The sequence below is a fragment of the Jatropha curcas genome, chromosome 5 (assembly GCF_041381405.1).
Source record: "Jatropha curcas cultivar XTBG-Jc1 chromosome 5, XTBG_Jcur_1.0, whole genome shotgun sequence".
Taxonomy (NCBI): Eukaryota; Viridiplantae; Streptophyta; class Magnoliopsida; order Malpighiales; family Euphorbiaceae; genus Jatropha; species Jatropha curcas.
This window is the reverse complement of record NC_143155.1, coordinates 17,992,182-18,064,270: the sequence shown is the minus strand read 5'-3', so window position 1 is coordinate 18,064,270 and position 72,089 is coordinate 17,992,182. Positions and strand designations below refer to the sequence as shown.

At 31.8% G+C, this 72,089-nt stretch overlaps 5 protein-coding genes across 10 annotated transcripts; 1 reads left to right on the top strand and 4 right to left on the bottom strand.

Moving 5' to 3' along the window:
* Nucleotides 1-1,797: 1,797 nt before the first annotated feature.
* Nucleotides 1,798-3,159, bottom strand: LOC105634356 (receptor-like protein kinase FERONIA). The gene has a single exon (XM_012217207.1). It carries the CDS (start codon nt 3,157-3,159, stop codon nt 1,798-1,800), a length of 1,362 nt encoding a protein of 453 aa, XP_012072597.1.
* Nucleotides 3,160-21,786: 18,627 nt separating this feature from the next.
* On the bottom strand, nt 21,787-23,948 carry LOC105634343 (Transmembrane amino acid transporter family protein). Its single transcript, XM_012217189.4, has 3 exons — nt 23,619-23,948; nt 22,778-23,388; nt 21,787-22,426 (listed from the first exon to the last, which is right to left on the bottom strand). The coding sequence occupies exons 1-3, from the start codon at nt 23,872-23,874 to the stop codon at nt 21,887-21,889; spliced, it is 1,407 nt and encodes a 468-aa protein (XP_012072579.1). The 5' UTR covers nt 23,875-23,948; the 3' UTR covers nt 21,787-21,886.
* Nucleotides 23,949-32,717: 8,769 nt separating this feature from the next.
* On the bottom strand, nt 32,718-39,447 carry LOC105634342 (UBP1-associated protein 2B). Of its 5 annotated transcripts, XR_002284365.3 has the most exons (3): nt 37,758-39,447; nt 34,177-34,453; nt 32,718-34,066 (listed from the first exon to the last, which is right to left on the bottom strand). XR_002284365.3 is itself a non-coding variant. In XM_020679379.3 (2 exons), the coding sequence occupies exon 1, from the start codon at nt 39,291-39,293 to the stop codon at nt 37,764-37,766; it is 1,530 nt and encodes a 509-aa protein (XP_020535038.1). In that variant the 5' UTR covers nt 39,294-39,447; the 3' UTR covers nt 32,718-34,453; nt 37,758-37,763. The 5 variants fall into 5 exon arrangements, 4 of the variants coding, with proteins under 4 accessions (XP_020535038.1, XP_089577615.1, XP_089577617.1 ...); XM_020679379.3 differs by having other exon boundaries at nt 32,718-34,453; XM_089721489.1 differs by having other exon boundaries at nt 32,718-34,413.
* A 12,742-nt stretch (nt 39,448-52,189) lies between these two features.
* On the top strand, nt 52,190-52,949 carry LOC105634341 (PHD finger protein). Its single transcript, XM_012217187.4, has 2 exons — nt 52,190-52,349; nt 52,457-52,949. Exons 1-2 carry the CDS (start codon nt 52,283-52,285, stop codon nt 52,762-52,764), a joined length of 375 nt encoding a protein of 124 aa, XP_012072577.1. The 5' UTR covers nt 52,190-52,282; the 3' UTR covers nt 52,765-52,949.
* Nucleotides 52,950-56,893: 3,944 nt separating this feature from the next.
* On the bottom strand, nt 56,894-67,555 carry LOC105634340 (Eukaryotic aspartyl protease family protein). Of its 2 annotated transcripts, XM_020679388.3 has the most exons (11): nt 67,083-67,555; nt 66,668-66,797; nt 66,265-66,512; nt 65,515-65,570; nt 65,343-65,424; nt 63,753-63,915; nt 63,598-63,671; nt 62,534-62,621; nt 60,161-60,236; nt 58,181-58,252; nt 56,894-57,580 (listed from the first exon to the last, which is right to left on the bottom strand). In XM_020679388.3, the coding sequence occupies exons 1-11, from the start codon at nt 67,316-67,318 to the stop codon at nt 57,432-57,434; spliced, it is 1,374 nt and encodes a 457-aa protein (XP_020535047.1). In that variant the 5' UTR covers nt 67,319-67,555; the 3' UTR covers nt 56,894-57,431. The 2 variants fall into 2 exon arrangements, with proteins under 2 accessions (XP_020535047.1, XP_012072575.1); XM_012217185.4 differs by having other exon boundaries at nt 57,091-57,580; nt 65,343-65,570; nt 67,083-67,554.
* Nucleotides 67,556-72,089: the final 4,534 nt, after the last annotated feature.

The following is a 72,089-nucleotide window of genomic DNA, read 5'->3' as shown; positions in this document are numbered from 1 at the left end:
TTATTAATTTTAATTGCTATACAGATTCACGATTACTTTTTTTTTTTTTTTTAGTCGTAAAACCGTGCTTCACGTGTGGATGTGAAGACATTATTTAAAAATATTATTAAATAAATATGTATTTTCCTTTTAGAATTTAATCATATAAAATGTCTTTCTCCTTTTTAATTAATTAATAGACTTTATAAAAGAAAAAAAAAAAAAAAAAAAAAAAAAGACTTTTTAGCTAAGAAAGCTCTCTCTTCTAGTATGGAGGAGCTCATGTTTACGGAGGAAGTCCTTTCATTCTTAGATGTTTTTATTCATGTTGATATATCCTTCTTTTCTTAATAATATTTAGATGTTCATTCTCAAAAAAGAGAGACAGCAAAAAAATAAAATTCATTGAAAAAAAAAATTATTATCACTCATGATATTAACAGTATATTTAAAAGTAACTAAAGATGTTACTATAATTTTTTTATGTGTAACATGCAACTTTTTTTTTTATTACAATTGGTTGAAGATTTTTCTTTACTAAAAAAATAAAAAATTTTTAAAATAACGTAAAATAAGATTATACATAATTTTAAAAATTAAGTCAACGATAAAGAAAGATATTTTTTATTAATTAATTGTAGAAAATATATTAAATAATTAATTTACCATGCTGTAAAACTTTTTATAATTTTATTTATTCAGATTTTTTTATTAATTCTTAAAGTAATTTAAACATATTGCGTTATTAATCCAATTGCAAGTTCAAATTCTATGTGCAAATGAAGGTTTTGAGCAACTGGAATATGACAATTTTGAAATTAACATCAATTATTTTCATCTACTACAGTTAAACTAAAATTTTACCAATGAATATACAATATTTATTAGTATTAGTGGCAAAAGATCTTTCTCAAATTTATAGACAGAGATGATATTAAATTCAAAATTTTCAAATTAAAGTCCCAATTATCTACATATTTATATATTATTTATTTAAAAATATATTATGTAATATCCCGACTAATTAAATTATTCTCTCTTAAAATATAGATTCAAATTTTTTAAGATGAAAATTGATTTCAATTTTTAGATATCAATTGTTTGAATAACTTATTTTTTAGACTTAATAAAAAGCAAACTAAATTAAAAGTTTCTCAAATTTTTTTATTAACATTGAAACAAAAATAAATTTGTCAAACAAATATTTTAGTGTACTATTGGTAAGTTTATAGTTTGCCTACATAACTTGATAATGCTAATAGAAATAGAATAAACTTTTGATTTTTTTTTTTTTGAGGAAATAAACTATTGATAAGGTTCATATATATATATTGTTATATAGAATCTGTAATTTAAACAAATTTAAATAATTCAATATGAATAATTTATAAGTAAAAAAAATAAAATAATTAAAATATTACGTTGTCGAATAACAATATAAAAAAAATAAAGAAAAACTTCAAAAATACAAATTAATCGAGGAATTCATTGTACATGGCATGATGAGTGTATTCAAATTTAGCTTATTAAAAATCTAATAAGCATAACCATTTACTAACTTAAATAATTTTTCCTCATTTGTCCTATACTCTACAGTTAACAAAGATATGATAAACTAATCTTGGGACCTTTAAATATTCTTTATGATTAATATCAAACATCAAGTTTCTTATTCTTTTCCTAGGTTTATGATATTAATTATTATACATTTTTCTTTAATTTTGTTTAAATTAGGTACAGGTGTTACAGAAACAGTGACTTGTTGTCTTTGTTTGTTCTTTCCTTATCTAATCTGATCCAGAAAGCAAGCAGGCAAAACTAAATAAATACCATGGCTAATCCGCCAAGTAAGCTTCCAACAGTTAGAGCTCTTCTTTTCTGCCAACTTGTTGATGATGACGATGTAGAAGATCGCTCCTGATATTGTATTTCAGGATGATTAACTGCAGCAAGATTTCTATCATAATTATTTAATTTGAATATCTCTATTCCATTTAAGAAAGAATCATAGTACTCAGGCTTGGTTTTGGTGTTAGGGTGCAGGTCAAGCCAAAGATCTTGAAGCCCTTCTTTTTCCTGAGGGACCATTACGACATAGTCTTTGAAGACAGGAACGCCTTGCCCACCGCTCCACCCAATCACATCTGCTTCATCTTCAGCCGTTTGATTATTGATATATATAGAAAATACCTTCTGGTTTATTTTTGTTATACTCCTATCAAGCTCACAGAAATGAAGCCTGACAAGATACAAGAATCCAGTCTCAACGGGAAAATACCAGGTTAAGTTGAAGTTTAAAGTTATTCTAGGATTGTCAAAAACACCCATGAAACGAGCAGTGCGGTATACTAAATCAGGTGCAGTGTATGCTGGTACTGATGGTGTGTACTTGACCTGAAGATCATAATCGAATGCCAATTGCCCAACACCAGCTCCGAATATGTATTGATCATCTCTTGTCCAAGTGCGAAACATCCCTGAATCTGATTTAGGAGGAATGTCATCTCCTCCTACATTGATTCTGTAAACTGTTTCAAATACGTATGTGCTATCCAGTCTGATAACTTGAGAATACCCGACAAAAGGAAGAGGGAAATTTTCACCCCGTTTGTAGAGATTCAGAGGCATTGAAACAAGTTCAATCCCGTTCACAAAAGCAAATGCATCAGAAGAAGAAGGACTAAATGTTAGTCGAAGCGAATGGTTTTGCACAGCGACTATGAATTCCTTGATAAGAGTGGTAACATTCTTGCAATTTGCAGCAAGAGAAGCGCTGAAGTTGCTTAGAAGAGTATGGTTACCTTCCATAACTGAAAGGAATTCTTTCGAAGCATCAAAACCAGGGTAAGAAGTTGGATAGAAGTGAAGCCGAAGGAATTTTGGACCTGGTGTTAAATTGAAGGTGTAAGTAAATTCAGAAAAGAAAAGCCTAGCAGTCTTATAAGGAACTTGAGGGACTCCTGGCTCAATGGAAGAAGAAACCATTATTGGTGCTACAGTAGACTTGCTCTGCGAGATGAAACTTGCATCACTAGTCCAGTTCCGGCCATCAAATGGCAAAGTTCGCAAATCAGGGGATCCGCAATCCAGTGCAATATTTTCTAAAGGCTCATATGGAGGGTTATCTCCAAAAACGGATAACATAAGATGGAAAAAGATGAATAGAGAGGAAGGTTTCATGGTGGGTATTTTATTTAGTTCTAAGTTTGGGTCATTTCAGTGAAGGAAGGACACCCCTGCACTGCAATTTCTGATTTTATATAGTTCCGAGGTTCTAGACTTTGAGTTGAAGTCCTCCAAGTCAACCGATCATTCGTTATGTGATGAGCTGGACAGCGTTCAAAAATTCAATGATAAAGAAACGGAAATTATATTCCAACGTAGGAAAAAAAACAACAAAAGGATTAACCGCGTTTCGTGCAATTACGATGTTACAGTTGTTAAATTTGGGCCCACGCTGCAAGCCTAACTAACAAGTGAAAACCATGTAAGCTTCTTGGGAGAAATCTTTTAAATTTTAAAATACAGATAGGTGTAGATAGATTATTTTGATGCTACGTTGCACCGACGACGCGTATACAGATATGGACATGACACGATCTAATTAATTTTAAATGCGTAAATAATTATCTATAATAACTAATAATTATAAAATAACGAAATGTCTGATTTTCTGTTTCAAGATATTTTGAAGGTTAATAAGCGGTTGATCCTTACAACTTTATGTACTCCTAAATTTTAAATCAATATATCTTCAATCAGCTCTTAAATTTAACAATAATAGTAATGGCTATGCGGCAAGTTAGTTTACAGGATTTAAATAATGATCCAAGATTTTTTTTTCTTATATATATATATCATAAAATTTTTTATTTTAAATATAAATAATTATATTAAATCTCAATTTATAATTTCTAAGGATAAATTTATCCGAAAATTCAACTTAATATGTTATTAGAATTTTAATTTGAGTTACATCTGTCAAAATGGAGAGTCCAGTCTACAAGTCAAAAGAAGTTACATTAAAAATGGGACTCCAATGTTCAGGCTTGGCTTGGCTTGCGAACGAGACATTTCCATTGTAAACAAAAAAAAATATTTTGTGTTTTTTTTTTTTTGTTAATCAATTCTTTTTCAACGGAAAAAAAAAAAAAACTGATAATATAATAATTTTCAAATTTAAAATTTACGTTGTCAAAATCCGAATTTAAAATTCACAACAATGAGAAAATTATCCAAATTTAAAATAAGAATAATAAAATATTCATTATTAGCACATACGTACCATTTGATATTCATGAGACTTAGAAAGTAGAGTTAATGATAAGCGTTTTTGTTTAGGTTACCAGTAAGAACATCATTATGTTGAAATATTGATTAAAGATTATAAGTAGAATTTTATATATTTTAATCATAATAAAATGCTTCAAAACTAATTTTTTAATCTCAAATGACTCTTTTTTGAAAATGCGATTTTTAATCTCAAATGAATTCTAAAAGATTGAACTTGCAATTCAAAGGTTGTTGCTTTAATCATGGAACTACTTAAATACATTATATTAAAGAACTGTTTGTTGTGTCGATCACAGTTTCTTATATCTGGTAAAAGGTTATTAAAAGCACAGAGAATATATCAATACGAATATAGGAAGGTTGTCCTAAAGAGAAGGTACCAATTAATTACCATAATTATACGGCATTATCAAGTTTAAAATGTACAGTACAGTCCATGGATCCCTCCGGTCCGGCTCGTGCAAGCTTAAATTAAAATGGATCGAGTAAAAAAAAAAATACGAGCAATACCAAATCGTCTCCGGGCTTGGGCTGATGATTTGTTTGTGCTGCTCTCTACATATTTCTCAGTAAATTTCTCCAGGCATAACTTATATTCTAGAATTCTCCATCTCAAGTCTAATTTTTTTTAGTATTAGGGAGGAGATTTGAATATGAAATTTTTGTTAAGTCGTATATGCACTTTACCATTAGTCTATATCTGGGTGTGCACCTCTAAGTCCAACTTATACACCGACAAATGTAATAATTTGAGATAATTTATATAATTAATTTGCTTAAACCCTTAATGGCCTTTGATTAATCTGTCTTTTGGGGCGGTGGATCTTTTTCTCTTAGGCAATTGGCCAATTAGGTAATAATGTAGTGCCAAGCTATGTTGGGTGACTCAAGTCCTCCACTACAGTAGCTAGCAAACATCTCTTGGTTGGAACGGTTACTAAAAAACCAAAAAAAAAAAAAAAAAAATGGGGGCTCTCTCTCTCTCTCTCTCTCTCTCTCTCTGTTTTCTTCTTCTTCATTAATTTTTTTTTCCTTTTTTTTTCATTAAAACACAAGAATCAACTATGTAGTTATGGTGGAAGGGCCGATCCTTGTCTCTTGTGACAACCCCTCTCTCTTTTTTTCTTATTTTTTACATTTTTATGATATTTACCAAATAAATTACAAATCTATATTATGTATATTTTCATTGTTTTGTAGCGTTTTCTCCCCATCTTGTTGGAGTTTGTGATATTCCTATTTATTTAGAGTATTTATTTTGGTTCTTTTTTCATTTATTTTGTTTTTATTTGGACAGACGTGCAATTTGTGGATAATTTATTAAATAAATGATCTCTATATGTTAGAGTCTGATAGTACAATCTATTCTTTCATTAGATTTAATTGTTCAAATTCATCGTGTCCGTCATAAGCAACTAGTTTATGTGTAACGAGGCTAATATAAAAAATTTAAAGAATTTGTATAGCCACTCACTTTGAAGTTCTATCAATTTTTTTCAAATTCATCCTTCAATTTTCAAATAAAATATCTTATTAAATCAGCAAACCGGTTTGTGCTATTTTAGTTATAGCAGTATTGTTATATGTCTGGTCTTTAGAAGATATGTCATATCCTCCCTGTGTTATTTGTATCGCTTTTTGAACTTATTAATAAAATCCTAATACATTAAATTCAAAAAAAAAAAAAAAGTCCTCCACTGCATTAGGATAAAATACATGCAACCCATATATATATATATATTAAAACTAAAACCAAAAACACTGTTAATATAACAGTTTATTTTGGTATTACCTATTTTAGCTCATATATTATACAATTTTACATATTCGACCTTACTTTATTGTTCTTGCATTTGTTCTATTGTTCTTTTTTTTTTTTTGACAGTAAATAAGATCATATATTTATAATAAATCATGAGAAATAAGAGTTGTAATACATTGGGCAGTCGAGTCCCATAGACGGAAACAAGGATATAAATATGCCACACGAGCAAGAGTGTATGCAGGCTTGTTGACTTGCCTCCTAACCCAAACCAATTCACAAGATGGTATTTGAGAAATCAGTTGTTTAATCCCTTCGAGCACTGGTGCCCAGTTTGAATAAGATTCAAATGCAGCAGTTACAGCTTAAAACAGTCATAGACAATCTATTTTCACCAGAACCCTATCAATAGATCTCGTGCGCAGCCAAGACAATCTGTTCTATTGTTCTTAGCTGCACTATATAGCCGACATGTAGATCAAACTCTGACAGGCACTTGCACACTTCAATAGGTTGAAAAATCAAGTTTTAAGAATTTTTTTTCTTTTTTTTTAAAAAAATTTTCAAATACCTTTATATCTATTTCATTGTAAATTATATTATAAACAATATACAAAACAATAATTTTTAGAATCAATTTTCTCTTTGACAAATAAGAAGATGATCAATGAATTTTTATGGTCCAATATAATTATAATTATGCATTTAGAACTTTTTTTTAAATAATAGTACTTTATTTGAACATAAACTAAGAAAAAATAATTTAGACAAGGATGGTAAAAATTTCCACGCACTGACTTATTTAAGCCTGGCCCAAAAAAACGTTTTAGAAAAGTATTTCAAATATTCTTAATTAGTTTATATATATATATATATATATATATATATATATATGTTAATTATCAGAATTGAGAATTGAGTAAATTGTAAATTGTTTCTTTTTTTGAGTAAATTTGGGCTATATATATTGGAGTCAAGATAAATTTTACTAGGATAAGAATTATGTAAATGATACATTATCTGTTAGTTAGGTTGGAGTCTAACATGCCTCAATATATATTTATATATTATTATTTGATTATTTTATTATTATATATTATCAATGGTCCTCAAAAAGAAGTTGGTCATTTACGTCTAACACATGTTATAGTTTGGTTAAATTCGTAAATGAGTTACTTAAACTTGAATGGATAGATTGCCTAGGTTCAAATAGGTAAGATGAATAGGTGAGCTGCTTAAGTGGGCTACTTAAGTCCGAGTGAGCTGCTTAAGCTCAAACGTGTGGACTACTTAAGTCTGAATTCGAATAAGTGACCTGCTTAAGCTCGAATAGGAGGACTGCTTAAGTCCGAATTTATTGTGGACTGCTTAAGTTTGAGTTGATGGACTGTTTATGAATAGTTTAAGTCCGAACTGGAGAATTGGTTATATCTGAACTGATGGACTGTTTATAGACCGCTTAGGTCTGAACTGGAGAATTGGTTATGTCCGCATTTGTTGAGGTCTGCTTAAATCTGAATTTATTGACCTCCATTTGGTTGTGCTACATCTGCTTTTATCATAACATAGAGAATAAAAGTTTAAGGCGACAAATTAATTAATAAAATTGCTTTGTCTTAATTGACATGGAGAAAGCAAATAAATATAGCTAATTTATATGCATTTGTGGAAAATTTTTTAATATACAAGGATCAACAAGTAGTAAAATAGCTAAAACTAAGGAAGAGATTTCATAACTATTATAAACTCCATTGTAGCCATCACTCTTAAATGTATAGATTTTTATAAGTAAAAAAAAAAAAAAAAGAATATATAGTAATCGAATTTATTTGTCCTTTTCCTTTTTTTTATGATACCTGATATATATTTAGCTTTTATTAAGTAATATAGTTATATGCATGGCTCAAAATAAATAAATAAATAATAAATTCTCCTAATAATAGAATAATCAAAATCAAGTATGATAAGACCAATTGAATTTGTCGTAATAATGGTTAAATTCTTTTTAATCAATCAAATTGATATTTTTTTGGGTTAAATTTCAGCATTAAATTTTTATTTTTATGATCAAATCCTATAACAATTTTAATACTATGAACATTACCACGTAATCAACTCATAAATTGGTCTTTCTCTCTAAAATAAAAATCACTTTATTTGAGCTATCACAATTGCATTTCCATGCAAAAATTATTGAGGGAGAAAATTATCACTATTTGCTTATAGGAATACAATTGTGTAAAGATCACAGGCTAGAGGGTTCAACTAGTAATAGTTAGAGAATATGGATTTTCAATTTCGAGTACTGCCGACAAAATATTAATCAACATAATTAGTAGACCAAATCTGGGTTATGTTTTTACAAACTATTAAATGGCAAGTAGATTAGACATTATAACGTGAAACAATTAGTCCAGTTACACATATAATCAATGGTAATGATTCCATAATGTTGCTAAAACCCTCATATATATTATCTAATCTTTGCATATAAAGTAGGAAATGGTTTGATTTAAACATCTAATTTGACACAATAAAATAATTCAAGCTTAATCAGTTACCAAATTACATACAAAAAGGACTCTAATTTTTATCAAGGCAGCCAACTATTTCGCATTTGACAACTTTTAAGCTCCCACAAGATCTTTTAACCTCCCAAAAGAAATAAATAAATTTTATGAAAAAAGTTAAGATGAAAGAGTATTTTTCCTTTAATGAGATATTGGACACTATTGGTTTTAAAAATAAAATATGAACATATTGAATACTGAGCTTAAGTATGAATCATTATCCAATCCATAGGAAACTCCTATCATATTTATATAGTATTTAAGCAATTTATTTAATTTATATACAATTTAGTTTTGATCACAAGATAAAATTCTATTAAATAAATAGGAATATATTTCAAAAGTAAACATTCTTAAAAGTAGGATATGGAGCATACCTTGCTGTTAAATGGTAGCAAGAGGAATACACATTTTCTTCATACTCTGTAAAAGTTGACTTTTACTCTAATCTTCTTTTCTATTATTGAATCATATCAAGGTCTTCTATATATATATATATATATCATAAGTTGTAACAATAAAATCACAAAGCAGTCCAATTGTATATGAAATAAGAAGCCCTTGATTACTGAACAAGGTTACCAGGCTAGCTGAAATACCAAACAAAATAACAAAGCTTAGTTTTCTTTCTTTTTTTTTTTTTTTTTTTTGAAAGAGAAGAATTATCATTAATTATCTCAAGGAAAAGTAATCCATCAAATATTCGGGCACTGAATCCCAAATATGAACACGATTAAAACGATAGGACGCTCTAGCTAAGCAATAAGCACCTATATTATCGTGTCTTCTAATCCAACGAACCTTGACTAATGGAATGGAGGTTAATAACAAAATGCAATCAGAAATAACAATACCCAACTCACTCATATCTCTAATCTTTGATGAAAGAGCATTAAAAATACTTTGAGAATCTATTAGAATAGTACCCGCACCATGAATATGCCGAGCTATGAATTGTAAAGTGAAGCGCAGAGCCAAACCTTCCTCCATGAGTGGAGATGGCTGACCTTCATATAAGCTGGAACCAGCGCGCGAAAAATAACCTTCATTGTCTTCAAAAACAGCCCCTATACCCGCCGATCGTATATTAGAGAAAATAGCAGCATCCACATGGCAAGTCCACTCTCCCAGATCGGTAATAGCAGGTGTTACTTGCAAAATTTGTACCTGAGGCATTTGCGGCTTTACCAAGGCATTCTTGAATTCTTGAAAAAGAATAGAAGCTGTAGCACTAACATTCAAAGGAGTCCAAGCCATTTGTTGCCAAAGAAATTTGTTCCTAGCATCCCACACACTCCATGCGACATAAGAGAGAAAGGCTAACTTTTCGGTATTATTTTGCTTCAAGACCTGCAAATAAAGAGTTTTAAAAGAAAAGTTAGTAGAAGCTTCCTCCACCCTACACACCTTCCAAACCTCCAACACCTTTGTGCACAATAATAATGCATGATCAACATCCTCCTCCAAATCACAATAAGGGCATATAGTGTCCACATTCACACCCCTTCTGCTCAATCTCCGTCGAGTAGGCAATAAGTTATGCATAGTTCTCCAAATGAAATCTCTGACTTTTAGTGCAACATTCAACTTCCAGATACTCCCCCACCCCTCACCTTCTATACTTTCATCACCCCTTCCCAACACCCTCAAGGCAAGATAGTAACATGATTTAACACTAAAATTACCCTTCTTATCATAATGCCAAATCAGCTCATCCTCCACATCTCTTACACTAAGGGGAATATCAAGAATAGTATGGATATCTCTCAAAGAAAAAAGATTAATAATCTTTGCCACATCCTATTTCCTCTGCCCCTCCACCAAAAGATCTTTCATCAGGAGATTATTATCAATAAAGAGACTACCATCCTCCATATAAAAGACACCATCAATGGGTAACCAAGGGTCCTTCACAACAGAAATATGCCTACCATTGCCAACCCTCCACCTAACGCCCTGTTTCAAGATCATGTTAGAAGACATTATACCCCTCCAGACAAAACTAGGGTGATGACCCGTTTGTGCATCACGCAACCTCCCGTCACGGAAATATTTAGATTTGAAAACTCTATAAAGGAGAGTATTAGGCGAAGTCAGAAGACGCCACCCTTGTTTCGCTAACATAGCCATATTGAAATAATGAAAATCCCTAAAACCCATTCCCCCATCTTTTTTACTTCCACACATTCGATTCCAAGCTAACCAATGGAGCTTTTTCTCACTACCCTTCGAACCCCACCAAAAACTATTCATCATTTTTTCCAACTCAGTACATAGACTCAGAGGCAATTCAAAGACACTCATACAATAAGCCGACAGTGCTTGAATCACCGATTTAAGAAGAATCTCTCTCCCTGCTTTGGAAAGAAATCTATTAGACAAGCTATTTATTTGCTTCCACATTCTTTCTTTTAGGAAACCCAAAACTTGTCTTTTATTCCTGCCAATCAGAGAAGGTAAACCCAAGTAAGACCCACCCTCAAAGGGGTTAAACACGCCCAGAATATGGCTGATATCAGCTTTCACAGTCATGCTAATATTGGAACTGAATATAATGCCCGACTTTTAAAAATTAATCGATTGACCAGAAGCACTCTCATATGTAGCTAAGATCCCTTTAACATTAGTGGCTTCAACAGTGGATGCTTTGAAAAAGAAAAGTGAGTCATCTGCAAAAAATAAATGGGAGATTTTGGGACACCCTCGACCAGCTTTACCACCATGAATCTTACCACACCTTTCCGCTTCTGAGAAGAGTAGTGATAAACCTTCTGCACATACCAAAAATAAGTAGGGTGATATAGGATCCCCTTGCCGTAAACCTCTTCCGGGAACAATAGAGCCGACAGTATTCCCATTAACAATAATTGAATATTTAACGGAAGTCATACACATCTTCATCCAATTTACCCACATAGCACGGAACCCCATTTCTAGTTTTCTATTCCGCCAATATCCAATAAAACTTTATACAGCTAACACTTTTTTTTTCAATTCTCTTTAGTCTTTACTTTCTTACTCTCTAGATTGTTGCTTTATATTCCTTTATTGTTTAAATTGAATTATTATTAGTGACTCTGTAGGCATGTTCCTCTGCATGACCAATGGGTTTAAGGCTATCCTTTAGTCAAAAATATAACTTTTGCACTTAGCTGATGATTTACCTAGAAAGCATTAGCTGGATTTTTCGTCTACTATATGATGTTGGATACTGATCTCATAAAAGGTACACTTTTATATCTCTATCTTGCTTTCAATTATTTACCTGCAAAAATACACAGTTTCTCTTGCCTAGTTGTGTTCATATGCTAGTATATATTAGTTCAAGTAATTCCTTTTTCAATGGAGAACTAACACCTCTGATGAATATAACCAAAGAACAATGGAGGGGATATAAAAAGGAAAAAAAAAAAAAAACACAAGAAAGAAAAAGAAAAATCAAATTGAAAACAGCTTCAACTAGCGCAGGAAACACATCATCCAATATTTTTAAAGTTTTAATATTAATTAAATCGTTCCTTATCCAAAAAGTAAATATTCACTTACCTCATAGCCAGTGCAAGCAACGGTTCTCTTCGGGAGGAAACATAGTCTCAATGCCTGCTTGAGAATCGAAACTCGTCCCCTCCAAGCCCAAAACTTTCTACCATGTATATATTCTTTTAAAAATAAAAGGTAGCTCATATTTTATAGAATATCAAAAAGGTATATTTCACGTTCACTGCAATCTTTGTTAATTATCAGAATTGAGAATCGAGTAAATTGTGAATTGTTTCCTGCTTGAAGTAAATTTGAGGTATATATATTGAGTCAAGATAAATTTTATTAGGATAAAAATTGTGAGAATCATGCATTATCTGTTAGTTCAAGTTTATTTGGGAGTCTAATATCCCTCGATATATATTTATATATTATTATTTGATCTATTTTATTATATATATATATATATATTTATTTATTTATTTATTTCAAATTATATAATTCAATATATTTCAAATTATACAATTATATACTATGGTGAGATTTAGGGAGGGGGAGTACCATGGCCCGTACTCCAAAAAGTATAAATAATAATTAATTGAAGATGTGAGTAATTGAGTAGCAGCCCAATGATGCAGTTCTTTCATTGTTGTCGTGGAAAACTTAGGTTTTGAATCTATAATAATGTACATTTACTTATTTTTATTTAAAATTCATAATAAATAAAAATATGTTCAAATATTATTAATAAATATTCTAAATTTTTGTTGTAAAATATATTTTAATTTTATATGTCCAAACTCGACAATTAATTATTTTATACTTTTAAATTAATTATTTACTTATTTATATATTTAATTGAATATTACGAAATATAATTATATTTTAATTCTAACAATGCTAGAGTACTTCAATAATAATAAACTCAAGAAAATAACATAAAAATTATATTTTTATGATGCGATTCTTTGACTAGACTGGCACTAGGATTTGGGCTCTAAAACGATATGTAATTCGATCCAAGCCCAACCCACATTTATGTCATACGAGCCCATATTTCAGTTCACATATAAATGTAAGCCTAATCCAGAATCGAGGTCATTTAACGACAATAAAAAACTATCTAGCCAATAAAGCATCTCATTAAACAAGCAAACACAGACCTATCAACATATTAATTATGGGAAAAATAATTATTTAGTCCCTGAATTTTGAAAAATTAATTATTTTATCCTATAGTTTAGTAAACTTATTATGATGTCTCTGAAGTTTCATTCCGTCTAATTATATACTCCTTCCATCCAAAAAAAATTGATTTTTTCATTATTAATAAGAGTAAAATACTATATTTTGGGCCCAAACCCATTTTTAACTTTCGTTTTTTTTTTTTTTTAATTTTGGGACCCACATAATTTGCAAAAAATAAACCTTTTTTTTGTCATATCCAGAGTAATCCCCAAAAAAGAAGAATGACAATCTTATTGTTGCTCTTTGGTTGCCCAACTTCCTTAAATCCTCTCACAAATCCAAACATACCTTTTATATTCTCTGGCTCTTTGGTAACCCAACCTTCGCAATGGCTTTAGTGTGGCAATATGGAGAGAAATCTAGGTTTGAATGTTGAAGTGGCTTTCTTGAGGTATGGTGACTTTCTACTTCCTATTGTGAAATTGATTTTATGATTAAGGTATTCGGATGGTTCAAAGTGCCTTTTGATTAAATTCTACTATGTTGTGAAGGTATATAGTAAGAGGACTGTAGGAATGTGAGAACAACACACACACTTGAAACTGAATAAAGAGGAGCTAGGCTGTTTTTCATATTCATTGACCAAATTATATATAGAAAAAACTTTTTTTTACAGTCAACACCTAACTTTCTTAATTTAAGGAACATGTCTCCCTAAATTAATGCTTAAAGCATGCTACACCATTCACTTAGCAAACTCTAGATTTTTCAAGTCAAAATGCAGATTTGATAATAGCAAAAAAAAAGCTAGTCAAATAATCAGCTAATGTGACACCAATAGTGTCACAACAGACATTTTTTCACTCCTCCTTGACACTAGTGTTGTTGATCCAAGCTTCTCTCTTAAAATTTCAAATCTGAATTTCTGCAACCCTTTAATTAGAATATCTGCTACCTGATCTTTAGTGCTACAACATATGAGCTGAATTTCACCTTCTTTCTCAGCTTCCCTTAGAAAATGATATTTAATTTTGATGTGTTTTGTCTTTCCATGAAAGACGGGGTTCTTTGCCATAGCCACGGTTGATTTTAGTATCACGAAAAATTTCAGTAGTTTGATTTTGATCAATTTTCAAATCAATCAACATCTTCCTTAGCCATATTGTTTGATTCACAGCAGTTGCAACAGCAATATCCTCTGCTTCTACTGTGGATTGAGCTACCGTATCTTGCTTCTTGGAGTTCTAACTCACCATTGCTGATCCAATGCTGAATTAAGAACCTGAGGTGCTCTTCATGTCATCATTTGAGCTTGCCCAGTCACTGTCAATGAATCCCAGCAGCTTCACTTCATAATTTCTTTTATATAGGATTCTAAAATTAGTTGTGCCCTTTAAATATCTTAAGACCCTTTTTGCAGCTTTGAAGTGGTTCTCACTTGGAGCTTGCATGAACCTAGACCGCATACTTGTTGCATACATAACATCAGGCCTGGTGACAGATAAATAAAGAAGACAACCTATAGGACTTTCAACCTTGCTTTCACCATCTGAATTGCTCAAATTTTCACAAGGAACTAGAGGAGTGCTGACTTCTTTACAATTTTGCATATCAAAGTTAATCAAAACTTCATTTAAGTATCTCTTTTAGCAAAGAAATATACCATGTGCAGATTGAATGATCTCAATTCCCAAGAAATAAGACATTTTGGTCATCTACATAAATAGAAAAATTCAACAATTCACCATTTTTCTCTTTTAAATACAAAGTAGCCTCATTGCAACTTTTGATGAACCACATCCTCTGCAGATGATCATCAACTCTGCAATATCAGGCTCTAGGTGCCTGTTAATGCTTTCTTTAGTAAATAAACTTTCCCTTTATCTTATTTTTGCACAAATCCCTTTGGTTGCTCTATAAAGATTTCTTCTTTCAAATATCCATTTAAGAAAGCAGACTTAACAGCAAGTTGATAAATATCCTAAGATTTTTGAGCTGCAATTGAAATAGGCAATCTGATGGTGTCAAATCTTACTATAGATGCAAATGTCTCTGTGAAATCCATCCATACTGTTGAGAGTAACCTTTCACAACAATTCTTGCTTTGTACTTGTTATTGAGCCATTAACATTCAATTTCAGTCTATAAACCCATTTAAACCCTATAACTTTCTGTTGGTTGGTCTAACAATAAGACACCAATTATTATTTTTTGAAATCATCCCTATCTCCTCCTTCATTGCTGCGTTCCATTCTTGAGATTTTTCTGCTTCTTAATAACAGGTTGGTTCATTTATAGGTAAGTGACATCTACTATATATATCATTCAAGCTTCTTGTTCCTCGAATGGCTATATCATCAACATCTTCTAAGTTATGACCTTCAATTTCTTCGTTCGCTTCTGATTCTTGAGTGATATTCTCTATTGAAATTTGTCTTGAGGTGACAATAATAGATTTCTCCTAATCCCAAGCAGTTTCTCAACAAACTTGATATTTCTACTAACAACAATCTTTTTTTTACTTTAAATTCTAGACTCTATAGCCTTTTGAGTGACTGTTGTAACCAAAAAACACACAAACCTCAGCCGTCTCATTAACTTTATCTCTTTTTACCTCAGGAACTTGAATATAACACAAACAACCGAAAACCTTCAGATGCTTCACTGAAGGCTTAACTCCAAACCACATTTCATATGGAGTTTTTTCTTTTAAGACTTTAATTGGCAACTTATTAAGTAAATACACTAAAGTATTTATAGATTCTGCCCAGAACTTTCTTGGAAGTTGCTTTTTAAACAAGAAACACCTCGCCATATTCATGACTGACCTATTCTGTGACATCCTACCGAGTCGAGTCTTAGCATAGAGTTGAGTAGTCGAGTTGAGTCGAGTTGAACCAAACCCGGTTGGGGTAGAATGGGTTATTAAGTGGAGTTACTTGAGTGAGAGAAAAAGATAAAGCATGTGGGTGAGGATTGATTTGCATTAAAAGATTGAGCTTGGGTATTAAGTTGTAGCCTGTTTACAATTGAGGTACCATTTAGAACTTTTACACACAAAGTCATGGATCTTTTAGAGCTTACCCGTAATACCCATTTCACTTTCCCATTTTCATGTTTATCTTCATCTTCTTCCTTTCCTCTTCCACCTTACTTTCAATTTTAATGGTAGTCAAGCCTTAACTTCAACTTCTCTTTTATCCAAGTAAGTAAACCTTCTTGAAGTTCATAATTGAATCAATTGGTGTTATTATTTTAGAATTCATAAGAAGTCTTATTTATAGGTGAAGGGAGTTCAAGGAGTGTAGAAAAAAGAAGTTAAAGAGGAGCTCAAGCTTTTGGAGTAAAGGATTGATATCTCTTGTTATTTTCCATTTTCTTTGCATGAGAATTGTGTGGTGTGTTGCTAGTGAGACAATATTGCTTCATGTTGAGTGGGAGGACTGGTAATGGTGAGAAACAGGGGAGAACAGGGGAGAACAGGGGAGGTATTGAATAAATGAAGTGAATATTGAGTTTATGTTGAAACAGGTTTTGCTGGAAATTTTACCAGTAACTTCATCTTGATTTTGACCCCATTTAATGATGGAATTAGGAAGTGTCATAGAAGAGTTATTTGTTCCTCTATGTGTTATCTTTACATGGGTTTTTGAATCATTCAAATCGGAGTTGTATATTGAGAGATATGACCAAAAGAGTACAGACAGTGCAGGCTGGAAGCGCGCGCGCGAATTGCATGACGAGTTCGCGTTGCCTTCTCGCGCTCGCGAATTTGAACTACGCGCTCGCGACTTTCACCTGAAACTCTCTGACTCTCATTTGGCACATCTCGCGCTCACGACTTTCAAGTGCGCGCTCGCGACTTGTGCTCGCAAACTCTCTGACTTTCATTTGGCACATCCCGCGCTCGCGACTTTGAAGTACCCGCTCGCGTACTTGGCCCTTGGCCTGTAAGCGATCGCGACCTTCATCGCGCGCTCGCGAATTTAGCCTGAGAACTCACTGTCTCTCATTTGGTACTTCTCGCGCTCGCGACTTTCAAGTACGCGCTCGCGACTTGTGCCCGATAACTCACTGTCTCTCATTTTGCATTCTACGCGCTCGCGACTTGTGTTTTCATGCACTTTTGGACTTCTTTTTCAATGCAATTGTATTCCTTTGCTTCACTTATATGCCTCCAATCATTTTAACATCAAATACAACATTAGAACATGTATCAAAACAACATTCAAGCATGCAAATGATGTGAAATCAAATAAACATTATGAATTATGAAGTTATGAACTATGAAGATGATGTTGTGTGATATTATTGACATACCAACATTAGGCTCCATTGAGGTTAGGCAGAAACCATGTAGATAAGGCTATGTCGCGACATAGGATAGCAGATGTGCACCTCATACAGTTTGATACTCCGGCTACAGGCCGTTGAGTGGATATGATTATATGGGCCATAGCAGCCAAGCATACAGTATTCATCCAGTTTCATACAGTTTTTCTTATCACTTCGGTTTCACTATAACCTTATGGAGCCATACAGATATCTTGACATAACATTTCATGAATTATACAGTATTATAAACAGTACAAAGGATAATCAAGGTATCATGAAAGTATCATGATGTGTGTGCTTATATGTGTTTGCATGGTTCTTTCTATACATGTATGTGCTTAATTGTTTCTTTATATGTTGAGATATCCACTGAGCTTTATTTGCTCAGCGAGTTACCTGTTTAACTCGCAGGTTTTGAGTTTGGACAGTAGAGAGTCAGCTTACAACTGCTGCAGTTCATCTGTAGAAGACTCAGTCTTCAGGGTAGCTACTCATACGGATGTGTATTTTGTTTATCCTTTTCATGGCATGTACAGGGCACTCAGTTGGGCCCATTTCATTTTGTAAACTAGTATCATGTTTTGTAAATTAAATTACATTATTTTTGTATATAACATCAGCAAGCTATTATATTCAACATACATTATGATTTCAGCATGTCAGGCCATACAGTCAACCAGTTTGTAACGTCTCGGTCCGGTTCATTCGGGTTTACGGGTGAACCGGGAAGGGGTGTTACATATTCTTCCTTTCACATACTCCATTTTGCTGTGGAGTATAAGCAACTGTTAATTGATGAAGAATGTCAGCCATTTGAAGAAAATTCTCAAATTCATATGAAGTGAACTTGATTCCATTATCTGATCTTAACATCTTGATTTTCTTATAAATTTGATTCTCCACCTTAGATTTAAATGTTTGAAAGCACGAAAACGCTTCAGATTTCAATTTTAAAAAGAACACCCAACACATTATGTTATAATCATCAATAAATAATAAGAAGTACTTGCTTTTACTAAGAGAGAGTGTCTTCATAGGGCCATAAACATCAATATGTACAAGTTGGAGTTTCTTAGATGCTTTCCAAGCTTGATTTATAGGGAATGCCAAGCTATTTTGCTACCCTTTTTGGCAAATTCCACACACATCAGCAGATTCATACACAACAGGCATGTCATTCACCAAACCTTTGCTATGCATATGCTTTAATGAAGCATAATTAAAATGGCCAAATCTTTTATGCCATAAATGAGACTCATCTAAGATGGAAGTTAGAGCATGCTTTTTGATTTTCTTTTAATTCACAGGAAAACTTTTATTAATCATTGTAACTGACAACAATTTTGCACCAAATTTATCAAACACCTCATACATCCTAGCATAAGAATGCCAATTATATTGCTTTTCAAGTAATTGATCAACACTAAGGAGATTTTAACTTATTTTAGGAACATATAACACATTTAAAATTGTTTGTGCACATGAAAAAGTCTCAACCGCAACATCTCCTTTTCTTTTCACTTCTACATAGCTGCCATCACCAATTCTCACCCTTGATGAATAGCTTCTATCTAAGGTTGTGAATAATGTTGCATTTGAAGTCAAGTGATGGGTGCACCCACTATCAATCAACCAAGTTTCTAGATTTTGAGCTTCGCAGCTGCCTTTTGTTTTGATCGCCATAAAATCACTTTCCTCCTTCATTTCAAATGCTTCAACAACTTGAGCTTGTTGAGATTGTTGGTCATTTTTGGCTTGTAAACTTTTTCAACATGGCCAAACTGCTTGCATGACCTGCATCGCACTCCAGGTCTATACCAGTGTAATGTTCAGCATGTCCCTTTTGTTACAATGTGAACATGACTGATTCTTCCATTTTCTACTTTTGGCTTCAATGCTTTGATAATCTCCCTTCTCATTTTCCTTTCTATCATCAGCAGGCTTTTTCCCTCTTCCACTTGACTGAAATTTGCCTTTTTGACTAGCGAATAATGCACTTTCACTTGAATCCTCAAGTCTGTAAGCCTTTCTCTGCTTTACAGCTTGTAGAGAATTCACCAACTCAGCAAAGACATCTGAGATAAGTCTTTTGAGTCCTCCAAAGACGAGATTTTTGACTCAAATTTTTTTGGCAAACTCATTAAAACCTTTTCAATCACCCTCTTCTCTGATAGATCTTCCCCAAGCAACCTGATTTGATTTATCGTTTTCATGAGTCTATCAGCATACTCTTTTACAGACTCATTTTCCTTCATTTTCAACAGCTCATATTCTCTTTTCAAGTTCAAAACTTGCATATGCTTGGTTTTTTCACTCCCCTGGAACTCATCTTTCAACCTATCCCATGTTTCCTTGCCAGTTTCACAAGCCATAATACTTGTGAAAATTGTTTCTGTCACAGCAGCATGAATGAGGGATAAGGACTTATACTTTTTAGCACTTTCTTTTGAATGGTGCTTCATTTCAATAACAGTGGGATTGACACTTAATGGTGGAGGATCATTTCCTGTCTCCACTACTTCCTAGAGATTAAGGCCTCTCAAATAGGTCTTCATTTTAACAGCCCAAAATCTGATAGTTTTGACCATCAAACATTGGTGGTGGACTAGTTCCAACACTATTTGAAGCCATAACAAGGTTGAAACGTGTCTAGTTTGTGAAAGGGAACCTGACTGGTTTTCTCTCCTCTGTTTCTCACCACCCAGGCCTCTCAAAGATCGGAGATGGCTCTAATACCACTTGCAGGAATGTGAGAAAAACACACACACTTGAAACTAAATAAAGAGGAGCTATTTTTCATATTCATTGATCAAATTATATATACATTAGTTACAAAAAACTTTCTTTTATAGTCAACACCTAACTTCCTTAATTTAAGGAACATCTCTTCCTAAATTAATGCTTAAAGCATTAACACCATTCACTTAGCAAACTCTAGATTTTTCCTATAAAAATGCATATTTGATGATAACAAAAAAAAAAAAAAGCTAATCAAAATATCAGCTAATATGACAACAACAGTGTCACAGCAGACGTTCTTTCAAGGACAAAAGGAATATATGAGTTAGAATATTTGAAGCATTCGGCATATTGTATGTAAGGAGATTGTTTGACCCTTGTTGCAAGAAGAGAATACCATCTCCAATGAGTTGCTGTCATGGTTGAGGAGATTGGCTCCTAAGAGATGTTACTAAGATTGAAGATGTTATCCAGAGAGTGGCAACAATGAGAATGGAGGAGGAGAGAAAGATAGAGATGGAGAGAATGGTATATAATTATTATAATTTTAAATTCTAAAATATAATATAAAATTTAATATTGAAAATTAAAGATGGATATGCTTATTTTAATATTTTTATGTAAAACTAATGGAAAATCAACATCTTTTAATACAAAAGACTTTGAGCGTCATAATAATTTTACCAAACTATAGGACGAAGTGATTAATTTTGTCAAACTTCACGGACTAAATAATTATTTTTTATTAATTAATCATATTTAGTTAACATATGTAATCCACCATAAACCTAAAGGAACTTATAATTATATACTAAATGAATCATAAAATATGTGCAAAATACACTTTACATATTAAAAATATATATCGTTTATAAATTATAAATTATAAATTATAAATTGTCAAAGTAACCCGTGCAAAGTGCAACCTTCATCTAATTTTTTATAAAGGTAAAAATTGTGATTTTGATTATTTTGATTTAGTGAAATTCAATATCAATACATCAATATTGAAAAGAAAAATGAATAAAAAGTAAGTTAAAAAGAATAATATTTATTATTAATTTAAATTACTTTTTCAGCTGTATTATATATATATATATATATATAAAATCTAAAGTAACAGTTTTTATCCTAAAAATTATTTAAGAAAGACAATATAAAAATTAGTATTTTCAATTTTTACACGTTGGGTGCAATGGCTAAATTTTAAAAGTTTGGATTGTAATTAAAAACTTATTTATTTTTTTATATATTTTCATTTATTTTTAGTTATACTTAATTCAATCAATACTTCCTTAGAAAAGAAAAAGTATATATTTAATTACTCTAAATTATTTTCATAATATCTCATAATTATGGAAAAAAAAACAATTGATGAAGATACTAAACTAATTTTTGTGGCCATAAGAACAATCATAAACCATTCACAATAGAACTTAATTAGAACACAGAAAATATGGTTCAATATACCTATGAGAATCCATTATTTTTACATATATAATACATTGGGAAAGAAAAATCCTCAAGAAATCAAAAAGGTTTATTTTGAGTGAGCTCTAATTAGATTGTCCATGAGCAACCTTGAAGTAGATATGGTCCCAACTATACCAAGAACAGACCCAAATGCAATAAGAGAAAGATTAAGAATTAGTAGAGGTTTAGATATTTGAGGCCAAGAAATTTTGGTGTAAAAAGCACAGGGAAAGACTATGCAAATACTGACACTGATCAATGAGCCAGTAAGTCCAAGAACATGCTCAAAATAAGGGACAGAAAGAGCTAAGGCCAGTATGAGAAGTAGGGCAAGTGACCCTACAGTTGCTCTAATGACCATTTTCATCTTAGGGCTCATGGAATGAGGAAGACTCTCCTCCAACTGAATAGCAAATGGTGCAAATTCTAGGGCATATTTGGTCATGGGAGTTAGGACAGTTGCCCATAACGCAATTTTTGTGATGAGAAGATGTGGAGGCATGCTAAGAGTTATTTGAGAACTAACATTAGGGCCAAACATTTTTGCACCCATAAATGCTAAAGCTGTATATATTGTTGTCACTGATGCAAAGCTCACAATAGATACCTGAAAAAAGAATTGAAAAAAAAGAGTCAATTATGTGTCAATAGATAGTAAATTTTCGGTTTAAACTTTTCCATTTACCATTAATAAATTTTTTCACATAATTGATATAAAAAAAAATACCAAATTTCTTTGTATTTAGTGAGAGTTTATTGTGTGTCCATAAAGTTAAAACTAATTTAGAAAGGATTGGTTTCATGAAGCATCGGTTTTGGTTCACAAAATACCCGGTTCTGAGTATTCCATACTTGGAAATAGGACCAGCCCAAATTTGACTGGTTCCGTCCCAATTCCATCATTTTTAGGAAAGTTTCTAATAATAATAATAACAATTGGAAAGACGTATTATGATACCTTGGTAAACTTGGATGGATCCTTCATGGATTTATATAAGTTGGGGAAAACAATATGGCCTGCATAACTGAAGATATAGAGACCAGAAATGGCAGGAATTTTTTTTACATTAAGAATTGGTATTTTATGGTTAGCTTTGACACTTCCAAAAGCAGCAGTAAATGGCACAGAAGCAAAAATAACAAGTGACATTAGAATACCGCCTGATGAAAGGAAAGATATAGAAGATAAATTTCTCAGCCATAGACTTGGAAGTGCTATCAACACAGCTATGGTGGTTAGTAACTGAGATGTTGAGAATTTACTTGTCCAGGGAAAAACCAGATTTGTTCCTGAAAATACAGTTATAAGATTGTCATGGAGAGAGATGGTGTAGGAGACGAGGGCCATGAAAATCTCCATGTAAATGAAGGTTGAAGCTAAAACTCTTCCTTTGCTCCCAAATGCTTCTTGTCCAATATCAGAGTAGCTTCTTGACTTGGGATTTTTGTCAAGACATTTTCCAAGAAGATGAGAACTGTATGCACATATGATTCCAAGTCCTATAAGCAAGAATGATGAAGCCCATCCTCCATTTTCTAAAGCATATGGAGTTGATAGCTGCCCAAGACCTGTATTGTATTTCTAGAATTGTTAACATGAAGATAAAATTTCATGCACCTAAAAAAATTTGCATAAAATTAATATGTCAAGATCATTTTCCAAAGCACTCGTTTAAGTGCAAGTGCAACAAGAATTTATTATTCAATCCACTCCTTAAGTGTATATGCGACTGGGTTAGCTTGACTGACATTATTCGTCGAAATACAAGAATTACATACATAAATAGATGGGTACATACCTATTAGCATTCCAACCATGTTGATGACAGCATGAGTGAAAGAACTATTAGCATCAGCATTCGAGCCATTTGCTTCATCAGGAGTCTTCTTGAAATCTCCAATTTTCTGATTGCAATTACAGGCTTTATTTTCCTCTACACAAGCATCACAAATAACCCATTTGGCAGCCAAATTGTGGCTATGGACCGACTCACTAGCAACTTGATGATGATGATTGCATAATTTTCTGATGAATTTGCAGATCTTAACCAACATACTGATCAAGCTTCGAGAGATATTTTGTTAATCTTACTTCACTTGCAGCTATATATACAATTGAAAGAGAGTTGGTTATTTATATAGCTGGAGAAAAAAAAGGGTTTCTTGTAATTCTGAGCATAAATTCTGAGAATATATGATTATGTAAGAGTGAAGATCCTCTGTTAGGTACTGTAACAGAAGAAAATAGATACACGTAATGGTCTTTACCATTTGGAGGAATCTAGTGCATATGAATATTGTGTCATATGAAATTTGTTCGGGCAGTTGGCAAATGGAACAAGTTGAGCTGTCATTTTAGCAAATACATGTAGTCTGGTTCCTGACACAATCAATACTTGCATGATTCCAAGATATATGGAAACAGATTGATGAGACTCCAAATCTTAAGAAATATACCGGATTTTTATTTTTATTTTTATTTTTTTAGGTATCCCACAATTATTATATATATATATATATATATATATATATATATATATATATATATATATATATAATTATCAAAAAATTTTATTAGTATGTCTATTTTTTCCAATAAAAAAATAATAATATTCTCTTTTGCACTAAAGAACTTTATTGAATTGGTTGATATATAGCATATATATAATGTTTTACAAAATTATATCTTTTTCAGTTTATAAATTACAATTATAATATCAAAACACACACACATAAATGTATATATATGTAAGAAAAATTACAACATAAAAACAGTTTCTTTCAAACTCAAACGAAAATCTAGCTAACATGGGTTGCGCGGCGTCCATACATACAGGCATAAGAGGAGGAAGTTGGAAGTTGAAAGCTAGTGGTGGGAATTTCCAAATGCATTTCCTTCAGCTTCAACATGCATGGTCTCTTTGTAGTAACTTCAAGACTCGTAAAATCCTTAGATGGAAGCTTCACTGTTACTGCATTTTGTGAATTTACTTATTTCTGATATATACTCCCATTTTTAATTTAATAACATTATTTAGTGTTTTTTATTGGAAAAAATTGAGAAAACTAATAAAAGAGCAATAGCTTTTTAAATAACGATCAAATGAAAGACTAATTCTTTTTAGCCAGAAATAATTATATTTAAAACTTTCTTCAAGATGCTGATTTCACTATTCAATTTTATGATAAGAGACTGATAAGAGACGGACGCACATATGGCCCAAAGGGCCTTGATCCCTAATATAAAGAATTTCAATTTTTAATGTTAAAAAAATTGAAAAAAAAAATATTTTAGTTTTAGCCCCCCATTAATCAAAATTATGCTTTGGTTACTCCTAATTCTTTGGGTTGGGCCCGCCCCTATTTGTGATCACCAGTGTTGAATTTAGTGCATTTAATCAATACACGTGCTAGAGAAAAATAATTAGGAATATTTAATAATATTATTGTATTTATAATGATGATTAATGAAATGACATGCAATTAAATTGGCAATTTATTACGTAATAATATCAATTATTCTTAGGTCTTATCATTGTACATTGATAAAAAGAGTTCACAAATCTTTCTCTTTTAGATTATAAGTTGAAACCATTAATATTTTATAAGAATAGATTGGAAAAAAGAAAAGAAAATGCCAATAAATAGGAAAAAGAAGACAATTAAAAGAATATATATAATATAATGCAAGAAGAAAGGTTTCACGTACTCGAATTTGCTTTACTCTTATTCGCATGATGTGTTTTATCTTTTTGGTATCTTATGTAAGAATTCCTTAAGTAGTGTTTGGAGAAAAGTGATTCCAAACGAACCGGAACGGAACAACCTGTGATTTGACTCATCAATCAATTCCTGCCTTATTGGAAATACTGCCGCCAAACATCCTAGTTGAAAATCATGACATCCAACGCATCTCATCAAATTCCCATTTTACTTTTATTTGCCAAATTCGCGGCCCTAATAGAATTTATTCCATATATATGATATATCTACTAGAATTTCGTTAGTAAAAATTGTTGCACTTGTAAATTCCTTTAGATTGGAATCATCGGTAGATTCAAAAAATCTAGTTAGCGGAAGCAATATATAAAAATAATAAATTAATTGAGGTAAAAAGTAAAAATTTGTGAAATAGATTTAAAATTATGTAAATATATAGACTAAAATGCAAAAACTATGAATTAAAGTGTGAAAAATCAAAGAGGGAGCAAGTGTCCCTATTATCCCACCTTAAATCCACACGTGAATGACATGTCAACTATAAATTTAATGTTTTTCTCATTTATAATTTCTGAGGCTTTTGTGCGTGACAACTTTTAAAATAGTATTTTGTGTTTTGACTAGTCAAAATGTTAACGCTATTTTTTTATAGCGTTTGATAACATAACATTTGAAACTTTTAGAAATTAATGTGGCGTTCTATAAAAAGTTAATTCATATAGCGTTTAACTTTTAACGTTTTATGAAAAGCTACTAAAACAACTAACAGCTAAAACGTTATTAAAACAGCTAACAACTATCAAAATAACTAATTTTGCCGGACACACCCTTAGTTTCAGCATAGATGATTTGTTTTAATTAGAAGGATTAAGATGGACTTAATACAGGAGAATATAACATACAGTTCCAAGAATCAATTTGATGAGTAGTTCACAGAGGTGCAGTCCAAGGCGAATCTATATATTAGACAAAAGGCATAATTTAGAAAAAAAAAATTAAATGAATAAAAAGTTCGAACTTAAGCAAATTGTGATTTCTGTTATTCTTTTAAGCCTTAACTTACTTACTTTGATATTTATTTAATTTTTTCTCTATCAATTTTCGTACGAATTTGTTTCTTTTACTAACAAATTTTAGATTTATTCTGTATACCAAAATATATTCTAGTAATAAGAACATATACTACCTGACAATAAATTTAAGTTCGAATTCCTTTCTCGTTGAAAAAAAAAAAAAGGTTGGACCTACTCACATAGTGCATGCACATCACTCCGCGAGGTTGGCCACCTATCTTAAGATATTTCCAATTTCAAAAAGATATTTCTATTTATGTTTCTACATTTCCACAATATGGTTATGATCAATTAATGGGAGTTGGTCGGAAAGTGTTCTTTCCTCCGTCATTAGCTTTCATATTCCCCTTTCTGCTGTTTCTGCTGCTTTTCAATTACAAACTATCATATAATATCAATATTGTTCTAAAATAAATAAATACCTTATTTGGCAAAGATGATCGACGCGAATTTCTAACCAATTAAAATTCTATATGGCTGAAAAAGTATTTCTAAAAATAATAATTTTATAATGCAATAGGCTAATACATATATACCCTATGTTCTATTTATCTAGAGAAAATTTCCCTTTTGGACGTTTTATTTTTGTAGAAAATTTTCCTAATATGGTAACTTTGGAGCTTATGCCAAAGTAAAAGTTTAAATATTTCAGTGCTTTGTTTATAAATTAAACATTGATTTTGGGAGTATTTCAAGAAAGTGACCGACATTATTGTGGTTAACATTTAATGTTCAAAAATTAATTAAACTATGCTTTAAGAAAATGTGAGATTCAAGCACATCATGCGTACAAATTAAATTTCACCAAGAAGTTTATGCTTAACATTTAAGTGTGCACGTATAGTGAAAATTTACTCACAACTCTAATAAATCCTAAACGGGAAAAAATTTCCTTCTAAACGACAGTGCTTAAATAAAAATAGTTGTACCCATTTATATTTACTCTGATGAACTCCTTAAATGGTTAAAGAGATTGATATAGAACCTAAACCCTAATTTCATTGCTAAAATAAAAATAGTTGTGCTCATTTTTTTGCATTATACCAAATTCTATAAATTGTCCTAGTGGATATTGATAAATTGTGTGCAAGTTTACAAATACTGCGAGCATTTGACTCAACCTTTTATTTTTAGAACACAGTAATATACAAACTGTATTTTTTACATTTTCAATGATGTTTTTTTCCTTTTGTTGTCTTTTCGAGCTTCTTTTGAAACGTTACTTGGGGATGGTGTAGTTTCAGGTTCTACAGAAGGCGGTTGTTTAGTAGATGGCAAGGAGATCAAGTCTAAGGTTAATTATTGAGTGTGATCATTTCTTCTAATGTTGGAAGCAAATTTTGAAGGACAAGTCAAAAGGAAGGACTGTGTCCATGGCGTTTGCGATTAAATTTTAGAGTTGTGAACTCAACTCTATTTAAATGAATTAAAATTTGAAAATTTTAACTCTAAATTTCATTTTTTTACGGATAAATTAGGAAAAGCAAAATAAAGAATTTGGGGTTGAAAATTTTGGTCCAAACTTTCTTTTAACTTCACACTAATTTTTTCAATCCAAATTTGATATTGAAATTTTAGTGTCCAGTTGCAATTAAACAGTTCATGTTTTTTTGTTATTGGAAGTCTAAACAAATAAAATGACTTATTTAAGCAACAAATCTTCTCTCTCACCGTTTATCACCTTTTATTGAAAATTGAAAACCACTTTAATATCTTTTCAAAGGTAAATTACAAAGAAATCCACAAAAAGACCACCTTTTTAATCGCTGAGAAATTTTGACTTTCTTTATATAAATAATTTATATAATGGAAGGAGTAATTATTTAGAAGAAAAAATTCTTTTTAAAAAAAAAAAAGAGAAGTGACGTCACCATTATCAAGTATCTTCTATGCAACCCCATAATCAGAATCTCATAAAAAAGAAAGGAAGAAAAAAAGTATCTCCATTGAACTCAATAATGCGTTTGTTCTATGAGTTGATACCATGTTGTAATATTTCGGATTTGTTAAGATTAAATAAAACTAATGTTTAAGTAATAATTTTTTTTTTAGAAGATTTTAACCTGCATTCTTTTTTTTTTTTTTTTCCCTTCTGCACTACTAGCTAATGCATTTTTTTTCACATCCCGCCAAAATTCAACTTGCGTCTATTTTAATTAATAAAATTGGTATAAGAAAGAAGCCTATCCAGCCACGTACTATTTTTTTTTTTTCTCAAATATATAAATTCATTCTCATACTTTTCATAAAAACATTTTGATTTACTTTGATTTATTAAACACTTCAACTTATAAAATTAGATCGATTAAACAAGTATTAAATAGTTGAAAAATGTAAAAATTATTATTTCAAAAACTGTTCTAACCATATATCAAATTAATATTTTACATATAAAAGCCAAAAATTTTAAAATATTTTATTTCTTTCTTTTCTTTTTTTAATGCAAGTCTGCTATATATCAATAGAATCACAGTGCAAAATATCCAAAATGAAATTTAGATTGACAGGACCCCACTCGATCTAAGGAATGAGCACACTCGTTTGTTGACTTTTTCACAAATAAAAAAGAGATAGATGTAAACTGAACTCTTGAGCTAAAGTTTCACAATCTGAAATAAAGCTATTAAAATATGAATTATCTAAACAAACCTTCTCCATAGCTTGTATTGCCATCAAACAATTTGATTCAAACTGAATATCCATTAAAGCAAAACCCTTGTCCTTTAATTAGCCATGACAAAGCCTCACGAAAACCAATTACCTCAGCAAGCAAAGCATTATGAGCTCCCACAACTGTTAAGAATTTTCCTCCTTTATCAATATCCAAAGCATCACGAACTATCCAGCCCACTCCAACACGTTTTGAAATGTCATCAAACGCAGCATCGACATTACATTTGATGCTTGACCCTGCTGGAGGTGTCCATTTAACTGGGAACGGTTATTGAATCACCTTAGACACTGTTCTTGATGCCTGAGTCACTTGCCACTCCTCTAAACATTGCTTTGCCTGAAAAACAATATGTTGTGCGTGTGTTGCTTTGCCCTGCCATACTACTTGGTTTCTGTTATTCCAAAGAAACCATAAAGCACAAAACCAAAGTGCATGCTGCTATTATCCCCACGCGATCTCATTGCTAATAGCCATTCGTGCACACTCTCAAACTGATCATACCTGACTCCATCAAATGAGTCCCAGCATTGTACAGCAAAAGGACAGTTTACAAAAACATGCAGAATTGTTTCCACTTGGCCACGACGCACGAGACAACATGTATGAACCTCCATTTTCTGAAGCAATAAGTTGTTCATGACAGGAAGAATATTTGATGACATCCTCCATGAAAAATTTGCCACCTTTGGCTTCCAAATCCAAGTCCATAAAGAATCATGTACCTGGTCCATCTGCTGGTTTTCTGTCATTGCTGAGTACCCACTTCGAACTATGTAACTACCCTTTGACCCCCACTACTAGTACCAACCATCTGCTTTACATAATCGACAGAGCGGGATTTGCTGAATTGCATGAATTTCTTCCTCTGATAATAATGTGTGAAGCACCTTCGTATACCAACCTTTTTTATCTGCTGTTAATAGATCCGACACAAAGACTTCCTCCATACCCGACATATTTTGACTTTGAATATAAGGCGATCCTGAGCTTGGCAGCCATGCCCGCAACCAGCTTTGAGGAGAGATTGGCTTTCAAAGATGCTTTTCCAAACATAGCTCGGATTCTTTCTCAGTTCAGCATGAAGAAAATCCAAATCTGGAAAATATTTTGCCTTAGAAATCCTAGAGACCAAAGCTTGCGGACATGTCAGCAGTCTCCAATCTTGTTTCGCCAATAAAGCCACATTAAATTTCCTTAGAGAGCGGAAGCCCAATCCACCATAGTCTTTTCTACAGGCTAGCTGCTGCCATGAGTACTAGTGTATACCTCACAAGGTGTGAGATCTATAAGGTAGATTTTGAAATTTAGAGTGTAGTAAGATTTTTTTTCTTTTATAAAATTTTAAAGTTTAAATTATGTATTCAACCTTTTTTTCAAAGTTTTTGCGCAAAATTTATTTATAAAGCAAATTAAAAGCTTTCTCTTTTAAAAACTATAGCAATTAGATCTTGTAGAGGTATATATTTATTATTATTATTATTATCTAAGCTTCTAGATTTTGCAAGTAGTATTTATTTGGTGTCATATTCTTTTCTAGATTAACTTGATTAAAATGTGATTCCTAAAGATAACATGATGGATAAAATGTAAGGGGCAAGAAGTGAAAAAGAGACATTTATTTTTTATAAAAATGATGTAAAGAGATATTGTTTTTAATAGGGGTGTGCACAAGAATGCGGAAATCCAATTCGTTTCTAAAAACCGTTTCGAATTTTCCATCTCGAGAAAAATTTAATATTAATTTAATAATCTCGTGCCGAATTTCGTTCCGAAAATAATTATAAAATAACACTGGTTCTTTAATTAAAATCAACCTGTACCGATTCATGTTCTGTCTCGTTCCGTCTCGTCTCGAAAATTGAGAATTTCCATCCCATTTTTTCTTTCAAAATCTAGTTGTCTTTTTTTTTGTCCTTCACGAATTTTAAATTATGTCCATCAAAATCATTTCATCCTTTTTATTTTAGTTTTTTTATGATGCCAATTACTATTAAAGTAATAATAATACGAAAAAACAACATGCATTATTTTAAAAATAAAATAAATCAAGTAATTAAATATGTGTTAAGTAAATCTTTTTAAATAAATTTTTTCTATTATGAAAAGATTAATCAATAAAAAAAATTAACTTTAATTAATCTGATTACTAAATTATTGATTATCCTTAAAGGATTAAATTAAATCAGTATCAAATTTAAATTAGCTTAAACACAACAATAAAACAATGATGAGTTAAAATTCATAAAATACATATAAAATTAAATTGTATATACTTTTTGCATTTTTTTTATTATACTTAAAGCTTTTATTAACTAAAAAATAACTACTTAAAAATCTTCTACTATATCAATGATTGAATTAATAACTTATACAAATGAATTTTATTTGATTGTAATCGATGAATATAGTAATTTTTTATCTTTTATAATAAAAAATAATTTAGTAAAATTATAGAAAATCTCGTTCGGTCTTGTCTCATAGACCTCAATTCTCATCCCTTCATGTTCCAAAACATGGAACAAAACAGGACAGGACTATATATCTATCGGGACAGAATTGAAACTCTATTTTTTATGTTCCAATATTTTGTGATAAGATCAAGAATTATATAGTTTTTTATGCAGAAAGAGCAGGTTTGCAACTGCACAAGGAGAAGAAAAGAGGCATGATTTTATTTGTGCGAGGAAGCAAAATGAACAATAGTTTGATTTGCAAAGAAAGAGCATCCATTTAAACGTGAATGCAAGGCTCACACGTGAATTGTTAGCAAATAAAAAAGACATGGAAAAAAAAAACAATTTAACCTAGAGAAAATCAAATAACACAAATGAAAAAATGATCAAAAAGAAAATTTTTTTTTTTTTTTTAAAAAAAGAAGCAATTGAAACCATCTCACCTGATATAACAATGAATCAAAATTGGAAATGAAAAAGCCAAGAAAGGATAAGAGCTAATAGATGTGAAGAAAAAAAAAAGTGAGAAAAAACCCTCCAATTACTTCATATGTAATTGGGGAAATCAGTTTGGAAGTAATAGGGTATAATTTTCCCCATTTTCAGAGTGATCAAATAGAAAACTAAGATGCAAATAAATCATTAGAAATCAATAAAATTCACAATTGAAAAGATGAAAATCAAAATAGAGAGTACCTTGAAAATCTTAGGATCTTTGAAGAAAACAAGCTCACGTTGAAAAACACAAAAGAAAAGTCTTAAGTAGATTCTTCGAGAAAATTAAAAACATTTTTCCTAATTTTTTTAGTGATCAAATAGAAAACCAATAATTCTTAGTGACCAAATGAAACCAAAATGCAGATAAATCACTAGAAATCAATCAAAATCACAACCAAAAAATCAAAATCAAAATAGAAAGAAAGTATACTGATACTCTAAAACTCAAGGATAAAACCTATAATTAAAAATTTTCAAAAAAAAAAAAAAACAAACCAATAAAGTTAGATTTTCCGTAAAAATTGAAAATCAATGCAAAATCTCAAAAGAGACACAAAAGCACTGCCTCGAATCAAAGAAAAAAAAGATAAAAAACAAGAGAATGATCATCGATGGTGCAATACTGTCAGATGAAGATTGTTCGTGTCACGCCCGACTCTAATCACCAGAGGAATTATCCGCTTTAGATCAAGCCAAATCTTCCACACAAGATTGACAAGACCCGCACAATTTTGTTCTGCAGGTGAAATGGAAAACTTCTTAGGAGATCACCCATCCTAAAATTTATATTAAACGAACACGCTTAACTCTGAAGTTCTTCCAATTCTCCAGCCATTCCACCAAAAGGCGCCTCTAATGATTAGTTTCCCCTTTTCGATATGTAATTCGATTCATTCCTGTGTCGTGCATTCCACCACCCTAACTAGCCTGCCATCCTAGAAGCTAGCTAAGAGCTTCGCTCTACCCGCCCTCTTAGGATCGCTTTGCCGAATCAAGATGTCACAATTCGATCGGTTTTTAGTGAAGAGAACGATTTTGCTTGATCGTTAGAATTGTCTTTCGATGAAGGTGGTAAAATAATAAACTGATGTTATTTGTTTAGTTAAAAAACAATAATTTTATTTAACATGTAATTCGACTAAAAGTATATTATAAACAAGTTGAATCACGTAAGTTTGTTAATGCCAGAGCAATACATTCACTATAACAATATGCTACCAATTTTGCATCTGATATTAACTGCCAAAAATCAATCATCTTCTCTGCACTCTCTATCACACTTTACACTGCAATTAAATTTCAACAAACACCTACAGAAAACTATCAGTAAACCATTGGACTCTGTCATCTTTTATCTTTTTATGGACAAAACTTATCAGAATAGCTATTGACGTGCATAAAAGAAAGGAATTTAAGAAAAAATAAATAAAAAATGCCCCTGTAACCATAACATGTCCCCCTTCAGATCCCAAATCTAGACAGAACAGTGCACATCTCACATCTCAGAGAGCCAAAAAAAAACTCACTGTTTAATAATGGAACGAATCATAATTCAGGCAAGCAAGTTAACACCGTGAACCCAGAACAAGGAGCCAACAAGTTGAATGAACAAAAGCTCAAGCTCATATATAGTGATTTGCTTAACTTTTATACGGTTTAGAGGGCCAATTGAATGTGTCAGCAAATGAATACCAGTTCAATGAACTAATAGATCTCCAGTATAACCTTTCTAGACCAAAAAAATGCAGACAATCACAAGATCACTTCAATTTCATGACAACCAGAAAGCTGTTCAGTTCCAACAGCCAACTTCAAAAGATTTATCTCATCTACAGAGGAAAAAAAAATTCCAGAACAAGGCACTAAACTTATTATTATTTCAAAACAAGATATTGTTCAGATTCAATTGGATCAACCAACCATAGGACTAGCTTCTCACCTTGGAGGCAGAATGGAAAGTAATGCAGCACACCAATGGCACAGTACGCAAAGCAGGGCAGGGCAGGGCCAGGAATCCATGGCTTGTGAAAGCAAAGCTTCCCAAAGCAGTGTGCAAAGTTTCCAGATGAAAGCACTTCAAACCTTAATGTTAGAAATATTAATAGACATGAAGTTCCTACTCTTGATGTTGATGGATTTTCTTGATGAAATCCCCTCACCCAATTAGTAAAACAGGCTGAAATAGTTTGGAGTAGACAGAGAATAACTATTTCACACTGAGATAAATGAAAAATTAGGCTATGTTTAGTTCACCATCTTTTTGTTATTTTAGAAGCAAAAAAGCTGACCTTTTTCTTTGGGAGGAAAAAAAAAAGCTGAATTCACTGTTTGGTTAAATAAATAGGAATATTAAAAGGCACAAAAGCTAAATTCCATGAGAAGTAATCTTAATTCCCTACTGTCATTGTCTTTTTCCTTTTTCATTGAAGTTAAATTTAAATGTACTCTATCATTATTTCATTTGTTCTAATAAGAATCAAAACTCAAACAAAATAAAATGTAAATCAGAAAAAGCAAGGTAGCCAAACAGAGCACAGGCTGTTTTCACTAGTCTTATTTACTGAGCCACCAATGATGCAGCTGATTCTGATACAAGCAATTCCATCTACTATGGCAAATCTAAGGACTGCCGAAAACCAAGATGGAAATGCACTTCATGTCAGTCTGAATATAAATATTCCAAAAAAGGAATTGTCTGAATATGAATATGTTCTTTGGTCGAAGCCACATTTGGTCGAAGCACCCAAACATGTTCTTTAACCCAAAAAAAGAAATGCAACAGCTGATGCAAAGACAGTCTGAATATAAATATTCCAAAAAAGGAATTGTGGCAGTAGGTAAACTCAATAAGAAATGAGATCAAACTACTAAAATCTCTTCCTTCTAAATAAATGACAATATGGCAGCTGCAAAACAAAATTCCAACAAATTCAAAAAAAGGTAACAAGGAGCCAACAAAACATTAATTATTAGTGAAAAATTCCATCCCACATGATTAGTCAAGTGAATGCTGAGCATCATTTGAACACAACCACCAAATTAGTGCAGAAACCATCCTAGGAAAATGAGGCAATTTTGTAAATAGCAGACGCGAAATCCTACAGAAAAAACAGTTCTGTCTTAAAAATTCTACTTGCTTAACAAGTTTATGAGACAAAATACTCAAACAAAGGTACTACATTGTTTTTTTAAAAACAAGTGAAGAAGTAAAAAAATACTCTAATAGATAAAGAAAATACAGGTTTGGGACTTGAGTCTTTAATAAACGCAAAATAGTAACTTTTCATTCCAAATTTAAAACTTCGTTTGCAAGAGTGCCTGGAACTTCAGAAGAATCACCAGAGCCGAAAACAAAATGATTGATGCATCTATGAAGGAATCTGCACAATGAATAGATAAAAAGGATGAAAATAGCTAATTTCCCAAAAACAAATTTATATAAAACAAATTACAAGAGAACAAAAGCTGAAAATCTGTACCTTAGTCAATTTACAGGAAAACTTTTGGGTTTATCTTACATTTTAAGCAACTAAAGTATAAGCAGGTGGCATGTCATCTTAATAAATGAAAGAATAATGAATAGCATTATAAATACTCTTCATATTGCAACCAAGAAAAAAAAAATCATAGAATGTTAGGTTACAAGCAGAGAAACTTTTGTGACAACATAGAAAATGCCGTACCAAAATCATCATAAAACTGAGATAAGGGATTAATACAATGATATATTCATAATGTTCAATTAAAGAGGGGAGAAAATATCCCTGGGGTCATATCAGCAGCACCATTGAAGAAAATGATCTAACTTCTTAAAGGAGATACCTAAACTAGCTTCCTCAAAACATTCACAATTAGCAACTTTTAAAAAAATTACTGTGTAATATTGTTTCCAAATTCAAAGATTAGTCAATCATAGTGGATATATAGAGGAAACTACTTCACATGGTACCATAATGTAGCACAAATAAGTATTATCCAGACAAAATGCCAATCAAGATATAATCATGACACACAAATGCAAGTGCTATCTCAATGCATATGTGAAGCCTATGCATGTAATAACCCATTGCAATATATTTTGCAAAGCCTATCCTATTGCAGATTGCTACATCAAATATCAGATTCATTGATCATTAGATACAAATCCAAGTTTTTCCCCGAAATGGCCCAAAAAAAATGCAACCAAAAAGACAAAGCATACATAATCAAAACCAAACTTCTAGACTAGATTTTTGGTTTGTTAAACAACAACAACAATAACTAAGTCTTAGTCCCAGACTGATTGCGGTCGACCATATGTATCTTTCATTTCTAATATCCGCTTTGTTCAAAATAATAATAATGAAAAGCAAAGTATACATTTTTAAAAAGTTTCAAAAATACTTGGTGTAAAAAATTTTTGGAAAGGGAAATTTTTAAATCATTTTACTATATTAATAAATAAGCAAAACATAGATAGCAACAACAATTAACTAGGTCTGTTTATATGAATCTTTTGTCTCCATTATGCTCTGCTCATAGCTAGATCCTCACTAATATCCAAAGACTGTAGATCTTCTACGACAACTTCCCTCCACATAGTTAGCTCCCTCCATACAGTTATCACCCTCCACTATCGAAGTATCACATTTACAACATAGGGCATGTGGGAGTCGATGTAACACATGAATGTACGATCATACATGTCCTTCCCTTTTACCATGCTCCGCCATCAAAAGGGAAATTTGGCTCGCCGAACACAGAGAAAAATACTCCCTCCGTCCCATTTTGTTTGCTTGTTATTCCTTTTTGGTCGTCCCAAAATGTTTGCAAGGTTTTTAAATTTGTATATTTAAATAATTATTTTTTCTATAATAACATTTATGATTGTTCATTAAATGAAGAATTTTTATTAATATCTTGATGAGTTAAAGATAAAAAAAGGCAAAATAATATTTATTAACTAAATTTTTAATATATGTGTTTTGTCAAACTATGCAAACAAAATAGAACGGAGAGAATATATTACATCCATGAGGTGGTGTATAATATGAGAACCACTTGAACAGACAATTATTACCACATAATTATGTTTATCTGCATGGATATTAGTGGATAGCAAACTAGAATCCAATAGCTCATTCAAGGTAAACCTGATAATCAGTGGAAGCTCCCATTCTGATCTTTATTTTACTTTTAAATCTTAAATACTCCAGATTAACCCTCTCCGTCCTCCCTCTCCTCAAACGTTCCCTCTCTTCAAATCTAGAACAAGAACGTACCCAATTCAACCCCATCCCACTTCAAGGCAAACTAAGTACCCTGTGCCCCCTTCCCCAAACAAGAGACCTATATATATATATATATATATATACACACGTCAGCCCTTCTTCCAAACGAAATCACCAACTTCATACAGCCTATACAGCCTACTGCCTAACACTTATGCAATAATATTAAAAGCAGCATACAAGAAACATAAATTAGGAATATTAAGGATTTAAATAAACTAAAATCCAAAAGAAAGCCAAACAAACTAACCTAATGTCACATATAAGGAGCACTGCCCTGTTGAGATCTGCCAGCGCCAGTCTGGCCCACATGAGGGTTCATCTGTGGGTTGTAGCCACCCTGCATCGCTGGTTGGTTCCCATAGCCGCCAGCCTGAGCTCCATATCCAGCAGGAGGTACTCCCTGGTTCACTGGTCCAGCACCTAGTCCTCCAAGCAGATTACCAAGTCCCAACCCAGCTCCTTGAGAGGCAATCAATGCAGTCAAGGCTTGCCCAATTGCTGGGTTCAAACCCTGTGAAGCCATACCTGGGCTAAAGCTCACAGATGGCCCTGACGGAGCCATCAAATGACCGGGCCCGGCTGCAACTGACGAGTGCTTACCTTTCTTGGCCGTGTGGTGATAATGTGGCTGATTATGGTTATGGTTATGGTGATGCTGATGCTGATGCTGACCTGCACCACCATAGCCCATCTTATTCGGTTTTGGCCCATCTATTGCCCTCTGGCAATGCAGGGTATGACCATCAAACTTCTTGTGAGGCTCTTCAAGTGCCCTTTTTGCACTCTCAACAGACTTATACACAAACAACGCGAATCCCTTAGGTTTCCCAGTCTGTTTATCGAGTCCTAGTGGACCTTCTTCAACCTCCCCAAATTGCTTAAAATACTGCAGTAGCTTCTCGGGATCCAAATCAGCTGACACGTTGCTCACAAAAATCTTCCTCTGGGTATACTCAGAAACTTGTGGCGCAGTTGGCGGCGGGGCTGGCACAGGCCCTGCGGTGGCAAGTTGACAAGACGTAATCCTATTCCCTATCTTCTTCTGTGGTTCCTTGAGCGCCTTTCGTGCCCCAACCCGATGCTTGAACAATATAAAGGCATAACCCTTGGATTTTCCAGAGACGCGGTCAGTGACAGCCTTGCAATCCTCAATTTCCCCATATTTCCCAAATTCAGATTTAAGGGTTTCCGCAGTCGTATCCCAACCAAGACCATGCACAAATATCTTGCGGTGTGCGGGGTCAGCATCTGCAATTTCACGCACAGAATCCATCAAATCAGAATACTTATCCACTGCCTTTCTCAATAGAACAACCAACTGGTCTTTTCCAAAAGGCTCTAGAAGCTTCTCTAGAGGTTCGTCATCTACGTCTTCTTCTTCTTTGTTTCCTTCATTTCCATTAACATCAGCAGTAACTTCATTGCCTCCATTTGCTTCAGCTTTCGGTAAGTCCAATTGAGCGGCGTTGCTTGATGAAGGTTCTAGGGTTTCAGGGTCATTCTCTTCATTTTCTTCTCCTTCTCCTTCTCCTTCTCCTTCCTCTTCTTCTTCCTCTTCTTCCACTTCCTGTTGTTCGAGCTCTTCTTGTTCCTCGTCCTCCTCTATTTCTTGTGGCTCTTGCTGTTGTTCTCCTGTATCGTCTTCTGTGGCATTGTTTTGATGGTATTCTGTCTCCTCTTCCACAATTGGTTCAGGAGGCTGGAATTGATCATTTTGAAGTTGAGGCTCAGGGGTTTCGATTGGTGCGGGCTCAGAAGAACGCTGCTTTCGCTTCTTCGCCATTGCAGAGACGGAGGGATTTCAATTCAAGTTTTTATTTGGAGTTTGGTGTATTACTGGGAGCTAGGGTTTGAGGCGAGAGAGAGAGAACGTCGTGTCGTGTCGTCTCGCTCGTCCCTTACCAGTAGTCAGGATAGAAGGTCGCGTGGAGGCTAGATATTTTTCAAACTTATATATGTAGTGGAACGTGTGGATTAGAAGAACGAATAACATTGGGCCACCATACTGCCTGGATGGTTTCACGTTTGGGCCTTATCACACGCGAGAAGGTCCACTTCAAAATAAACAATGATAAAAATTTATTTTCATTATTTATTTGATTTTAGTATTATGAAAACTGTAAGTTGCTTAACAGTTGTTTTAGGGAATTAAAGGTCAAACAGCCCTCTGAATTGACCCGCTTAATATTATAAACAGTTTAAGTGGGTCGTGTTGGCTTATGTACGACCCACCTAATCTGCTTATAATATTTTTAAGTTTTACCCTATTTAACTTAAATTATATTTAAAAATAATTTTTCATATATAAAATGCATAGATTTTTTAAGATTCACATTAAAATATAAACAGCAATAGAATTTAAATAGAAATTAGTTGGAATATTTATTTTTGACATTAAAATTACCTCTTTAATTTTAAATAAACGGGTCACTCGCCTAATCCACGTGTCAACCCGCAACAAGACACGTTTATATTCGTGTCATAAATGGATAATCCGTTTATGACACGAATCCATTTAACCTCAATCCTAATCTATTTATTTTGCGTGTTAGACGAATTATGTTTACATATCGTGATCCATTTTGACACCCGTAGTTAGATCATCGGTAGATCACACAAATTATGCTTTTTTTTTATTACATTTTATCCTCATAATTTATATCTTTTCGAAATTTAATTTTATGGTTGGAAAATTATTCGTAAACTGTTTGCTTTGTCAAACGTTATAACCTAAGAATTTCAATTTTAAGTTTTATTCATTGAAAGTAATTAATTGACTCATATTTATTAAATATTATTTTCCATATTGATTAACAAAAAATTATACAATTTTAAAATTGTATAGTTTGGTATGCGAAAACTATATAAAATTATATAATTTGGCAAAATATTATATGTATATTTTGGATACTAAAATTATAGTATATATATTATTGATTATTACGAGATAATAAATTGTGTGTTGAATATTAAGTGGTAGACTGTATACATATTGAATCAATTACAAGTTATTAGATTTGAATCAATAAAATAGTTGAATTGTTATATATATGTATATGCATTGTAGGGATATTTATATCATTTCAATGTCAAATTTTATTAATATATTTTTATTTCCTAAGAATCTAAGAAATCAACCAAACACAATTGCCTATACTTTCTGAAAAGAAACTTCTCCGAAATTGTACTTTGCGGAAGGTGCACTTCCCAAAATTATGTCGATTTGAGCCAAACAAAACCTGGAATCTGTGATTGATTATAATTTATGTTTGGTGGTTCAAGTTATTGATCTTTCAAATGATTTCATGTTGAAATTCGTAGCAAAACAGTTGGGGGACTTTGTTGGAGTGTTTGTGGAGTATGAACCTAATAATGATCTAGGGAGTCTAGAGAAAGTATATGCAAATTAGGCTATTTGTGGATATTCGAAAGCCCCTTAAAAAATGGAAGAAGATTAGATGCTCTAACGGTGATACTTATTCTGTTAACTTTAAATATGAAATATCAATTCAAAATGTTAAAAGATTATTTCAATATCTAATGTACATATGATTTTTTATTTTTTACTCTAGTTGCTATAGTTTTTTTTTTTTTTTTTCATCTAGATATCTTATTATGACTTTTAAGTATTTAGTAATATAGATAATTTATATTGTTATAATATGCATAAAAATTAATACAACATTATATACAAAGAAATTAAATAATGAGTACAAATAGCACGCAACATATTTAAAAAAAATCCTAATATTAGTGGCAGTGAAATATCAATTTTTTTTTTTTTAGCATTTAAGGAAGGGATTTGAAATTAAATTTATTGTTATATTATATATGCACTTACTATCAGGTTCTACTATGGTGCGCAATCACTGACGGAGGGATGTGGTGCTAGCGATGGTCCTCACCCCTTTAGTAAAAATTTTTTAATTTTATCCCTTAAAGGCTTAAAGTATAAAAATACTCCTAACTATACAACTTATTGCAAATCACCCTAAAACAACTTTTGTACCCCGCGCACCCATTTGAATATTTAGATATATTGACACTCTAGTTTAATTTTTAAACCATAAAATGACAAATGATATTCGGTTCGACAGATTTACCTCGGGTTAGCTTAACCAAATGAACCAAAAAACTCATTGTGTTGGTATAATTTCCTCTAACCCAAAAATCTCTGTCTTGCAAACGAATGCCCAAAAATCTAACTTAGTGCTTGTTCTCTCTCTCTCTCTCTCTAAAATGATCTTCATTGTATTTGAGTTCAACTCCTTTGTTAATTCCGGTTATCCGTAGAATCCCATAATGTGATTATGTCGGCATGAAATTCTAGGAAAGTATTCATCAATTTTACAAAAATTCATCAACTCATTTAAATATTTCTAATTTTCTGTTGAAAACTAATGGAAAAAGGTTCAACGTACCGTTTTAACTTGAATCAGATGTTCAAAATGCCCCAAATTTAACTTTTTGGTTAATTTACTCCACAACTTAGCAAAAGAGGCTCAATTTGCCTATTATTTGGCTTGTCAATGCGCGTGGTCCTATGGAAAGGATATAAGCAAGTAACACCCTATTTGAAGTTGTTAGTATTGTTAAAAATAGAGTCTCAACAAAAAAAAAAAAATGGTGAAATTTGGTATTTGGTGGGATTTGAACAAAAAACAACTCATCATAAAAATTATTTCACTCAAGTTTCACCTCTCTTTCGTGGATCTATATGCAAAAAGTATATGGCTCTGCCTCTGTTGGTTCCTTGCCAAGCTTGGAGCGCACTATTAATGAAAGAGTTTGAAATGTCCAGACACTAGTTTAAATATGCTCCTCTCAAAACAAACTTCGATGACATCTCATTTCTCACTTTCACTCCACATCTTTACTAGAGTAAAAATAAAGAAATAAATTCAAAAAGCTTGAATGAGATATAGATGCCACCAAAAAGCATGAACTGTACTATGATACAAACCTTTCATCTAACACTAACCCATGTTATATTTACTGGATTTTCTGCTTCCATTTGAACAGATTATGCCTTTTCGCATTCTCTTATTTCAATATCTGTTATATAACAAAACTTGCATCAGGTAATGAAAATCATACCAAAAAATATTCTACTCGCATTCGCAAGTGATAGTGCATTCAAGAACTTGAACCTCTGAGCATGTTCTTTGTAAAGATAAAGAGATATAAAAGAATGGGATATTATGATGATTCCACTCAGGTGAATTCAAAACTGAAAACATAAACCATTTTTTATAAGATGTTAAAAGATTTATCTAGCTCAATTTCACTTACGAGATCTTACTTCTGTAAGGAAGATAATAGGCTGCAATACATGCAATTGTCAAGCAATGAAATTTTAGATTTGTCAATCTCTAAATTTACAACACGCTCAAATACCAAGTGTTGGGATTCTGTGTGCAGAGATTCCAAATGCCAGCATTATCAAGAGAAACTATGATAACAGTCCAAGCTCCAAGGAAAAACTTTAATCAAGCGTGGATAATAGTTTTTTTTTTTTTTTTCATTAAGGGCCTAAATTCCTTTTTGTCTCAGTAATTTTCATATCCATGTAACTATCTTTGTGCACATAGTAAGAGAAATAACTATCTTTAAGACCTATTTTTAGTTTTCTTTTCCATAAAATGCGTGCTCGTATTATCCTCCTCCATTTTCAGTCTCTTGCTCCCATATACCTTTCCAACAAAAAGCATTCAACAACAACCTCATGAAAAAGCATCTGGAATTTGACAATGGAGGTTTACAAGCTATTTTTAAACTGGTTAGAGACAGAACATGTTTAGATGTAAATATATTTATATTTATTATTGGGTTAATTATTGAATTAATTTTTATATGTTATAAATTTGATATTTTTGAAAAATCTAATATTTCTACTATCACAAAAGATTTTAGATTTATTCTAAAATTTTTGTGGAAATTTTTCCAGTAATATATTGATTGTAATTGATTTAAATGTGTTCATATTAATTATTATTGGAAACAAGTATGTGGTGGCTCTCTTTCTTGAAAATTATTGTTAGGGGTTTATGATGGTTTCTGCTTATTCGTTCCTTGTTTAAAAATTGGAAACATATGAGGATGCGTCTAATTCACAATGAGACTATCATGACCTTTGATGATGCTTCGTGATATTTGAAACTTAAAGTTGATCACCTTAACACTATGCAATCAAGTGCAATGGCACATATGGTGTGTGTTCACATGGGACTCCAAGTCAGAAGCGCAAGTGAGGTAATAAAAAGGCAAGGATAAGCAGGCTCAATGAGCCAAAAGGGCTAAGCAATACCAAATTGAAAAAAACAAGTGTCATAAGAAGAAAAACATTGTGAAGGTCAAATGTTTCAACAATGGCAGTAAAGGCCACTATGCTAAGAATTGCATTCGCCTAAGAAGAATGCATATTATATTTACTCATATGTGAGTTAAACTTCAATTGCTAATTTGGTTCACTAACAGAATATCATCATTTGAGGATTGTAGATTCTAAAGTAGAGACCACATGATGAAGGATCATAAGCTGAAGACGAGGTTCAAACTCTTATTTTTATTCTCAAAATTGGTTTATTTTACTTTGAATACTCGTTATTTCAGGGGGCAACATTTTATTTTCAAAATAAATCAGCGAATTTTAAAAAATGGTCTCTTACTTTGGTAAGAGTATTAAAGGAATTGCCGCCCTCTTTTAAGGAAAATATTTTGTGATGAATCGAATAACTCATGAAAGGAAAATGATCCATAAATCGAAGTCTAGGTAAAGAAGTAAGGTATGAACTCGGGAAGGCATTGGGCATCCGGATCATCCGGTTTAGGACCGACCTTCATAGTTTGTCCATTTAACTATTTTAAAGTATTGAGATTGACTTAATTGAGATGTAAAAAAGATTTTAATGCAATTTGATTAAAATATGATATTCCTAAAACAATCGTTATTCAATCATAATCATAAACATAATAAAGAACCAAAAATCATCCAATTACCATTATATATCGTGCTATTATAAGTATTTGTTCATGATTTTTTATTCTTGATTGGAGAATGAAATATTCAAAAAATATTAGCAACTAAATTTTATTGATGTGAAACAATTTCAGTTAAATAGTTTAATCACCAATCTTAATTTATTAGCTCTCAAAAACCTTCTTCTTAAGAACGTCATATCCTTTCTTCATCAGCACACACACTCTCATTGTTTTATTTTTTTTTTCAATTAATTGTGGTTTAGTATAAATTATCCAAAAGATATATAAAAAAAACTCATACAACTACCTATAAAAGCTTTTGCAATAATTTTTTCTTCACTTTATAATTCAACCAAACTCATAAACAACAAAAAAAGTCATTAAACGATCTCTCTCTCTTCTATAGACTTTTCTCTAAAGCAGCATGAGTCAAAAGAACAACAATAACTTTCTATCTAGATGTCAAAACTCCTTTTGAATACAAAAAACAACCACCAGAACAATAACAAAACTCATTGCTTCTTCTATTAGTTTTTTTTTTTTTTTTTTTTTTTTTTTTTTTTTTTTTTTGTACCTGAATCCAATAGTAATATTGGTAACTTGTTAGCTCTTCCAAATTCAACCACCAGATTCTTAGGATTATAACTGATCCCGAGTGGAGTCCGCGGAAAAATACTCCAATAATTACTTATTGGATATTAACGATCGAATTCACCAGAAATAATAACCACGGTAAAAATTAAATAATTACCGTAAATGCCAGATGAAAAATAAGGATACCAAGTTTTACGTGGTTCACCCTTCAACTGTTATGGGCTACGTCCATAGGACAAAAACTCCGAATAATTCTTCCTCTAAAAATAGTAGATACAAAAGAGATTACAAAAATAGTGGTACTCTAAGTGTTTTCCAAAAAAAAACAAAAAAACACCTCAAAAATTATAATCCTCACTATTTTCTCTCTTTCCCAATTTTAGGAACCCTTTCCTAAAATTCTTTACACTTAATTTGTGTATTTCTAATCTTTTGTTTTGTTACATTTAAATGAACTTCGTCTGTCTAATTTTATAGGCAGTTCAGTGAATGAGTCGTGTATAACTCATTCACGTCTTTATACTTTGTCAAAGAAGATTGCCAACTTTTCTTCTTTTTCAAATAACACGTTTTTCTTTTTCTTTCGCAGCCTTCATTGACTGCCCAAAACAAAACGTGTTTGTTGCTTTATTTTTTTTTTCTTCAAATTTGTGTGGGTCCCACATGTTGGAGGGATCCCACAACAATTCTCCCCCTCCCGACTACATGGTGGGACTTTCCATTCCTGCCGCTTTGACACACAGTTCGAACTTCTCTTTCGGAATGACCTTTGTCAATATATCCACAGCATTTTTGTCTGTGTGGATTTTTCGCAATTGGAACTACTTCTCTTCAAGGGCAAGTCTAAGCCAATGATATTTTATATCAATGTGCTTCGTTCGTGCATGATACATAGTATTTTTGCTCAAGTCTAACGCACTTTGACTATCACAATAAACTATATATTCTTCCTGCTGCACACCCAATTCTTGAAAGAATCGCTTTAACCAAAGCATTTCCTTTCCTGCTTCCGTTGCTGCAACGTATTCTGCTTCGGTCGTTGATAACGAAACACATTTTTGTAATCTTGATTGCCATGAAATAGCTCCCCCTGAGAATGTAAATAGGTATCCTGATGTAGATTTTCTTTCATCAAGATCACCGGCCATATCTGCATCTGTGTAGCCAACAAGTGCAGTCTTTTCACCTCCAAAAATTAAACATAACTTTGAAGTTCCTTTCAGGTATCTGAAAATCCACTTCATTGCTTCCCAATGTGTCTTCTGGGGATTTGATAGAATTCGGCTCACAATGCCAACTGCATGAGCGATATCTGGTCTTGCGTACACCATTGCGTACATCAAACTTTCGACCGTTGAAGAATATGGAACATTTAACATATCTCCTTTTTCTTTCTCTGTTGATGGGTAAGATTTCTTACTCAACTTGAAGTGAGCGCCAAGCGGAGTGCTAACTGGTTTAGCATTCTTCGTATTGAACTTCTCTAGAACTCATTTAATATATTTTTCTTGCGATAAACATAACCTGCAGGACTTTCTGTCTTGAATAATCTCCATTCCGAGAATTCGTCTTGCCGATCCCAAATCCTTCATGTCAAATGCTTTTGACAAATCACTCTTTAACTTGCTAATCATGTGTGCATCTGGTCCAACGATTAGCATATCATCAACATATAAGAGAAGGATGATAAATTTACCATCAAGGAATTTCTGGACATGTACACAAGGATCTGTATCTGTCCTTTTGTAGCCTTGATTGACCATGAAAGAATCAAACTTTTTATACCATTGTCGCGGCGCTTGTTTCAACCCGTACAAGCTCTTCTTCAAGCGACAAACCATGTCCTCTTTTCCCTTGACCTTGAATCCTTCTGGTTGTTCCATATAGATTTCTTCTTCTAGATCCCCATGCAAGAATGCGGTCTTTACATCAAGCTGCTCTAACTCAAGATTCAAATTGGCTACAAGACCTAGCACAACTCGAATAGAACTCATTTTCACAACTGGTGAAAAAATCTCATTAAAGTCAATACCTTTCTTTTGAGTAAAGCCTTTGACGACCAATCGAGCTTTGTATCTTAGTAGGTTGCCATCATCTTTCTTCAGTTTGTACATCCATTTGTTCTTGAGTGTTCTCTTCCCTTTTGGAAGTTCCACAGCTCATACGTGTCATTCTTTTTCAAAGAATTAATCTCCTCTTGCATGGCCTTTGTCCAGCAATCTCTGTCTTTGCAAGATTGCACATCTTGGAAGCTCTCTGGCTCCCCCACATTAGTAATCAAAATGTAATCAGAACTAAGGTACCTTGTAGATGGTTGGCATTCTCTGGTTGACCTTCTTAACTGAGGTTCAACTCCATTCCGGTGGAATGGGGTTCTCTGGCTCCCCCTGCTCAATACCCTCTGCATCACTGTTATCATCTACAATTGTCTTTTGTTCCCCTACGATTGGCTCTTCTTCTTCTTCTCATTTTGATTCTGGCATTCCTCCTCCTGTGGCATCATCTGTAGGAATGCTTCCTGGTGTAATATCAACAACACCATCGCTTGTGGATTCTTCACAAGTTGTATCTGCCACGATCTCATTCTCGTGGAATACTACGTCTCGGCTCCTGACAACTTTCTTTTTCACTGGGTCCCACAACCTATAACCAAACTCTTCGTCTCCATAACCAACAAAAGTGCAAGGAACTGACTTGTCATCAAGCTTTGATCTCTGCTCCTTCGGAACATGCATAAATGCCTTGCAGCCAAATACCCTCAGGTGAGAGTATGAAATATTTCTACCTGTCCAGACTTTCTCTGGGATATCAAAATCCAAAGGTGTTGAAGGTAGTCGGTTGATTAGGTAGACAGCAGTATTGACAGCTTCTCCCCAAAACGGCTTAGGTAAGTTGGCCATTTTGAGCATGGATCTGACTCTCTCAACAATGATGCGATTCATCCATTCAGCAACGCCATTGTGTTGAGGCATGCCAGGTACTGTCTTTTCATGCCTGATACTGTGCTGACTACAATAATCTCTAAACTACTTAGAGATATATTCGCCACCATTATCCATGCGCAAACACTTCAATGCCACTCCAGTCTCCCTTTCCACCATCGCGTGAAATTGCTGAAAGTGCTTGGATACTTAGTCTTTTGTGCGCAACAAATATATCAATATTTTTCGTGAGAAATCATCAATGAAGGTTAGAAAATATCTACTTCCTCCAAGTGATTCTACCTCCATGGGACCACATACGTCAGAGTGTACCAACTCCAACTTGTTGTCTCTCCGTCTAGAGCTTTTCTAAAATGAGACACGATGTTGCTTCCCAAATAAACAATGATCACAAGGGTTTATTTTACCTTTGGCTAATGGGATGAGGGACTTCTTAGCCAACATATTCAACCCTTTCTCACTAACGTGCGCCAGCCGCCTATGCCACAAATTTGGTGAAGCATCATCTGCAACTGTATTCAGTTGACCCGCACATATTGTTGCGTGCGTCTTATACAGCGAGCAACATAATTTTCCTCTCGCCACCACCAAAGATCCTTTGGTGACTTTCCAATTACCGTCACCTATATGATGGTGATAGCCTTCCTTGTCCAGTACGCTCACAGACAACAGGTTCAACCGAAGATCAAGAATATGTCTCACATTTTTAGTGTTAATGTGCACCCGACACTTGTCTTTATGTAGACATTATCGATTCCCACCATTTGCGAGACACTATTATTTCCCATTCTAATAGTGCCAAAATCTCCTGCTTTATAAGTGGAAAAGTATTCCCTTTTTGGAACACAATGGTATGAAGCACCAGAGTCTACTATCCACTTGGTATCTGCATTTCCAACATGACAACAATCTGTATCATGAGTGACTAAAGTCACCTCACCATCTTCTGCTGAGACTGTAGCAGATGTATTTTTGTCATTCTCCTGTCTTCGGTTTGCATACTCCTGTTTGAGTAAATGACAATTTCTTTTGCGATGACCCTCCTTACCGCAATGGTAACATTTTCTCATCTCTCTGGACTTGGATCTACCACCTGACTTTTCATGCTTTGGACCTCTACTCTTGCTCCGGCCCCTATTCTTTGTGACAAGGGCTTGTGAACTGATACTGACAACGTCTCTTCTTTGTAGTTCTTCATTAAGTAGTCTATTCTTTACCATAGACATTGTTACAACACCATTTGGAACTGAGTTACTCAATGATACCACAAGAGTATCCCAACTATCAGGTAGAGATCCCAACAGTAGGCATGCTTGCATCTCATCATCTAAGGACATACCGCTAACTGTTAACTCAGTTACGAGTTCTTCAAAATCGTTCAGGTGTTGTGTAATTGATCATCCCTCTAACAGCTTCAAGTTCATGACTTTACGAATCATTAAGACTTTTCCTTGAGCATTCTTAGCCTCGTACATATTCTCTAATTTCTTTCAGAGAACTTAGGGATATTTTTCATTTCTCACGTGGTTGTACAGGCTAGCATCTATCCATTGGCGTATTGTACCCAATGTCTGCTTTTTTAATTTCTCCCACTGCCTTTCTTTCATTTCTTCTGGCTTTGCACTGTCACCTTCAATTGGATCGTACAGATCTTTGCAATTGAGGTAGTCCTCCATTCTGGATTTCCACATTGAGTAATTCGAATCCGTCAATTTGATCATTGCCCCGTCGTTAGCCATGTCAAATTCTGTATCTGACAAAATTTTACTATTTGCAAAATTCACTATTTACGCGAATAGTAACTTTGTAGAAACTAACAGAATTTACCAACCAAAAGCTTTGATAACAGTTGTTGGGATTATAACTGATCTCGAGTGGGGCCCGCGGAAAAATACTCCAATAATTACTTATTGGATATTAACGATCGAATTCACCAGAAATAATAACCACGGTAAAAATTAAATAATTACCGTAAATGCCAGATGAAAAATAAGGATACCAAGTTTTACGTGGTTCATCCTTCAACTGTTATGGGCTACGTCCACGGGACAAAAACTCCGAATAATTCTTCCACTAAAAAAAGTAGGTACAAAAGAGATTACAAAAATAGTTATACTGTAAGTGTTTCCCAAAAAAAAAAGCACCCTAAAAATTATAAATCCTCACTATTTTCTCTATTTTCCAATTTTAGGAACCCTTTTCTAAAATTCTTTACACTTAATTATGTATTTCTAATCTTTTGTTTTTGTACATTTAAATGAACTTCGTCTGTCTCCTTTTATAGGCAGTTTAGCGAATGAGTCGTGTATAACTCATTTACGTCTTTATGCTTTGTCAAAGAAGATTGCCAACTTTTCTTCTTTTTCAAATAACATGTTTTTCTCTTTCTTTCGCAGCCTTCATTGATTGCCCCAAACAAAACGTGTTTGTTGCTTTTTTTTTTTTTCTTTCTTCAAATTTATATGGGTCTCACATGTTGAAGGGATCCCACAACACAGATTCCTCAGTAAATAAATTAAAATCATCTCTTAAGAGGAGCAGATCAGTAGCGATCTTAAGATGGAGAGAGGTTGAGTTGCCGTTTGAGTTCATGTTTGCAGCATTAGAGAATGGGTTAGCATGAAAAACATATTATCTTGACTCTTGAAGACCTTTCAACCAATTTCGAAGATTCGTGGAAGATATTTTCCTCTTTGGCCTGCATAATGGGTTTGTAATTTAGGATTAAGAAGGAAACGAGCAGGAGAGAGAATATAGAGTACACGTATTAATTGTCTAGGTGAAGGGAGAGAAAAATGATTTTGACACGTCATAGCTAGCTGAGGTGATCAAAAATATAATTTTTAATTAACTCTAGCTAGCCATGTGATTTGCCCAACCACTTTTCCGACCAATGACCATTATGTTACAATTATGCAAAATGAGTCGGTCTTAAAAGACCAATTTAAGATAATGGTCCGTAAAGACCATTAGTTGACTATTTGAAAACCTTAGGAACTAAGTAATTTTTTTTTTTTTTTTAACCAGAAAGTGTAGGCCCCTAAGTTCGGTAGAGTATAAAAATTTTTTACCCTTTCACCAACATGCAACTAACTAATTAGTTTAAACTATAGGCATTAAATAGTAATTCTTCATAAAAAAATTTCTTCAAAAAACAAAAATGCACGTGACAGAAGGAAACACCAAAACCTTGAGATTTGTGATGTTGATTTATTCTGTTCACAATCACATGGCTTTGTTTGGATAATGTATTTGTTATTTATTTATTTATTTATTATTATAGTTTTGTATTAAAGGAAAAATATAGGAAAGGAAATGAACTATTCTTCTGACTTTGGCCATGTGATGAGTTTGTGTTATTTGGTAGGGAAGGGAAAGTTTGTGTATTGTATCATTCAACCTTTTACTTCTTCTTCTTCAGTCTTCTCTTCTTCTTTCAACGCATGTGACTCTCTCCAGCCTCAATTATATCAATATGATTAATGCCTCTACTCTCAGCCACAAAATCATATTCATGTCTCCTTTTAAATGGATAATTACAAGCTCCCTTCCAATTTTATCCAATAAGGCTCAGTTTGCTACTTTGACCTGTCCAATTTGTTTAAAAATAAAATTTTTTTATTTAATTATTATCAATTTCCCACCAAGTAAACCCAAAAAAAAAAAAAAAAAAATCTAATTCTTTCCACCCAGAATATTAAAATTTTGATTTAAGTAAAAAATAATTACACAAAATATAAATATTTTTATAAATCATTTTTTGATTCTATAATTTTTTTAAATCAAATCTTTTGTTTAATTATTTTTTAAATATGAAAGAGACGATGTTCTATCATTTTCCTTATAATTATTTTTTTTTTTTGTATTTTAAGTAATAAACCATTATTCTGTTATTTATGGTTTAAAATTGAGCCTTTTTGTTTGCATGATAGTACAAAATTAGTGTGATAATTATGCAAAGAGTGAGACTTATTTCCTTTTCTTCATTTATTCATATTATTAATATTTAATAGTTTGATAGTATTTTATGCTGCTAGTTTCATATACCATATTAAATTATTTGTTTATTTTTTTTAAAATTTTCTCCTTTTTTTTTTCCTTTATTATACTCTTATTTTTGTGAAAAAGTTTCTTACAATATATATATACATATACGAGTCCCTTAGTACCTCCTTAGAACTCTCCTCCATACACCCTCGCACACCTACCTCTCTCTCTCACTACAATCTTTTATCCTGAAACTGCTAAACCCAACATGGAGAAGCAACAGATTTTCAAGTTCCTCCTATGGTTATCTCTTTCATGTTTCACTCTTCACCTCGGTACTCATCACTCACTCTCTAGCGCTAAATTAAGCTTCATAAATACACACAGAAGATCGTTAAATTACATATTTTTTTTTTTTTTTTTTTTTTTTTTTTTTTTGCAGGATTTGGTGCAAAGTGTTCAAGCAATGGTCCAACCATCCAACAGACTCAGGTGGGTTATGGTTTGCCTCCAAAATATATGGTGGAAGTCTCCAACAGTTGTCCTATGTGTCCTGTCATCAATATTCACCTGAAATGTGGAAGCTTTCCTCAAGCTCTTGTCAATCCTAAATTTCTCAAAGTCTTAGCTTTTGATGACTGTGTCATAAATGGAGGATTGCCTTTGGCTCCTCTGCAAAAGTTTTCTTTCAATTACACCCATCACAAGTATATCTTGCACCCAGCTTCTTGGTACTTCCAATGTGAATGATAATCATCTTATATACATATATAATAATAATATTTCCTTTTCTCTTTTAGGATTTTTCTTGAGTTTGGGCTTATTGAGTTTCTAATAGTTGTTATCATTTCTTTTCTTCTTCAATTGTAAGAGAAAATTATATTATCAATGTTGTAAGAGAAATTTCTGTTATCAATATATATTTATTTTTGTTATTTTAGTATCGTAAATGGAAAAGTACAGGCTTTCATAATAAAGGAAAACAAGGAAAATTTATAATTTTTTTTTTTTCATTCACCCATTGCTGATGCTAATGTTATATTAACAACTAGTTAATCACCCACAAAATTGTGGGAGTTCAATGTAGGCTTAGGGTTTGTTTCTCAAAATTAGCTACCAAACCTCAAAATTAGCCATTTTAGCACCCGTTAACTATCATAATAGTATTTAGGTGTTTGAATATTTGAAAATTGTTTAATAGTTTTTCACAAAACGCTAAGAGCTAAACTTTACAGGGGTTAACCTTACTTTAACTTATAAAAACTAATCCAAATGCTATATTACTAAGGCCTGTTTTGCAATTTAGTTGTTCTCGTAGTTGTTAATTGTTAGTTGTTTTACTAGTGGATAACCGTTAGATATTAGCTATTAGTGGTGAGCGGTTTAGAATAAAGTGTTTCATATAAATAACTTTTTGATCTGTTTAATATAAAATGACAAGAAGGTATCAAAGCGAGAACAATATAAAGGCAAGTGATAGGTATAAGTGTCATAAAAATATTATAAAACGCTAAATGTTAATGAAGATAACGTTTTATGAAATACTTTTCAAACTCTAAACGGTAGGATACATATTATATTACCGAACGCAATAGTTAATTAAGATAGTATTTTGACTAAATAAAAACCCTAAACACTACTTCAAGCATTGCTGCTACCAAACAAAGTCTAAATACTGTAATCAAAATGCTAAAAACTATTTAAAAACTGTTACCGAACACGGCCTTAATATAAATATTTTAAATTTTTATCCTGGTATTACCATTATATATTTAATGCTCTTTAAGCATCAAACTATTAGTAAAGACCACTTTCAAAGAAACCATTAGCAACTAAATTAGTCATAAATAATTGAGAATGAGCTAATGGGTAAGCATTGAATTAGTTAATGGCATGGTTTTAAAACCCAGCTTGCCCCAACTGGTTCAATCAGTAAAACTGAAAATTGGCATTTTGACCCTTAATCCTCTGTTTGCACTGGACCGCGAACCGGTTCAGTCTGAAAGCTTTGGTTAGCGTGCGTGTTCTTTGGCTTTCTTTAAGATATTAAAAATTCCTAAATAATAAATGGAAAAAAAAACAAGACAGAAAACGCCAAAATTTTAAAATTAATAAAGAGTTTATATTACATTCTCCCATTAAAAATGCAATGGGAGAAAAGAAAAATTATTGAAGAGAGAGAAAAATAGAATGAAGAAGCAACTTGGCAATGTTTAACAAATAAAAGAAAGCCACGTGGCATTAAAATGGCCTTTAGTGTATGGATACATTCATATATTTGTTTTTGTAAAATAAATTGCAAGAAAATATTTTTCATAACTTTTTGTTGTTTGAGGCGCTCAGAAAAATAAGTCAACAGAAAATATTTTCCTGATCAAATGAAAATTAAATTATTTTTTAAGGAAAACAACTTTCCATTTTTTAGAAAGCAAAACATTTTTCGGATATTGACAAACTTTATAAATCTATATTTTTTAATTTATTAATCATCATAGTCACTAATACCGGTCACCATTTAGCATTGACCACTAGCACCGGCAGCTTTCATAATATATGTATATATATATTTGCATTCTTTTCATATTTAACAATAAAATTTTTAAAGTATAAAATTTCTATTATTATTAATATTTTTTTATGATCTTATGAGATAAAAACTTTAATATTTTGAACTAATTTTTAATATTACAACCAAACAACGAAAAATAAGTCATTTACAAAATATTTTTAAGGAAAATATTTTTCATGAAAATATTTTTCAACAAGTTATTTTACGGAAATAAATGAAGTCTAAATGGATCAAAAATGACTTTTTGGTTATAACAGACTATTTCTGACTATTTATTAAAAAAATAATAAAACAGTAATTAATTTTTTAAAAAACCATTCATTAATTGATTTGGTATATAGATAATTTGCATAGACTGAGCTGTAAGCAAATCTTATCGCTTTTAATTTTAGCTTGATGTATAAAATTTGTCTCCACGGTATATGAAACTATATTCTACGCACCAAACCAATTAAAAGATTTTTTATAATATATACATATAGATTTATATATGTGTTTTCATAATCCAAGATCTTGTAGAAACTTATTTTTAGTCACTGAAACATGGTTTGTTTGTAATTTTAATACTAAATCTCGAATAGTTTCAAAGAGAGACATTTCCAAATCCAAGTCATCATCAAGACACCATACATTAGCTCTCGAGTGCTAACAATAAGGGAGTTGGTGACGCAAATTTATTCATTGCCTTCATAATAGAAGGTTTAGAAGGTTTAGAAGGTTACTACCATGGAAGCTACAGAGGCTTCAGGCTATGTTTGGATGGAAGAAAAATATGGGAGGGAAACAAATTATAATAAAATGCTATTTTCTCTGTAAATAACTGAACAAAAATAAAACTGCAATCAATTCGATTTTAACCAATCTTTGCTCATATCTACCTCAAATTGACTTGGCCGAGAATGGAAATTAAACACCGAGTCAATCAAAATTATAAATAAATAATAGTTTACATAGCAAAACGTTGAAAAAAAAAAAAAAAAAAAAAAGCCTCCAGGACCAACTAGTCAAAAAAGAAAGAACAAATTGGATGGATCATTTCAAGCAAACTGTTCACATAATTAAAAATCAAACTAAATTCGATTATTATAATATTCAACTCCGGAGACTCACAAACCTAATTGAATATTTAAGTTTTCTGCAACTTCAAATATGTTTTATACTACATAAATATAAAACTAATAGTTTACTAATTTAAGCTCCAACTTGAGCTTGTTCGAGCTTATCATAAGTTATTCAAATTTTATTTTAATATTCATAAAATAGTAATTTTTTTAAAAATTACAATCAACTGAGTTGAATCGAGTCGACTTGAAAATTCATATATTTCAAGTATCCATTAAAGTGAGCTCGACCTCGAAACTTAAACTTCAATGAAGTTCGATTAGAGTTTCAAACTTCATGTTTTCCAATCAAGTCGAATTCAAGCTGAGCACTTTATCGACTTGACTTGGCTCGATCACAGCCGCAGGTAAAAGTCTAGTGGTGCAAAACAGAAGCAACAACCTAATATTCACATTTCCGCTATAAATTATGATGGGGAAGAACTAAAGAATGGTACATAAGCATGTGCATAATAACCCATTAGTAGACTAGGTCACAAACTTCAGTTTTTGAAAAAAATTACAGGACGGACAGGCTGAGACTTCAAAAATTTTGGCATTTTCAAATCCAAGCCCGACCCATGAACTGGTATGAGATAATCATAAACATATAATTCCTAAAAAAGCAAAAATAAAGTCATATTTCACACTTCAATTGATCCTGTAAATTTCAAAACAAACAAAACTTCCTATCATGTTTCGCTTGCTGTTTCAAACCTTCTTACCTAAATCTCTTCTTTTGAGCTGCAAACTATATGTAGCAGCGACAATTTATAATAGAATGGTATTGTGTCCCAATATATAAACATCAGATAACTATAGCTACAAGAAAGTGGGAAAAATAAGGACTAAAAGAGTTGAATCTCATTAAAAAAATGCGAAATATTTTTTTTTTCTGTTTTGAATTTTAGCACACATTAGAGGATGACTTTTGGTATAAAAGTAAAGTTACATAACTTATGACCCAGAGGCCCTGGGTTCAAGTTACGGAAACAGCCTGTGTTCAAGCTACAAAAACAGCCTCTATAAAAGGTCAGGGCAAGGCTATGTACATCACCCCTTCTCAGAGTCCACAAAATGTGGGATGATTCATGAATTAGGTTACCCTAGAAATTTTAGCACACATTGAAAACTTGACCAGTATAGAACCTTTTAAAATCTACAAGAAGAACTGTAGAGACTAACATACGAGAAAATAACAAGCAATTGCTTTGAATAAGAACTTACCAACTATCTTCCATTCTGTTTCGCAAAACTGTAAGATGAATGTCAGCACATTAGTGTTTTCTAATCCGTGCTTCACATTTTCTTGAACCTGTCAAGTTACCTAGAACTACATGTTCTCGTACTAACTGTTTAAACAGATATGTGCCCTAAATCAGTCATATCCAATTAGACTTCTGCATGGACGAGGTGGAATTCTAAATTGGTATAAGAATAGACATTGTTCAGCCTGAAAACTTACATGTGCACTTATGCATTGTAAGCATCAAAATTCCATCTAAATACACTGATTTTATAGCAGTACTGGAGAACCTAACCCTTGTAAGCAAAAAGAGTCTATGTACACCCAAACCTGCTGAAGGCCCCTATAAATTTCCACAATTCACTATGGGAAGAAAATATTAACCCAAAGTGAATGTCAGGTTAAGAATATAGTATCTGCTGTTCAATGTATGTTTCATTTCTAATATTTGATCTCTTTATCTTAGTATTGACCATTGCTATTCTGTGCTGGTTGTAGCAATTTAGTAAACTAAAATATGCAGCAGCGTACTGATTAACAGCAAAATTATACTCCACTGTGCATTCAAACTGCAAGCAGAAGGAATAGAGTGTGAACCTACTAAATGTACTGTTCCTGTCCGTTCATCCTGCACTTTGATACTTGATGAGCCTGAAATCAAGCACGGAAAAGTCAGCATAAATAGAAAACTACTTTAAATTGACATTGATTTTCACACATTCAGTTTAAAGTCAAATATGTAGCATAGGTTCCCAATTTCTGAGGATTTAAAATGAAAAAAAGAGCAACCAAAATTTTTTAACTTTTGACAGAAGTTTAGCAAATACAATCAGCAACAATGTAGTAAAAACATAGAAGAAAGAAAAAAAAAAAAAAACCAGAGAAAAAGGACAACCACCACAGATTTCTTTCAACTCAAGAAGCTTGACAAGAGAAGTTTTTTATGGTTTCTTTATGAACAATGGATCTTTACATTCATATTACATAAAAATCTATATAATAACATAAGATATTTGGCTACAATTTCTGAACAAATTAGTAAAGTTTAATTTTTGATGACAACACGAAGGGATGGTGTGTGCGCTTCTTTGTGGAACTTTAGGCATGCCTTCGATTTCCACCCACCCCCAATCAAAGAAGACATGTCTAACATAACACAAAGAAGAACCAGAAAGTCATCTAATTGAAAAACAACAAAAGCATGATGTGAACCAGTAAACAAAGGCGTTGAGAAATAACTTTTAGACTCACAATTGTACTCGGTCCATCCAATGGCCTGACGTTCGAGATCATACAAAACTAGCTTGTTTGAAAGTACTAAATCTGCAGAAGAAAACAGATGCAGAATAGAGATTAAAAGAATCACATAACATATTGTTTATTCATCAATTGATAATCATTTACTAATGACATCACCCTATAGACACCAATTCCAGCTAGTTGTCCATTAGCATTCGAGATTTGCTTCATTAAGTCATATATCATGACAATTAGCAAAGCAATCAGACAACATAGTAAACCCAATTTTCAAAATCTATAAGCCTTCTTTTTTACCCTTTTTTGGCTTTTTCTTTTTTCCTTTTTTTGATATGGGATAGATTCAATGAATCAACAAACCAACCATGTACAGTTAACTATAAACATCAGATATTTAAAGGATCAAATTAGATAAATTATAGGCTTAACATGAAATACTTTTGTTTAACTGGTTCAGATTTTAGGCCGAATGCATTAAAAGTCTCCTAAATGAACACCATGGCGACAATTTTGTTCTAGAAAATACAAATATTGCATGAGGAAACCTCAATGATCTAAACAAGCATAACATCAACATGTACAAGGTTTTGCACATAATAGTCTTCTAAGAGATAAAACCTTTAAATGAACTATATAAAGGACATAAAAAAATATTATATTTTTACTAAAATATCACTTTCCAAAATCACCTTATAATCATGACACAAAACCTGCTTCACTATAGGCAATAAAGTTAATAAGTTAAAAAGTTAATCCAGTGAAGACTTTGTTTCTTTTTTGAATTTGTTTTTTCTATCAAATATCATCTTAGAGAGTTGCATAATCATACTTATATTATTTTAGTTTAAACACTAAATTAATTTAACAACATTATAGTATTAGTAGTAGTAATTATTAGTAATGTTAATTAATGATTATAGGTTGACTTTTCAGGAGTAACTTGTGTTTCCTTAACAATAATTTTTTTTTTTTATATTTTACAATGAGACATTTTATCAATAACCATAATACATCTAGCAAATTATACTTTTCTATAACATAATTTGTTATCTATCAATAATATATAATCTCATCTAAATCCATAACCTACCTACCTAACTATAATATACTAAAACAGATATGGTTGAAATATAAAATTTTAAAAATGCTAATTAATATAAATATATTAGATTTTTGCAATAATACAACATTATGGATTATGTAATAAAAGAAAAATATAATAAAACATAATAGAACTAATTAATATGTGTTAATTCCTGAGTGTTTTAGAGAAACAATTTATTCTATTTCTCATACATGATACATCAGTCTTTGTGATAGCAAGTATTTATGTACATGTACAATCCTAGAATATGAATTATTGTGTAATCCTAACATAGGAAGGTATTACGAATATAGAAGTTCACAAATAACTCTAGCCAAAAATATGTTGCATTAATATAGATTAAAATATAACAAAACCAATTAAGAATTTATGTTCAAATCATATTTATAAACTCTTAATTCATCAAAATTATTCTAGGACAATTGAAGTTAATACAGCCGCATATCCATATGGATTCATAGCCTATTTATATATTCCTAAATGCAAACTTCAAGTTGAATCTATATAATTCTTAACCCTAATTACACTCTTATTTCTTTTTACTGCAAACATATATCTCTCAAAAAGAAATTCATAGGGCTTGCCCATGTGCTATACTTTCACTATGATAGAAGTTGATAATTGTGGGATTAAATAAGAGAAAAAGCAAGAAATGGAAGTTTTCTTTTGAATTTAGATCTTATCAACATTAGAAAATTAGGTTTATGACACACAATATGATTTTTTAGGTTTACTTTACTTCAAAATATACAAACTAGATCAATTATCTAATATTTTATATGTTTAATTAGCTTTAATATCTAATATTTAAACACATGGTAAGTATTCATGTCAACCATGTGCAACACATGTATGGAATTAATTAATACCTCCTAAGAGAGTCATGTTCCTTCTATCCCTTGATTGCATTCCACTGTTTTGCCATCCAATACACCATAAACCTTCCTGCAGAAGTCCAAATCAGCAAATGAGTTCTTGTACAATTTATGTAATTGGTTGGCAGTGACATTACTACGAACCACAGTATTTGAAATTTTTGCCAATGGGTTGACATATGCAACAAACACAAAACTCTGACATATATCAGTCAGCAATATACAAAATCTTTATGGTTCAAATATATTAAACTCCAGTCTCTCCAAACCCAGAATCCAAAAGCTCAAGATTCTAAATTCCAACACATAGTTACCTGAAACATAACGTGTTTCAGTTCATGGTACAGATACTGATACAGAATATGCCACTTAATTTAATGTGTAGTATACTGGGGGGTAAGCTTAATTGGTATGCTAATTTGGTATTGTGGTATGCAATTTATAATTATTAGATCCATCAAGCCTTTCATTGGTTAAAATTTTAGACCTAGAAGCTTTACATAATTTTTTTTTTTTTAGTTTAGAATATCTAAAAAAGTGAATACACATAACAACTGTGCGATTTGACTCATATAGATCTGGACTGTGAAAGTACTGCAGTCCAGGACATGCATCCAAGATAATGATACCCTAAGGAGGGCAGCAAATTAGGTAACTACAGTCTGATCCTAGTTGCATCATGTAGCTGGAACCAGTCCTCAAATCCCCAAAAATCTAGCCCAAGTTCAATAATTGTAAACACAAAATTTCTAACCATAATCCTAATTCAATTGCCCAAGGATTCTCCAACTTTCTACATTGCATTGAAAACCTTCTCTTGTAAACTCTGTAGATAATATCAATAGCTTTTTCATTCTCATAATAACAAGTAAACATCACACCTGTTTCGGCAACTTAATCATGTTCAACATTACACTATAGTCCTATCACCAACTTTAAGGGCCTATTCCAGCAGCATTCCACAAACTAAGCCTGTATGCATTCCTTTCCATATTATTAGTTTAAAATAAATAAATAAATAAACTACCATCTAATGATCAGTTTGTAAAAAAAATCTACTTGAGGATTCCTAAATTTCTACTTCCCAATTACAAAACGAAATCTTGTTTGGTTACACTTAAACTCCTTATGCATGCCTTGCCACAAAAACTCACTAGTCCTATCATCTTTCCACTGCACAAGAGGACTTCCATTATTTCCCACATTTGTAAAGTAGCTCCTTTTTCACGTGAAAATGGTGTAAGCATCCAAGCATGTAAGCAACACCATTTGACCAAAACATAGTAACCGTATCATCTCCTAACAATTATTGCATGAAAAATAAAAGGCGTCCGATCATATATTAATATTTTATTAATCAACTTTTGTACAGAACAGTGAAAGCATCTATAATAAAACTATAACTTAAAAATATTGTGAATCAGACACAGTAATCAAATTGTAATTTTGCAGCCAAATGCAAGCACTTTAGGTGGAAACTGTACTCAACTCATGAGTATACATTTGGCATAATAAACCCTTCTTGAAACATTTAATGGCAAATCATACCATCTCAAAATTCTGTTAGGTTCATTTTTGTTGTTCCAGCTGTTTCCAGAACTTCTGGCATCAACAAAGGCAAATCCTAACAAATGGTAACTCAAAAAAGGCTTTTATTATGGTGGCTGATTGGTTTCTGTAGGGCAAGTTAGGGTGGTTTCAGTTGGGATTTGCAGGGTCTGCATTTTGACAGCAAAAAAGAATTGTTATCATTTTGAAAGGCCAATAACCAATAACGTGTTCTTTTCATGTGACAATGACCAAAACTTTCTTTTTTTCTAACATGAGTACTAAGGATGGTAGCAAAAGAAGGCAGTTACAATAATGGATTGGATCCTATACCAAGTGATGTAGAACCTTAAGTTGTCACACCTAAATTACTTCAGTTCAACTAAAAACTCCAAATATGCTTGTAGAGGCTCCGACCAAAATATAAAATTCCTAAATAACCCTACCTAAACATAAATTAAGTTTCCTACTTACTAAAACGAAGAATAATTACAAAAGAAGCCCTTCTCTCCAAGATGGGCTGGAACGTAAACCTGATCTATGCCTGTGGAAGGCGTATAAACCACATCAAACTGCTCCACTAATAAACAACTTAAACGAAATCAAATCAAAAAGTTCTCCAGAACAGTTTTGTAAAGCAAAACTCAAACTTTTGAAAAAATAAAGGATGACGATAATATCTTAAGTCTAGATGATTGCAATTTTAGGCTACAATCTTCTAAGATAGAATATGTGAAGCAATATCAAGGGAAAAGAACCACAAAGAAAGAAAATATAAAACAAATCATTTATGAAAATTTTGCAACTCAATATACTTACGAAGGGGAATAGATATTCATGTGGATGCACCTTCAAGACAACCGAGTTTTCAAAATGAAAAGTTACATTTGGAAATCCTTCATCCACACTGTAATCGAAACAAAGCATATAAAGCTATAAGTAGATGCTCCTTCAGCCTTATGCCTGGAAAAAATTGTGGGATATATATTTGAGGATGAGAAAATATTAATCAAAGAATTATTTATCATTTTAGTGTTTTACTTTTTAAATATTTGCTATATTTTAATATTCCATCCAACAAATTTGTGATAATTAATTGTTTATAATTCCTATCAATCAAATAAGATTATATCCATTCTTTAGAAAGTACAAATCAAAGAATTCCATGAATTTCATTATAGTACGTCTAGAATAGTCAAATATACCAAGCTGGGGGAAAGTGCAGGGCTTCTGTATTATACTAACTAGCAGAAAAACAAATAATGTTCACTTAATAGTCATATTAAAAAAAAAAAAAAAAAAAAAAAAAAAAAAACTATTACCCATTTGTTCTTAAATTAAATGCTTGTTCAAATGAACAAAAATTGAAATCAACTATTCAAATTACTGCACTTAGACAGACATCAGATTATCAAGGTGGTATGATCTTCTCAAATATACACAGCATTAACATTTAACACATTATGAAGCAGCCGCAAGTTTGCTTTCTGTATGTTCCTTCTGTTATATCAATCAACTAAGATGCTGGTGATAACTAATTAGCACTGAAGTTATAATGAGATGCCCACTAACAAACCAACATAAACACAGAAAAGAAGTGTGAAAGGATAAAACCAGCAACAGTACACCTTCCCACCATTAAAAAGCAGAAAACTTATAATTCCAAAAGATTCAAGAATTAACCCCATATTACATTGGATGAGCATGAAACATAAAAGACATTGAAGATTTAAAACATAATATCATATCTAACATGTATAACATTGTAAAAGCTGAACTGAAATAATGTAAGGCTTGGTTGTCGTCGTTGTTGTTGTACATCAAAATTAATATTTCAATCCAGATGAAAGTTGTAAGCCATAGTATTACACTACATTCCGTACCTCCCAGAATAATGAAAGCATGTATATTCGTCATGTACAGTATGAACTTTCAGATCAGGTTGCTGAGAGAATATCTAATAAGAATATGAAACACATGAGTAGACGATTTATATTGAAAATCTCTAGAAAATGATAAATCCTTTTATATGGTATACCTTACTTATTAATGGATCATAAACCACTTCTGGGAGATAGGCCAAGGTTGTACCACTATCTATTATTGCTCCCTTCCTATCTCCCGCCTCAAAGACTCCTGTTGGAAGATGTAGGAAATCACCACCAACTTGAACTGCTGACATATTGACATTGTAATGGGGCCTAAATGTTTTTTAGCATCAAGACAAAGCTTCATATCAAATTCCATATTACAAGTTGTAGCATAAATGCATGTTTGAGAAGATAAAACTGAATTACTAAGTAATAAAAACTAATCAATGCAGATATAAAGCCAGCAAATAAAACTTGATGAAAATAGACACAAGATGCTATTCATTACAACATGCATTGTAACGGCAATAATAGTGACTTTATGTATATAACTATATTGCTTGGCCTTGGATATGAGCATCCAAATGCATAGGTATTTTGGGTGTCAAGCTCATCTATTTCTTTAAATTTTTCAGATTTTTCCCACTTATTTAAGTGCCAAATTGTCGTGCTCATTTTTGGATAAGGCTACATGAGAACTTTAGTTTTGGATAAGGCTACATGAAAACTTTAGTTTTCATCAAAATGACAGCAGACATAACATATGTAATGTCCTCTTCTACAATTCTGAATTTTATATTTTATATTTTGCTAGGGTTGTTCAAACAATTTTCTATTTTATTTTTCTCCATATAAGGTTGAGTGGTGGATATTATAGGACTTCACGACACAAAATGGTTTGGATGAAGAGAGTGGGAAAGAAGATAACTTTGATCAAGCTGATTCTCCAAATAGAGAATTAATATCGTGAACATTCACAATTCCCCAAGTCAGAAAAAATGAAGACTTGCACCCACCCAATATCTGATGGCAAAAAAGATCTTTATTGGAGGAATCCAAAATGATCATGAGGTGCCTACTATAGACTAATGGCTTGTGTTCATTTAAAGTGGAAAAAAAATCAATGCCTAAAAAGACAAGGTGATGGAACCTAAGCGAATAAAAAGCAGTGACTTTTAAAGTTGTTAAGAGATGAGAAACATCAAAGACGGCTCAAGGAAAAGCGGTTTAGAAGCCATTTCCATAGAATACCTTGTAGAATATGTAACTCTAAATGGAGAAAAGCTATCCATACCGCCAGCCCAAACTAAATTGATAATTAGTTGAGTTGAATACATTTTAACAAACGAATTAAGAATAGAAGCTTACCATAGAGTCATAGACCAATTTTTAAGGGATATTCATTGTCTTTTAAAGTGCATTTGCAAAATGAAAAATTGAAAAGCCCAAAGGTACCTTCCGCACCCGACAAAGAGCTAAAAAATTTAGCGAATCTAAGCATGTACAAGGATCTTGAGATCATTTAAACATATGATCCAAGTCCAACTATCTTTATCAACAAAGTACTTTACTTCCTGGACAATGACTAGGAAATTTGAACCCAAACCATTAGGACTTTTTACTCTTTCATGAACCAAGACAATTCTCTAAGAGTGAGGAACAAGAACAACACATCAGTATGGTAGAAAACTATTTGCAAACAAAAAGGTTAATCATATACAATTTAACTAGAAACCATTTCAAACTTGAAAACATACTCATTTGGTATCAAAGGTGTCATGTTAACAGTTGGTTGCACAACGTGCCCAATAGCAAAGATACCACCTCCATTTATGCCATCTAAGCAATGAGCAAATATCTTTTTCACTTTTCCTGTGGAAGCCAATTGTGAAATCATTGAAGAATTTGATTTTCCCAAACCAAGAATACCATCAAGAGCTTCTTCATTAGTTGAGCCTAAATCCCCTGATTGTCTAGCCCCACACCTATGAGAAAACATTGTGCTCAGCACATTCACATTGATATATAGCAAAAACATATATACTCACTCTCAAATATACACACACATAAATAGGCACTAAAAACTAAGACAAATATACACACGATGACATTCTGTAGATTTATCTATGTGCATTTACACACATGCATACTTCTAGATGTGCAAGCATACACGCCCACACACATACATATGCATAGTCCACCATAGATACATATGCAAGCATAGATATGCGTGCATACATATGGATATACACGTGCACACATATCTTGGTTGGCTACCAAGTCAAGTTGTATAACATATCAATCACCAAGCCTCAAGGATGACAACTAGTGAGAAGGTCACAATAAAACTTCAGCCAAGCCCCCAATAACTTTGTCAGTGTAGAATGCAGCTTACAATATTGACATTAACATAAAACCGGCACAAAGAAATAAACCTGAAAATTCCAATCTTATTGGACCATAGCACTTAGCTAGCAAAACCCTTTCCCTAAATTACAATAACAATAACCCAAATATTTACCTTGATATGAAGTCCTAATGAAAATAAACTACTTAATTTTGCATGATCCAAGCTAACATAAATATCAAAATTTGTAAGTTTATAAATTCAGACATTTTTATAAAATAAAACAATACACTGTATCAGGCATTCTATGTTAAGAAACATAACAAGCTCACCCAAATATAACACTTTCATTTGCCGATGTAGTCTGGAGATCACCTGATACTCTATCATATTGCACAACATCCTCCACAAAATAGCCTGCAGTAGAGCTCCCATCTCCATATATCTCAAGATAAGTACAAGACTTATTTGCAATACAGCCATTTAATGGAACTTCACTTATCTCATAGCAAAATTCGTGATCACAAGGAACCAACTTGCCAGTGATTGAGTCCTTAATATCATACAGTGTAAGATCCATCTGCGAGAAGAAAAAGACTAAATCAGAAACAGGGTAAAAATATGAATGTGAAACAATATGAATATGAATAATATGGTACCAATAGCGATCCGCTCTAAACAAGAAGAAATTGAGAAACATGCAGGAAAATGAAGAAGGAAAGAAAAGAAGCCTACTCCCAGGGTGCTTGTTCTGGGGCAATCTTTACACTGAATGCAATTAACCCACATAATATCGCTTCCAGTATCCACTTGGACATAGTAGTCCTTGGGAGGTGTTCCAATTCCTATCTTAGCATAATAAAGCCTACAAAAATCAGACAGTTGATATACATATATACTGGAATTCATAATTTGTTATAATTCATAAGAAGCAAAACTTCCATGGTTGGAAGTCTGTTATTCTCTAATACACTCGAAACAAACCAAATGAAAGAGAAATGATGAACAATAAACTATCATGTAACAACACAGACATAGTACTGCCAATACCGAGTTAGAACACAGATGGCAAGCAACTGAAACAAAGCAAACATCCATGGTCCCTAAACAAGAATAATAAATAAAATCTACAGAATTTTCGAAAACAAACCCGACACCATCAGGACGACCACTGCCGCCAAGAGGAAGATCGACGCCGGCAAGAATACGGAGCTGACGGCGATCATCATGTGCCTTTAAGTCACTAAGAGAGCGTTCACGGCCAGCGTATCTGTACTTGACGCTGAAGACGCCGCTGTTTGCAGAAACAGCAAAAATAGTAGAGGAAATAACTATAAGTGAAAAGATCATAGTAGAAGAACTTCTGATCGCATCCATCATCGTCATCCTCGACTTCAATTGCTTAAGCAAGGGACGAGAAGAATGATTTGTTATTGCTATGGCAATTTCAGATGAAAGACTTTTCGTTTCCAGAAGAAGGAGGAGCGTTAACTGTGTTAGGGACCCACGTCGTTCCGTACTCGCATTGTCTTGCCGTTGCTGTGACCTGACTTCCAACTGCAGGTCCACTGGCTCCTAACTGCTGAAATTTCTTTTGCATTTGAATGCAAAAAGAAAAGGTCATACCTTATGCTTATCCCAAATTTATTTATTTACAAATGTTCTTGACAAATAAATAGAATATTTTCTCTCCACTTCAAAAATATAAATTATAAATTCTCAAAAAATATATAAATTACAAGGTATTAATTTGCAATGTCCATAGTTATATTACATTAGAAGGTCTTCGTGATACGGGTTGTATAATAATTATATTTTTTATTTCAAAAGATATACATGTTAAGTAAATTATAAAAATTCATTTTTAAGGGAAAGATAGACTACAATTATTATTCATTATAAAATCTTGTAAGAAATTTAAAATGATTTAAATGCTTGATTTCTATTTTTTAGAAATTTATCCAATTGGTAGTATATAATTAAAAAACATATTAAAATATAATAATTAATTCATCATTATATAAAATATTTTTAAATCTTTTTGAATTGCACACACTTAAATACCTACAACAATGAACAAAACTAAACGAAAACACAGAGTAAAAGTGAAAAAAAAAATAAAACCAAATAAATAAAAACAAAAGCAATGAAATGTCACTGTGTTCTTTTTTTAATCAACAATAAAAGAAGAAACCAAAATATTTAATCAACAAAAAAAAGAAGAAACCAAAATAAAAAAACAAAGTTAAGCTTTCAATCATAGAAAGAAATTATAAAATTTATAAATAAAAAAAAAGAATAGTAAACAAAAAGAGTCTCTTGAACTTCCCATGTGAAATATTATTTTAATAACTATTATAGTCGGTTATGTTATTATTTTTTGATAAACAATTATGGATTATTAAATTTGTTAGAAAAATCAGAATCAGAATGTAATTGAAACAATTTAGTAATGGCAAATATCATAATGATATGGAGTAAAGAAACCTATATTTAGTTAATTGTATATTTTAGATATACACAGATAAAGAATATTATTATTGAGCTCGATAATTTGTGTGTGTGTGTATATATATATATATATATATATATATATATATATATATATATATATTAAAATTAAAAACTATTTTCTCATTTATCTATATATTTTAATTGGATAATTTATTTTTAAAAAATTATTTAATATTAATAAAAATATATATATATATATATATTAAAAAGGATCATAATTATATATTTATTTAATAATTTGTATATATGTGTTTTTCTATTAATATTAAATAAATTTTAAAAAATTATTATCCAATAAAATATTTAGATAAATGAAGGGACAATTTTTAATTTTTATAGATAGATATAATTTTTTCAAAAAAATCATAATTATTTAGTTATTTAACAATTTGTACATATCTATTAATTTATTATTATTATTAAATAAATTTTAAAAAATAAATTATTTAAATTAAATATTTAGATAAATGACGAAATAAATTTTAATTTTAATAGATAGATATGGTTTTTTTATAAAAAATTTTGTAATTATATAGTCATTTAATAATTTGTATATATCTATTAATTTTCTATTAATATTAAATATTTTTTAAAAAAATAAATTAAATAAATTAAAATATTAAAATATATGATAAATAAGGGAATAAATTTTAATTTTAATATATAGATATAGTTGTGAAAAATAGAAGTCATTAATTATTTAATTATTTAATAATCTGTATATATCTATTATTTTTCATTAATTTTAAATAAATTTAGAAAAATAAATTATTCAATTAAAATATATAAATACATGAAGGAATAACTGTTTAATTTTAGTAGATAGATATAATTTTTTATTAAAATTAAAAATTCTCTAGTTATTTAAATATATATATATATATATATTAAATAAATATTTAAAAAAATTATGCAATTAAAATAGATAAATAAATGAAGTAATAACTTTTAGAAATAGATATTTTAATAAGAAAATAAAAAAGGCATATAGTTTTTTTGTTATCTGAAAATAAATTTGAAAAGAATAAAGTTATTCAATTAAAATATATAGATAAGTGAGAGAAAAAGGACGATATAGTTTTAACAAAACAAAAGTCATAATTATCTTGTTTTTAGTTTATTTTCAAAAATAGATAGGATAAAAGATAGTGGTATTGATTATAAATTTAAATTAAATTTATAAAATAAATATAAATTAATTTGTAAAAAAAAGTTATATTATCAAAATATGTAATACAATTAGGAAAATTATTAATTGGTAAATATAGTTTTTGAAATTAAAAATGATAATAATTGCTTTCAAAATCTAAATATTTTATAAGTTTCTTCCCTCTTTTATTTTTTTATTTTTGTCTCCAAATTGACATTTAGCTCAAATGGAATAAAGAAAATATTATACATTATAAATAAGAGATGATCAAGACATGGATATAATGATCATGTCCTATATTGATGTTAAATTGAACTTATTATAGTTGAAACATGTATTTACAGGAGTTCGGACATGGAAGAGAATTTGACTATTAAAATGACTCATAAAATGGAAAAAAAAAAAAAAAAAAAAAAAAAAAAAAAAAAAGCAAGACTTTGAACATCCTCTACGGCCATCATGGCTTCGTTAACATAAGAGCTATAGAAAATCTTCAAATCCTCAATCACTTTAAACTCCCATCAGGTGCATTCAAACATCCCTCACCATTTGAAAACAAAATGGTGCGACATGAGTTTCAAATTTCTGCAATTCTCTACACGCAAGAGAGCAATAAAAGGTAAAAATTTAGATTCCATAGAACAGATACATTAACACCAACACAAGCAAACTAAATCATTAGTATTAGCTTCAAACAATTCATGCAAAATTTTGCACCACTCTTGCATGTGTGTGCTTTAGAGGTCTCAAAATGAGGGTCCAATTATGGAGCAGCGACTCATAACCTTACTTAAAGCATTTGGCTGCCATCAAACATAGTCTATGCATGGGAACACATCCTTCATCTTGAACAAACACCAAACAGATTGGCTATATAAAGTTAATTTATCTGAAAGAAAGTTTATCGCCTAGTTTATCATGATTAATCGTAAGTGTTATTGGAGGTAAAAACTCAGCCTCCAGGAAGTGCTATCAGAGGTGAAAATGAAAGTAAACACAATTAATCACCAAAAAAGGAGAAAAATACATTGAATTACCTTTGAATTAGTACATTCAAATCAAAACCTAATCAGATTTGGGTATAAAAAGGTTAAAATAAAATTATCAATTGGTTAAAGAACTATAAAAGCGCAACCCTAGAATACAATAGATCAATAAGAAAAAGAAGAAATTGAATAACCTTTGGCTAGATGGTAAGCAATAGTAGCATGAAAGGAGAAGAAGATGATATATGGAGGACTGGAGATTTATAGAGGTCGGGATTCAAGAATTTGAGACTGAAGAGGTAACTAAGGTGAAGAAGCAACTAGGGGGAATAGATAATGAATAATTAATTAAGATTGTGAGAGTTAATGGATGATAGATAGGTACTAATTTTTTTAAAAAAAATAAGTAATTAATTAGAAAAGATTATGAGAACCAATCAAATTTAAGTAAAATTATAAAAAACTAGAAAAATTCTTAAAAAAGAAAAATGGAATGCTGAACAAAGCAAGAGAGTTGAGATTTCTCTTTGTTTTAACTTTCATATAAATATATAGATATGATGATGTATCAATGTTCGAATGAATAAATGATAAATTTAGTATTTGAACTTTCAATTTTTCGTCAAATTAGTATTTAAAACAGAAAATCTTAATAATTAGTTGGTTGAACTTTTTAAAAATACCAATTAAGTGTCAACTTATAATCTGGCAACTGAAATTCTGATTCAACATAAGGTGGGGCCTAATGTCTAATCAGCATCATACGTGGACTTACACCACATTATTGATTGAGACCAACACAAAGCTAATGTGGCAAATAGCTTGAATGACTTATTTACCCTTATTTAATGAAGATTTATATCCAGAAAACTACTCATCTACCTCTCCTTGCTGCTTTTCCACAAAATTCTTCATTTCGATTCTTTCCTTCACCTACTTTTCTTGCTCTCGTAAATTATTTTCAATTTTTTAACCTTTTGAATGTCAACTCTTCTCTTCAAGCATTTATGGTTTGCTTTTCATTTTTATTTTAATTTTAAAAATTAACCGTTGATGTGTATTATAGAGTTCTTACATATTAATGCAAATTAGTTTGTGAGAAGATTAATATAGATACATAGGTTTTGATATCAGTGAGTATTTTTATTTTCTTAATTTATTGATTTTTTTAATTTGAAAATAAAGAGGAGAAAGGTGGGTTTCCTGTGAATTTTGTTTGTTTTATTACTTTACTCCAAAACATAACCCATTGCTTTTTGTATATCTCTCTTTGGGTGTTGGTCCTGTAACTAGTTTGATCTTTAACCATTTCATTCACTCCCTCCGATCTTTTTATATAGGAAAAAGTTTTCATTTTGAGTGTTCTTTTTATATAGAAAATTTTGCATAATTTGGTAACTTTGGGAACCATGCCGATGTGAAAACTCTATCTTACCCTTGTTTTAGTCCTTTGGTGAAGCTTTTAGTGTGGAAGATTCTCAAGATAATGGTAGACAAAAGTATAGAT

Coding starts and splice junctions, on each gene's coding strand:
- LOC105634356 (XM_012217207.1), bottom strand. CDS start 3,159: ATGAAACCTTCCTCTCTATTCATCTTTTTCCATCTTATGTTATCCGTT.
- LOC105634343 (XM_012217189.4), bottom strand. CDS start 23,874: ATGTTGGTTAAGATCTGCAAATTCATCAGAAAATTATGCAATCATCAT. Junction 23,389..23,618: donor CATGGTTGGAATGCTAATAG/GTATGTACCCAT, acceptor AATACAATACAG/GTCTTGGGCAGCTATCAACT. Junction 22,427..22,777: donor ATCCATCCAAGTTTACCAAG/GTATCATAATAC, acceptor TTCTTTTTTCAG/GTATCTATTGTGAGCTTTGC.
- LOC105634342 (XM_020679379.3), bottom strand. CDS start 39,293: ATGGCGAAGAAGCGAAAGCAGCGTTCTTCTGAGCCCGCACCAATCGAA.
- LOC105634341 (XM_012217187.4), top strand. CDS start 52,283: ATGGAGAAGCAACAGATTTTCAAGTTCCTCCTATGGTTATCTCTTTCA. Junction 52,350..52,456: donor ATGTTTCACTCTTCACCTCG/GTACTCATCACT, acceptor TTTTTTTTGCAG/GATTTGGTGCAAAGTGTTCA.
- LOC105634340 (XM_012217185.4), bottom strand. CDS start 67,318: ATGACGATGATGGATGCGATCAGAAGTTCTTCTACTATGATCTTTTCA. Junction 66,798..67,082: donor GGTCGTCCTGATGGTGTCGG/GTTTGTTTTCGA, acceptor TGATTTTTGTAG/GCTTTATTATGCTAAGATAG. Junction 66,513..66,667: donor CCAGAACAAGCACCCTGGGA/GTAGGCTTCTTT, acceptor TTCTTCTCGCAG/ATGGATCTTACACTGTATGA.